Source organism: Salvia splendens, chromosome 1, assembly GCF_004379255.2.
Source record: "Salvia splendens isolate huo1 chromosome 1, SspV2, whole genome shotgun sequence".
Lineage (NCBI taxonomy): Eukaryota > Viridiplantae > Streptophyta > Magnoliopsida > Lamiales > Lamiaceae > Salvia > Salvia splendens.
The window spans coordinates 11,310,458-11,381,303 of record NC_056032.1 but is presented as its reverse complement, the minus strand read 5'-3'; the positions used below and the strand labels follow the sequence as shown (position 1 = coordinate 11,381,303).

The window sequence follows — 70,846 nt, the reverse complement described above, 5'->3', positions numbered from 1 at the left end:
AAAACGTCAGATTTATGCTTCAAAAAATATACCCAAGTCAATCTAGTGCAGTCATCCACAAAAATGAGAAAATATTTAAAACCATGATCACCAACAATAGGAGCTGGACCCCAAACATCGGCATGCACTAGAGAAAAAATAGTCTTAACACGAGTATCACTTGATCTAAAGGATTGTCTGTGGTTTTTTGCCAAAACACAAGATTCGCAAGTAATATCCTTAAAATGGGAAAACTTTGGAAAAAACAATTTTAAATACCCCTAGGATGGATGCCCCAATCTGCGGTGCCACAACCAAGCTTCCCGATTTGCAGATCCGTGAGCAAGCATCGCGGTGCCACCTTGTTGAGTAATCTCATCCACATAATAAAGACCTTGACGCTCAGTGCCACGCCCAATTATCCTCCTCGTCCTGATATCCTGTAATACACAGAAATTTGGATGCATTAGTAACGTACAGTTTAATTCTTTCGTCACGTGGCTGATAGACATAAGTTTATGAGATAATTTGGGCACATAGAGGCAATTTGTAAGCTTCAGGGTTGGGGATATTTCAATGGTTCCACTCCCACCCACAGCGGTCAACTCTCCATCGGCAGTTTGAATTTGGCTTTTAGTTGCCCCATTAAATTCACAAAAATCTTTCAGATCGTAGGTCATAGTATCAGTTGCCCCACAATAAAAAATCCACTCACTCTCCTTAGGGTCAATTTTACTTTGGGCAATGCATGCAATAGGTATATTTTCCAAGGGTGCAAAACGATTTGGGCTTAAGACGGAACTTTCAGACAATTTTGGGGTCAAACGTGGAATATAGTTTTTTTGGGGTCCTAACTGTAATTTTCGCTGGTCATATTGCATATATTCTGAACTATAAGGACCAGAAATTAAATTACTCATGCTTTGGGGTTTATTCTGAAAATCAAATTGGGGATCAGGGTTTCTCAACCCCAATCTGTTACCTCCATATGACCCGTCTCCTTTCTTCTCCGCGAAGGCTGCCTCGCCGGGCCTGCCGCCTCCACCCGGTTGAGGACCGGTATCTCCTGCTCTCCCACGGGTGTTAGTCATCTCCCTATTCCCTGCTCCTTGCAGAAATAACCAGCCTCCATCTTCGACTCCGATGGCTAATCGAGCTTTAGCCTTTTGATTTTCATCCCACCATTCCGGAAATCCAACGAGGATGAAACATGTATCTCGAGTATGTCTTTGTTTTCCGCAATGAGAGCACCAAAATTTTGATTTGTCGGGTTTGAAACCGCCTTGGCGATTGGGCTGTTGCGCGGCGGTTCGTGGTGGTGGCTGTTTTGGTCGCGGTGGTGGCTGGTTTCTGACGGCGAACCCGTGTCCGACTTGGCCCGATGATGATCCATCGTTGATTGCGCCGGTCTGGAGATCGATGTTTGCTGCCGGCATGATTTTCAACCGCGTAGCTTCTCATTTTACCAGACCGTATGCGGTCTCGGCTGAGGGCAACGGGGTTTCCTTGAGAATATCCCTTCGGATCCCGTCATATCTTGCATTCAAGCCTGTTAGGAATTTGAACAGCCGTCTTGTTGCTACATACGTTCGAAGTTAGCTAATCCCCTTGTCGCAGCAATCCACAGGTTGATGTTGTTATCGGTCAATTTCGACCCAGATTCCGTGGAGATGTCGCCAATATGTTTCTAGCCCATGTTCCCCTTGCACGATTCGGCCTGCCTTTTCCTCTAGATCGTACAATAGATATGGATCTGCAGTACTTTCGAATGTAGTTTGTAGGCTCTCCCACAGAGCTTGCGCGGTTTGGTGATGTGCAAAGTCGACAACAATTTTTGTTTCGACGTTGTCAATTATCCATGAGAACACTGTCATATCGGCTTCCTCCCATTCTGTGTACCCCTTCATTCCAGGTTCCGGCGGCTGCGGTGTACCGGTGATATACCTGTTTGCTCGTCTTCCCACGATGGCTACTCTCATCAGCCGTTTCCATAGGGGATAATTCATCCCGTTGAGTTTAACGGCTAGAGTAACATTCTTACTCATCTTTAATCGTGTCTCCTCCATATTTGGTTTCTCTTCATCGTCTGACATGTTGCAGGTTGAAAATAACCGCCTTCTTGGTCGGGAAAGGTATTAGGCTATGATGATTTTGTTATGAGCCTTTGCTCTGATACCATGTTGAAAGATATGAGTATTATTCATTCAACTTGTTCAGAGAATTACAATAGGTATGCCTCCTTTAAATAGGCCAAGGGTTACATAAAATTGGCAAGATTTGCCATAATACTCATTCCCTAATTAATTTTTTTTCCTTGCTTACCTATTTTCCTTACTTACATATTTTCCTTTCTAACAGATTCCAAAAAAAAACCTAATAAATTAAGTGTGTGTATGTGTTAATATCACTATGTGTCATAGTTCCATATTCTATGCAAAATTTTCTCAAAAAATATACAAGAAGAAAAATGACAAGAAAAATAATTGTATAAAAATTAAAGGTAGCCGATTTGGACATGTATAAATTATTATTAATAATTAATATTTCTCTACTAAAATAGTTTTGAATAATTTTTTCATACTGATTACATTAAAATAGGCATGCTATGGTTATAACCCGATCGGAAAATCGATTAACCAGTTGTGGACTTTTATAAACCCAAAAATCGGAATCGCGCTAGTTAGTGTAGGAAGCAAAGAACCTGAGTTTTTCATCCAATTTTAATTTCAATTTATTCAGATAATTTAAACTATTCAATACCAAAAAATTGAACTCTACACTGTAATTCAATTTTATAAATTGAATACACAACTAGTATAAGAGAATTTGGGTATCAAATTGGTTAACAATTTTTTTTTTGTTTTAAAATGAATATTAAACTTATAGTAGTAGTACTTTATATCCTCTCGCCGTTTCGTTAAGTCATTTCATTTTCTGCACTAGTTTTAGAAAAATGATAGTAAGGCCATCCACAATAGGAATAGCCCAGCAATAGCCCAGCCATAGCCTAGCCACAAACTCCTCCTGCCACATCATCAACACTAAAAATCCTCCTGCCACATCATAAATAGCCCAGCCATAGCCTAGCCACATCAGAAATAGCCCAGCCACATCAATAGCCACATTACTAATAATAATTATATAAAAATGAAATAATTAACAATCACACAATATACGGAATTTAATTTATGAGACATATACGAGAAACATTAATAATACTATTAAAATTTTAAAAAGTACAATAATTTAAAAAAAGTACAATAATTTTAAAAAATTACAATAATTAACAAAAAAGTACAATAATTCACTCCTCTGCTCCGTCGTCGTCTCCTCCGTCGTTGTCGGCACCATCGTCTCCGCCTCCGTCGCCACCATCGCCTCCGCCTCCGTAGCCGCCGCCTCTACTCCCGGCGGCTTCCCTCCGTGCCGCCTCAAAATCCTCCTGCATGCTCAGGAGCAATGTTTGAAGCAAACTCTTCTCCACGGGGTCCACCGCAGCCCGCCATTCGGCCATCGTCTTGACCATCTGAGCGCGCGTTTGTTGACGCGCGAAGAATTTGAGATCCGTTGTGGATTGGCTAAGGGGGGATGCCGACTGGACGGCGACCCCCCTCGCCTCCCGTTGAGCCCGCTTGTGCCCAACCGGGCGAGTTCGGCGAGCGAACGAACGAGGGGTCGGGACCTCCTGGGCCGTCTCGGGGAGGTCGTGGGAACCACCGCTGCTGCCGCAGAAATCACCGGTATAGTTCAGTCGTTGCTTCTTCGGCCAGCCAGCGTCGACACCTACTCGGAACTTCTCGAAGTCGTTCAGCACAAGATAGCAGTTCCAGTAGGTGAAGTCCTTACCCCTTCAGGGGGAAGGCTTTCTCCGCTATCCTTCTGCAGTCTTCCTCCGTTTGGCCACTGCTCATCATGTGGAGGGCGTTGGTGTACAAGCCCGAAAATCGGGAGACCGCAGCCCTGATTCGGTCCCACCCCTTCCGGCAATCCTCCCCGGTGCATCGCCTCCCCTCCGGGCAAATCCTCTGGTAGGCTGCTGCTATCTTGCCCCACAAGTTGACGATCCTTTGATTGTTCGAAACGAGAGGATCGTCGTAAACACTCACCCACGCCTTGGACAGCGCGAAGTTCTCTGCGTCCGTCTACCTCCTCCGTACCGAGCTGTCGTCCTCACCCGGCTGCGAGGACTCGCCGACCCTCTTCCCCTTGTTTTTCTTCTTTGGGGCGCCACGACCCCGCCCTGCGCCCCCCGTTTGAACGGGAGCATCCGGAACACCGAGAAGATCTAACCCCAAGTCATCGAAGGAGAAATTGTCAAATTGAGGCAACGGCTGCGCCTCCGTTGGGGTCGATGTGTGCGACGAACCAGTCGAAAAATCAAAACTGGGGCGATAGACGTCCCCCGGCGTCCCCTGTGTCGCCTGGGATCCCCCCGTCGTCCACTACGTCGCCGGTACTCCCCCCGGCGTCCCCTGTGTTGCCTGGGATCCCCCCGTCGTCCACTGCGTCGCCGGTACCCCCCCCCCCCCCCCCGGCGTCCCTTGCGTCGCCTGTACCCCCCGGGCATCATCTGCATCCCGGGTGCCCACCCCGGCATCATCTGGGCACTGGGTGCCCACCCCGACATCACCGGAAACCCCCCGGCGGACTCCCCCCGGCTGGCATCCCGGGCATCATCTGCTGCCACGGGTACATGTTGTAGTATGGTGGCATCTGACTCCATCCACTTCCCACGGGGACCGGGGGAGTTTGAGCTTGAGACCCGCTACTCCCTGAAGTAGGCTCGTTGTTGAGATCCATTTACCGTTGTTGATCTTGTACAGAAATTTAGATAGAGAGAGTACTCGTTAAAACAAGTGGTGCGAATGAAAATGACGTGCAAGGCGCGTATATATAGTGTTTCAGAAAAAAAAAATTCGCGCTAGGCGATCTGGACGCTGCAATAGCGCCTAGTGGATCGCCCAGCGCACCGCCTAGCGCCACGGAACCGCCGAGCGCTAGGCGGTTTTTAATTCCGGAAATGGTTGGGCGGTTGCAATAGATCGCCTAGCGCACTGCCTAGCGCCGACGCTCGGCTAAGTGGTGCGCTAGGCGCTATTGTGGATGGCCTAATAAATAGCATTCCTTCCGTTCCATAGAAGATGTCACACTTGTGGGACGGCACAGAATTTTAGGAGGTTTTGTTTTGTGTGTTAAATGGAGAGAGAAAATATAATTTTTATATTCATGTGAGAGAGAACTTTTTTCTAAAAAAAAAAGTGTGACATCTATTATGAGACGGAGGGAGTAGTTAAAATAGAGAAAGATAGTATACATATATATAAATGAAGAATTGTTGAAAATATATCAAATGAAATGACACTGTTTTAGCAGGAAAATATTAAATTAAATATCTATTTATTCTTTTTGTTGTACTCTAGTATATTAAATGCATACTGTACAAAAGTTAATTTTCTGACTGGTGGAGTAATTACTTGGCTCGATTAAATAAATTATTTATTCATCGGCTCAAATGTCTTATGTTTTTGAGACAGAGAAAGTAGAATATTTATGAAACAATGAGATGGTGGGCAAATGGCACGACCTCATACACAGAAGAGACGTACGTTACCATCAACACCCTTTTCTTTTCCTGTGGAAAAAATCGAATTATTCGTCTAAGGAGAGAAATTGATAAAAAAAAATGTAATAAAGATAAAAGGTTAAGTTAACAGAAACTACAGTCAATTCACTGAAAATTTCTATCCAGCTCAGCCAAATCAGAGCAGTACAGTACACATTGAAGTTAACCCAAGCAACCAATTTCAACAAATAAGAAAACAATTCAATCAACAATACAAACACTAGTATACACGTATGAACTTAGTGCAACACATAAAACATAAGAATGATGACTTCTTGGTGCATCCTGGGAACTTCTTAATCATATTAGTCGATCAACATTCGCATCCAGTTGACCTTTGTTGGGCGCTGCTACCAACATCAATTGTGTCCGGCAGGTATCTTCACCATCATCAAGAATATTAGCAACAAGAAAATATGTCATTCAAGAATTATGAGATCAGGGCAAAATGTATAAACATGATATTATGTGCCCTTTCAAATCTAAACACAAATGTCATTTCTTAAGAGAATTTATTCTTCAGAATGATACAAATGCACAACTATGTTATAAAGCTGTAAAACATTATGACAGCATTACGAGAAACTGAAGAAGTATAATCAAGATGGTGTGGGCATATGAATGCAAATTGATGAGATAATAATATGGGATTTTGTACTCACATTTCTTCCTCTTCTCCAGTCGTCAAGGCATTCTTTGCAATAACCTGAAAAGCTTCTTCAACATTGGTGCCTTCCTTGGCAGAAGTCTCAAAGTAAGGAATATTTCCTTTAGAGGCACACCAAGCCCGAGCCTTTTTCTCAGATACCTGTGGCAAAGCAGGCAAAACAATGTTTGTCAATATCAAAGATAACTTCACAGCTTATATATTGAAAACAGTACATCACATCACCTCCGTGCCCAAACAAAAAGGCTTCAAGTATTTATCATGGTACAAGCACTGAGTAAACAGGGAATGGAATGCAAATGAACACTGTTTACTTCCAAAAAAATAAAAATAAAAACAACAAGCAGCACAGAAGATGGGATGACCACCGCACTGGGGGGGAGGGAGAGGATCCACCGACTTGGATGGGCAGGGTTAGGGCCTCCGGCCTTGGGGGAGAATGGGGAGCTGACAAAAGGGAAAGGTAGGGACGGGACGATCAGCAGCAGTATCCATCAACAAGGAGATTGGGGCAATCGAGCTTCCTTCCCTTTAAGGCAGCCAAACAATTTTGTTTTACTATCCACATTGACCATTTTAAGTTTTGCCTTTTCTTGGTGGGACCAGAACTTATAAACATAATTATAGGTAACACAGCCTACTGAAGATTTTTCATGGGCGAGAGAAAAAACAAACAAGGAAAGTGAAAGCAATGAATTGATGTCAATGTAGATTTATATTGGGTTGTATGTTGTCTTACCAACTGCATAGTAGATATCGTGATAGGTCCACAGTATTCCACCACGCATAAGATGAATGCCTTTGGCACGGTGATTTTTTTCCTACTACTTAAATGACTTGGATACTAGGACAATGTCACAAAAATCTCTAATACAGTTCAGACTACAACACCAAGTGCCCATTTAATAATAGTGAAAAAATCTTAGCTTGGATCAAACTCTCAACCTCAATATATATACAAAGAGAGTGGAAGGAGAGGAGTTTACCACTCTACTATTTCCACCTTCCACATCAGTCTTGTTGCCAATCACCACAAATGGAAAATTTTCAGGATCGGTTGGACTAGCCTGCAGAATAACTTCAGTTTCATTAGTACATTTCCATTGTTTCCATTTATAGGATAGGTATAAGCTATGCAATTTGCATTAGTATGAAAGTCTTATCTTTATTAGAAATATCAAACTCATGGCTTTCAATACAACTGAACTACTCTAACTATTCTAAGAATTCTTGAGTAACATATTTGGCAATATGTCATGAAGATATTCAAGCTGCAGTAACTTAGAACACCTTCTCACTTGGGTCCCCCAACATGAAGAACAAATTAAATAGGTGAAATAAAGCCTGCAAAATTTAATCTACATTATATTTCCCCTTTGAAGCATTATATTTTCCTTGATGCAGAAAAGGAGACCCTTATTAATTTAAACCATCATATGCTTCATGCTCCAATATATATATATATATATATATATATATATATATATCATTTAAACTTATCAGTTGACTTTAGCTTATATTGAATTGAAGCGAAAAAAGTGAACTGAAGGAGGGCTCATTCTCAGAAGAAAATAATAAGTGCAAGTACCTGAATCAAGAACTCTTCCCTCCAATTATTGAGATTGTCAAATGATTTCATGACATTCACATCATAGACAAGCACACAACAATCAGCACCACGGTAGAAAGCAACCCCGAGACTTTGAAATCTTTCTTGTCCAGCTGTATCCCATATCTAATTACACGAAGGCCAAGCATAGTGCATAAGAGGGATGATAATGAGGAAGACCAAAGATAGTATCAAAACAAACAATTTACAAATATAAGTATGTAATTTGATACATATCCAATGTCCAAACTATGCCATGATTCTCAAGTGGCTTTATCAAGTTATGGTTGTTTTTTCACAATCCAAATTTAAAGGCAACGAAATTTAATTATGAAGAAATATGCTCTCTTACTTATTAATTATTTACATGAATCTGAGGCTTATTCATTTTAGAGAAGTGTTTATCAGACCGAGTCTGAACCAACTATATAAGAGTGGAGCAAAACTATATGTGTTATGGACATGTATGTATAAGGAATTTGACATTTGTGTTTCCTTGTTCAGGAGAGTTCAATCACATGCTATAATTGTAGAATGATGAAACAAGCAGCTCCCATGCTTACCTGTAAAGTGAAGAGCCGATCCTCAAACTGCACTTCCTTTGTCAAGAAATCTGCCCCAATTGTCGCCTTGTATTGGTTGCTAAACTTCTTGTTTACATATCTTTAATTAACGGGTTAAGAAACACATCACGTAAATAACCTGAACAAGGTATTCGTAACAGAAGCAGTGAATTACATTTTGCATCAGCAATTATAAAATAAATTAGCAGGATTGAGGATACTGATTCATCAATGAGGTCTTGCCCACCCTGAAAAAAACAAAGACCAAATACATTAACAAACATAAGAGTGGAGCAAAACTATTTACTAGCAGTATATGTTATGGACATGTATAAGGAACTTGAAATTTGTGTTTCCTTGGTCAAATGTGTAAGCACACTCAGACATATACAGGTATCAGGTATGATTATAACCTACGCTGGTTTGTTTAATTGCAAATTATTTCATCTCTCTCTTATTGATTGCATCTGAATAAAGTGCCAGACTTTGTATAGTTTTAACAGGAAAAACATGCAACAAATTACAATTCTCATCAATTTCACTTCTCCGTTTATCTCTACAGAGTTAAAGATCCAAACTCATGCGTTTGAATCCGGATCAATCCGAATTGAATCAATCAAACACCATATTTCATCAATTTCGCCTGCAGAAGTATTAGATAAACCAACCAAATATGAAACGGCGAGATATCTCTAACACCAACCATACACACAACAACAATTCACACATAAATAATCGAGTTTAGTAAAAAAAAAACATACCCGCTATCGCCGAGGATGATGACCTTGAGGAGAGCTCTTCGACGAGACGGCATAGTTTCAGGTTCGCGCTGTGAAATTGACCAGATCTAACTTTTCTACGACAAAAAGGCGTCTACTGAAATTGACCAGATCTAACTTTTCTACGACAAAAGGCGTCTACATGATATGTGATCTGGTATGTGCATATCTATACACTATAAGAAGATCTCGTATCTTTATTAATTAGTTAATTAGCGATTTATCATATCTTTTCCATGAGTAATGCTCTGCTAGGCGCTTACGTGATGTGATGTGATATGTGCATATCTATACGAAGATCACATATCTTTATTAATTAGTTAATTAACGATTTGTCATATCTTTTTCACGAGTAATGCTCTGCTAGGCGCCTAGATTTAGCGACTAATTTAGGTGACATGCCACTCATTTTTTCGCTTTCCTTCTATTTTTCCTTTTGTGTTTATCTAACCCTATCTTCCCCAATTTTCTCAAATTATGTGTTTATTAACCTGCAAATTTTCACAATTAAGTGGGAAATTGGAAATAATTATAGATTTTCTTTTTTAAAAAATTAAAGAAAGAGTAATCTAGAATCGAGAGATGAAGAAATCTAAATTTACAAAACAACGATGAAAATAAGTAAAGAAACACAGAAGAAAATAAGTAAAGAAACACAAAAGAAAATAATTGGTATGGAGAATAATAAGAGATGAAAAAATGAAATAAAAATCCCGCAAAAATCGACAAAGAGTGGGGAAAGATTTGAGATGAGCTCAATAGAAAATTTTGAATTAAAAGAGAAGAAGAACCACATTAAGAGAAACTAAATTAAAAAACTGATGACTGATAAGAGGAAAGAAATCGTACAGCAGGTGAGCACGAGGAAAGAGGAAAAATAGAAAACTAGGGAAAAAAGGAAATAAAAAAAAAGAAAAAGAAATTAAACGGAACAACGTCGCCTAAAATCAATGTTTTAAAAACCGGACCGGTAAGCGAACCGGTGAAGCTACTGGTTCATGATTCAACCGGTCGGACCGGTTTAATCACTGATCGAACCGTTTTACTGTTACAAATATGTATAATTCAATTTATAATGTAAAATATAGTGTTCAATATAATAAATAATAAAATATGATCAATAATGTATATATACAAATATAAAATATTATAATTTAGTGAATATAATAAAATATACAAATTGTTAGTTAGTGTGAATAAAAATTAAATATTTTACATATAAAAATAAACTAAATTTATATTAATTCAAAAAAATGTATGTGGTGAATAATCTAATACAAATTATTAGTTAGTTTAAACAAAAGAATACTTTAATATCAATAGTTAGGCTACATAAATTAAATATATGCTATAAAAATATATATTTAGTAAATAATAAACTATAATAAATAAATATATTGAAAAAATCGAATCTTACTCCCTCAGTCCCATGTTGTTCGCACTTTTCATTTTAGGCCGTAAATTTGGGATTGATTTTTTACTGTAATTAAATTAGAATTTTAAGTGTAATGAGACATCACTTAATAAAGGAGCTCTTAACTTAAACTAACATTTAATTGAATGCATTAATTCTAACTTAAACTATAAATAGTGTAAGGATTTGTGACGAGCCGAAAAGCAACAACGCAAGTAACATGGGACGGAGGGAGTATAATACAACGATAGTAATAAGCGTTATAGTAATAATATAGTAACTAGGAAAGTATAGATAAAATTTAGAGAATGATAATTATATGTATCATAATAAATAATTACATAAAAAAATATAAAATAAATTAATTATTTTTTGGTTTAAATAAAAATATTAATATTCTATGTATAACATTGTTTAATGTTCTTATTTTTCCATGTGGGGCTTGTGGTGGAGTGGTTAAGCTCTTGTTAATTAGAGTGGAGGTCATGAGTTCAAGCCCTTCCAACAACAAGTTTTAAAAATTTTGAACAGAAAAAGCAAAAACCGGTTTTCGGTTTCCGGCCAGACCGGTCCAACCGGCCGGTTCAAACGGTTCTCGGTGGATCGACCTCACACTGGTCTAAATAGGTAAACCGGACCGGACTACCTACCGGTTCGCGGTCGGACCGGTCGAACTGGCCGGTCCGGTCCGGTTTTTAAAACACTGCCTAAAATAGAGGAATAATTGGTGACGCGGCCACACCGCTCACATTGACGCTCATTTAAGGAGCGTAGCAGATCAAGTCTCTCTTTTCCATATATGTTTAGGATATTTTCTTGTTCCTTAAATTAGGGTATCCACTGTTATAAATAGTAGACATTGTTATTCATTTCGATCAATCAAGAAATATCAATTATCCTTCTATTTTATTTTCGCACTCTCTTCTCTTTTTCATCGTGCACAACGCACAAACCCTAATTTTCGACGCCGGATTGATCGACGGGCAAAAGCTCCCGCGACGTTCGACGCAGAATCTATCGTTGAGGCACTTTTTCCTTAACAATTGGTGCTTTCATCTTCGTACTCATGGCTCGTTACACCACCGAGGATATCGTTTCTCTATGTGACCGGATAACGACTTTCTGCAATAGATTAAACATGAGATTGGACGCGATGGACGAACGTGAGCAGCCCGGATATCAACATTACAGCCACCATCAGCCACTGACAGCAGCATATGAACAGCCACCATAAGCGAGCTTCATTTCCGGAGTTAACAACACCGGCTGGCCACCACCACCAACTGCCCCTGTGCCACTGCAATATCCAGCGCCAGCCTACGTCACGTTGTGGCAAACAACGGTTGATCCCTACTTCGACAACCAGCCACAACCCTACTTCCACTACCAGCCGCCTTTGTTATATCAACCTGATCCGGAACCGACATCAACATACAACTATCCGTCGTTCATCAACACGGGATTTGCGACCTACGAACCACCCACCCCGGTGTGTTACCCGATGTCGCACAACTGGCCGTCGTACATGGGTCACTATCAGCCACCTTCGACAGATCTCCTGAAGCCTAACCCCAGCGACACTGATGGACAACCTGATACTAAGAGAGGTGAGAGATTAAGGGAATTGCGACCGGAGAACCCCGAGGTGTCCAATTCTGCGTCGAAAGAAGAAATCTCCAGCGAATTAAGTGATGCGGATTCACGCGTGGTGCACTCCAACCAAGACGTGGAGACCGATTCCAAGGTGGAAGGGAATCAGGCATTTACTATGAGATAGCTGCTCAATGAATTGAAAAATGGAGATGTGAGTGTCAACGATGGCAGAGAGTCTGGTACTCCTCACAGCCAACAAAACTCAGCACTGCATATCGAGCAGAACAATGTTGTTGTGGAGTTGTTTAATAGCACCGCAAGTCTTGATGAGGAAGGTAGATCTCGTCAAAGGATTCTTCCATTTGCTGCGAGGAGATATGCAACTTCCTTAGAAAGGAATCCTAATGAGAATGGACGCTATGTAGATTATCTTACCCACAGACAGTCGCCAACACTTGAGGACAGTCCATATAGCATTTTGGGTGGTGATGGGCATGATTTGATGGAACAAGACCAAAGGATGCTTAATCCATCGAGTTTGGATGATCAAAAGGCTATTGCAAACTTGGCAATAAATGCTAAGGATGCGAAGGTTGTGGCAAGGTCTGAAAGTAAATGGATTGCCGAAGTTGTTGCAGGAGGACTAGGGAATCTTAAGGTTGATGAAACATACCAGGATGTTATTGATGAAGATGGTGAACGGAGACGCTTAACCATTCGGTGTGCGTTTGATCCAGGAGGGAGAGCTCGACAAAGCTTCTGTTCGCGTCGCTCTTCGTTGTGTCGTGGTTCCCACCGTTCCCACCTTGAGGACAAGGTGGATTTTAACCGCGGGGGAGTTGATACATGCATATCTATATGAAGATCCCCATATCTTTATTAATTAGTTAATTAGCGATTTGTCATATATTTTCCATATATGTTTAGGATATTTTCTTGCTCCTTAAGTTAGGGTATCCACTATTATAAATAGTGGACATTGTTATTCATTTCGATCAATCAAGAAATATCAATTATCCTTCTATTTTATTTGCACACTCTCTTCTCTTTTTCATCGTGCACAACGCACAACCCCTAATTTTCGACGCCGGATTGATCGACGGGCAAAAGCTCCTGCGACGTTCGACGCAGAATCTATCGTCGAGGAACTTCTTCCTTAACATGATGCCAGACAGTCATTCCAAATTGAATCCGACTACTGCTTCGACTTGACCAGAGGCGGCTCTTTCTCTCTCTAGAGTTCAATTGTTTCTCTCACTACCCAACACAGCTTGCAATTTATGTCCTCATATATTTTCCAATTAATAGTAGAGACACATTTTGCAATTTCTGTCCTCATATATTTTCCAATTAATAGGAGAGACAAACTAGTGTGAATTAAAATAATAACATACTTATGAAGATTAAATTAATACTTCTATTAAATCCTATGTGTCAGATAGGCGTTCCAAATTAAATCCTAAGTTTATTAATTCTCTATTAATGCTATTTTTCCTATTTTTTATTATTCTCCTCTAATATAATACTCCACTTTTAGAGCATCAGCAATGGCGCCCGTCCCAGCGGAATTTCTACCGGCTTGCCGAAATTCCGCGGTGGACGTCCGCCATTGTTCATGGTATGTATGGATACGGAATTCCGCCAAGGACACCGCAGTTCCGTGGCGTTACACGGAATTCCATCGCGACGGGCGTGCGGACGTCCGCCATTGCGTTGACTCCCACGGACGTCAGTGCGGAATTCCCGTTTATTGCATTATTTTTTTAATTTCTATATATACGGCTCGTTGAACTGCATTTCATTCGCACCACTTGTTTTAACAAGTTTCTCTCTCTACATTTCTTTTATATATCCGGAATGGCTGATAGTGGTAGTGGTGGGCATTATGAACACATGATGCGTCTGATTCATGCACGTGTGCGGGAATCAGCGGAGATAGAGGAACAAGCGGCCGCCGGCGGTACCTCGACCCATCCATCGTCGAACTATAATACCCCGGGACCACCTCGCTGCCCACGCTTGGTTGTATGAGGATTACTTTGCGCCGGGGCCACGGTTTGGAGAGAACCTATTTCGGCGACGGTTTATGATGCATCGTCCGCTCTTTCTGCGTATCGTGAGCGCTTTGGAGCGTCGATACGGGTATTTCAGGGTGCGGGAGGATGCGGCTGGTAAACCCGGCCACACGCCGATTCAGAAGTGCACTGTCGCAATCAGGCAGCTGGCATACGGAGGCGCGACCGACATGTTCGACGAGTACCTCCACATCGGAGAGACGACTGCCCGCGATTGCCTGAAGTATTTTTGTCAGGGCGTTAGGGAGATATTCGGGGATAGGTATCTTCGGAGGCCTACCCCCGAAGATTGTCAGGCTTTGTTGGATATGCACGGGAAATAGCACGGGTTTCCGGGGATGTTAGGCAGCATAGATTGTATGCACTGGGAATGGAAGAACTGCCCCGCTGCCTGGAAAGGGATGTACACTACTGGTTTCAAGGCCAAGAATCCCACGATGATCCTTGAAGCGGTAGCTGACTACCGGCTGTGGATTTGGCATGCCTATATTGGAGTAGCCGGGTCTAACAACGACATCAACGTCCTCCAGTCGTCGCCCCTTTTCAACGAGCAGTGCATGGGCGTTGGTACGGCCGTCAACTTCGTCGCCAACGGCAACCAACACAATATGGGCTATTATTTGGCGGATGGGATATACCCTATGTGGCCCATCTTTGTGAAGACGATCAGATGCCCAACAGATGAAAAGAAGATGTGGAGCGATCATTTGGTGTGCTCCAGGTTCGATGGGCAGCAGTGAAGGGTCCAACACGGCTGTGGTATGTTGACAACATCGTCGACATCATGTACGCATGTATTATCATGCACAACATGATTGTCGAAGATGAAGGTCCAGCACTGACTGATTGGACCAATGATGATGTTGGTGTTGCGGGTCCAAGCCACGACGTGGCCACTAGCAATGTACGCATGGGGATACCCCATGACGATGTCGATCGAGTCCATGCATATGCCGACATGCGCCAAAGACAAGCCCATGTTCGGCTCCAGAACGATATTATTGAAGAAGTATGACAGCGGAGGGGTCGTCGTTAATGTAGTCTTTAATTATTGAAATATTTTTTTAATTTAGTGAAATGTACTTTTCTTTTTTTATTAATGGAATTTTTTTCCCTATTTGTGTCGAAATTTTAATTATGTAAATTGTTTAATTCCGGAAATTGTTTAATTTGTGAATTTGTGTTTTTTTTAATTGTGCGAAGTCCTTCGGGAAGTCCTTGGGGATGTCCGCCACTGTGCAGTGGGAAGTCCTTATGACGTGGCAGTGCAGTGGGAAGTCCGTATAACGTGGTAGGCGGTGTTTTTGGGAATTCCGAGGGGAATTCCGTCGGGAATTCCGCGCCACTGCTGATGCTCTTATGTTTTCATTTTCTAATGAATATTTTTTATATTTAAAATAAATGATACTCCATTCGTCCCTGAAAATTTGTCACTTATTTCATTTTTCGTCTATCTCTAAAAATTTGTCACCTTTTACTTTTACCATTTTTGGTAGTGAACCCCATATTACACTAACTCATTCTCACTCACATCTTATTTTAAAACTAATATATAAAAATAGGACCCACATGCCACTAACTTTTTCAACCCACTTTCTATTACATTTCTTAAAACTGATGCCGGGTCAAATGGTGCCAAATTTTAAGGGACGGATGAAGTAGTGCTTTGCTTAGTAAGTCAAAAAATACACTCATCCGTTCCACTTTAGGAGACTCGATTTACCATTTGTTAGTATCCCACTTTAAGAGTTCCAGTTGGAATATTTCATAAATGATAATAGACTCACATTTAGTGGCAGACGCATGATTTCAAATTACTATTAACAGTTGTAAAATACTTTTTTATATTTACCTTACCATAAGTAGTTGTTGCATGAGTGGTAAGTAGCGCAGACATTGTTAAAATGGTGATGACAAAAACTAAAGATACATATGATCATTGTCGTTAAAAGTAGCACCGTCATTGTTATGAATCCTTATAATATTAACTACTATACATATATTGTTTTTCATAATAACCAATTTTTTTTAAATGATTTATATTGAATAATACTAGTAATAAATATAATAACTATTAGGCGAATAACTAATGCAAAAGTGTATATAATTTAGAATTAATTGCTTGTTTGTTTGAAAAAATAAAAGTTTTGACAAAATAGTACTCCCTCCGTCCCATTAAATATGCAACATTTGCTTTTCGGCACAGGATTTTATGTAGTGTTATTTTGTGAGTTAATGAAGAGAGAGTAAAGTAAGAGAGAAGAAAAAGTAGAGAGAGTATTGTTTCCATTTTTAGAAACGTTTCATTTTTAATGGGACAGACCAAAAAGGAAAACGTTTCATTTCTAATGGGACAGAGGGAGTATTATATTGCAAAGTGTGTCTATTTGTAAAAAAAACAGATCTTACTACCTCTCTATGCACGAGTAAGAAACTGTGTAAATGTGTGCGCTCTCTATACCGAATAAAAAAGTGTGCATGAATTAGGGCACCCGCAACGCGTCTCGCGGGCGTCCCTTATCTCATCCCTCCGAGACAAGACGGGCGCGGGACGCGTTACAGCGTCCCTTCTCGTCCCCAGCCCGCCGAGACGGCGCACGAGACAGCTCGCCACGCACCTGCGCGACGTGGCGCGCGCTGGAGCCATGCGTGACGCCCACTCGCCGGCCAGCGAGTGGGCGTCGTCACGCTGACGCAATAAATCATTTTTTTAAATCTAATTTAATAAAAAAAATTAAAAATAAAAAAAGGACATTTTTAAATTTTTTTATTTATTTTTTCTTTTTTATTCTATAAATACTCCTCTTTCACACACACAAACACACATATATTCTTCTCAAATCATCTCTTTTATTCTTCTCCCAAATTTAAGTCATTCATTGATTCATTTGAGCAAATACGTCGAATAATGAAAGAATCGCTTGAAGAAGATCGACGTAGGGAGGCGGAGGAAGCCGCGCCGCCCCAAAGACGATCCCGAACTTACATCCATCGTAAACGGGAGGAAGCCGCCGCAAGGTTAGTACGCGACTACTTCTGTGATAACCCGGTATGGGGAGATACCTACTTCCATCGCAATTTCCGCATGCGGAAACCGCTATTTCTCCACATCGCAAATACATTGGCAGCCCGGGAAGAGTTCTTCCAAGAAGGGTTCGACACCGTTGGTCGTCCCAGCCACACGACGCTGCAAAAATGTACTGCAGCAATCCGTCAGCTTGCTACTGGACAAACGGCAGATTTGTTCGACGAATACCTCCACATTGGAGAAAGCGTTGGGAGAATGTGCTTGATGCAATTCTGCAAAGGCGTCCAGGCAGCCTTCACCGACGAATTTCTACGGAAGCCAAGCACGGCAGATTGTCAGTTTCTGCTCCACCTTCACGAAGAAGTGCACGGATTCCCCGGGATGCTTGACAGTGTCGATTGCATGCATTGACAATGGAAGAATTGCCCTGTGGGGTCATACACGAGCGGCCACAAAGGCACCCACCCCACCGTTATACTCGAGGCCGTTGCCGACTACCGGCTATGGATTTGGCATGCGTACTTCGGGGTCCCCGGATCGAACAACGACGTCAACGTGCTCAACCAATCTGACCTCTTCGCCGAAGTTTTGGATGGTAAAGCGCCGGCCATCAACTTCATCGCTAACAACCGGCGGTATAAATGGGGTACTATCTTACCGATGGCATCTACCCGAAGTGGCCAACCTTCGTGAAGACGTTCAACAGGCCGGTGAACGAAAAACAGGCTCTTTTTGCGTAGAAACAGGAGGCTGCTCGCAAGGATGTGGAGAGGGCATTTGGGGTTCTCCAAGCGCGCTTCAACATTACCAAAGCCCCGGCTCGTACGTGGTTCATGGAGAGTATGGTCGACATCATGTATACGTGCATAATCTTGCACAACATGATTGTCGCTGACGAAAGACCTGAGGCGGGAAATTGGTTCGACCCTAAAACCCCCGGAATCTCTACCGCAAGTAGTCCGCCTCGCAGTGGAGTGCATCCGCCTTTGCAAGATCGGTTGTCTATTCAGGCAAGGACACGTGATTCTACCACCCATGCCCAACTCCAAGATGATCTAATGGAGCACATTTGGGCAAAATTTGGCAATCGGTAGAGAGAGTGAGCGGAAGAAATTAAATTATGTATTTTTCTCTTTTTTAGGATTTTTAATTATATATTTTTTAATTTTTTAAGAATTTTGAGTTGTAATTTTATTTTATTTAATGAAGTGTGTTTTTATTAATTGAATTTGTTGGAAATAAAAATAAAAAATGAAATTGAATGAATAGTTAAGGGATGAGATGGTTAAGAGACGGATAAGAGATGGAGGGTTGCAGGTTCTGTCTGTTAGTTAAGAGATGGAGTGAAAAGTACAGTGGGGTCCATGAATAGTTAAGGGATGAGATGGTTAAAAGACGGATAAGAGACAGCGGTGCAGATGGCCTTAGGCCTTCATAAGGGTAGAATTCGCATTACTCAGACGAAAGGCTTAAGTATGAACCACTTGTGCTAATCGATGTACATTTATTTATTTTGAACCTAATATATATAGGCAAAATTACAAAAGTTGGGCGTTCCATGGGACCCCTTGACCCCATGTAGGTCCGCCAATATCCACATTGCATTAACTTTTTTCCACTCACATTTTATTATAAAACTAATACTCATTTCGTCCCAAGGTAGTTGAAGCATTTCTTTTGGGCATGAAATTTAAGAAATTGATTTGTTAAAAGTTAAATTGGAAAGATGAAAGCAAGATAAATAATAAAGTAAGAGAGATAAAGAAAGAGTAAAGCAAGAGTGGGAATATATTGTTTACCAAAAAAGAAAATGACTCAACTACCTTGGGATAAACAAAAAAATAATACAACTCAACTACCTTGGGACGGATGGAATATATAAAAATAGGACTCACATCCCACTATCTTTGTTCACCAACTTTCCTTTATATTTCTTAAAACCTGTGTCGAACTCAAATGAGACTCTTAAAGTGGGTCGAAGGGAGTAGTTCATAGTGAAAATAATACAGCATGAAAAATTTAAATAATTAGTTGTACATATATAAATCTAAAAATTTCTAATTTAGATAGTGGAAGTCATCCCAAATCCAAATAGTAATATTAAAAAATAATTTATTTTTTTATAATGAAGTTTCTTAATAAAAAAAGTAAAGACATATTGCGATTAAGAAATCATATTAAAGGTAAGACAAAAGTTCCAAGTCATTATAATTATTTAGCGTATTTTAAATAAAAAAATTCTAAATACATCACTGATTGTCTCGCTTTACTGATGCCCTTGCCTCATCGAAGTAAGGTTCCTACAGTGTTGAAAAGAATTACCGCCGTGCACATTCAATTAAGATTATGAAAATTACTCCACAAAATTTGATAGATTAATAAGCATTAGAAAAACAATAATCTAGGTCTAGGTTAATAATCTAATCTTCGCCTATTCGCTCTAACATACTCTTCCAAACATATTTGTTAGTACTATATACTACTACTTACTACTTTATTATTTTCCATTTTCACGACTGTCGTCTTCCACCGGCTCTTCCTTCTTCTTCTTAACTTCCCCCCGGCTTGGGAAAGGCTTCAGTCGCTTCCCTGCTCCGATAGAGCTTTCAGCTGAGAATTCTCCAGTTTCCTCCCTTATTGCCTCGTTCTCCAACTCCGGCTCTGGATCGAGGAAAAATGGTTCAGTTGACTTAGGCAGGGGTTTCTCCAAATCTCCTGTTTCAAGGTCATCCTTGACCAAAGAATTTTTTCCCTCCAAGTTCCTGGATCTAGGAATTGTATCCTCGTACTTCTTGTCTTCCTTGGAACTTGTCGCTTCCTTCGTTCTTACCACTGGCCCTTCATATCCCCTCCCGGATCTTAAGGTAATCTGACTTATATTCGCTCTATCCGGTGGCCTTACTGAGGCGGGAATCTTTCCTTCATTTCCCCTCATATCACTCAAAGAAGTGGCTATCTGCGATAATTGCTTGGCCAGCATATCCATGGCCGCCTTTTGCTCCTGTTGATCATCTTGAAGCTTGTGCACTACGTCACTGTTTGATTGCAGGTTGTTTTGCATATGTTGCTGAGAACGGACGAGATCGTGCACCATATCATCGATACTCTTTTATGGCTTTGGTGGCTGACTGGGCCCTGGCCCTATATTCTGAGTCGGTCCACTCATCTGATTCTGACGAGCGTTTCCTTGACCTCCTGAAGAGTTGTTGTATTGATTTCCTTGACCCTGGTAATTGTTCTGAAAATTCCTTTGGTGCGGCGGTACATAAGAGTTCCCTTGATTGTTCTGATTTCTGTTTCCCCAGCTCGAGTGGTCTCCTTGGTTCCAATTGATCCAGCTGCCCTGCCCCTCTTGATTCCTTCCTGACCAGTTACCTTGTCTTTCGGGCTGAGGTGCAAACTGCTGACTTTGTTGTGGTGCTGGCTGATTCTGCTCATTGTCGGTCCATCTGAAATTTGGATGGTTTCTCCAGGGCGCATCTCTCTGTCTCCCTGGATTCCAGCTCCCATCGGGATTCCAACTTCCCATTGCATTGACCTGGGCCTGATAATCTCCTTCATGGGTCACATAATATTGCTGAATTTGATTATCTCCTGGACCAGGAGATTTCTCCTTCCCTTGTGAAACTGGTGGATTTGTTTTTTCAATTGCGTTCAATAGAGCTTTCTCGAGACTGTCAATCCTTGCTTCTACCTTATCATCTTCTTGCTCTCTCACAGCATGCACCGATCCTCTCCTCACTGCATTTCTAGGGTTATCGTACGTCTTCTTAGCGTCGATCAACTTCCCCAGGATTTCTCTTGCCTCACTTCCCATCTTCTTTGTGAAATTTCCCCCACTCGAGGAGTTCATTAAGTCCTTTGACTCAGGAGTTGCCCCTTCGTAAAACAGAGAGTAGGTCTCAGCCTCTATCATTCGGTGATTCGGGCATGCATCCAACAATCCCTTGAATCTCGACCAATACTGACTCAAGGATTCTTCGTAATCCTGCTTACACTCTAGTATTTCTTTTTTCAGTGCATTCGTCTTGTTAGATGGGAAGAAATAATCTAAGAATTCCAACTTGAAGTCCCTCCATGTGCGGATAGAATCCGCGGGCAACCTCAATAACCACGTATTAGCTTCCCCCTTCAAGGTAAACGAAATTGCCCGTAGGCGATAATCCTCCTCTGTTGCTTCATTCGGCCTCTTCTGAATACCACACAACTTACTGAATTCATTTAAGAACTCATACGGACACTCATTTCTGCGCCCAGAGAACGTTGGCAAGATGCCGAGTACGTTTGTCTTGATCTCAGTAGTCCTCTGGCGCTGGTTCATTACTATGGCTTGGGCCGGCTCTCCATCTAAATGAGCTGTCAGCGACCCTATCTCTGGATCTGGATCTACCACGTGCGCCATGACTACTTCCTCTGCTTCCCCTGTTTCTGACTCTGTTTTGATTCGGATGATGACTCTGGATCTTCGCGTCCTGACGACGTCCAAGATTCGTTGCTAGTAAATTCACTCGGAAACGGATCTCCCGTGGTGAACCCTGATCTGGTGGTCACAGTAGAGACTGTATCCTTAACCTGCCAATTAAACCGGCCGTGTTTCCACCCAGATGAGTTGCTCCAGTGGGCAGATCTTGAGTCTTTACTCATAAACTACAAATAATAAAAAAAAGAAAATAAATCAAAACTATTTACACCACAGACTCTGAACACTAACACAAAGCACGCCATCCATCCCTGGCAACGGCGCCATTTGGAGGGTCTAACTATGATCTGGTAGTAGCGTGGTTTCACACGGAGTAAGCAAGTGTGCACAGAGAAAACTAATGCAAGTGCTTGGTCAAGACTCCACGCTCCTTAAATCCACTGGATCACCAGGTCTAGGAACTCAAGAGAACACAGAGTGTTTTTGTCGTTGGACACACTCGACTCCCCTTCAAAAATAAATCCCTCAACCCGAATACTATAAATTAGCATAGGGAAGCGGGGTCGATCCCACGAAGATGGATTCGTGAAGTAGTGCTTAGAGACTCTGGAAACAAGCGGCTGCTGCCACGCAAAAGGGTTGAGAATTTTAACTACCTCTAGATCTAGGCACGAAATGTAAATGCTAGACCTAAGACACAGAAAATTGTAATAAAATCAGACTTCAACACTGAGAGACACATTTTACTTCCTGGATTAAGTAAACGACTAACTAACTAAGACTAGACAGGGAAAATAAAACAGTGGGGACCATGGCTCCAAATATAGCAAGTACGGCTAAAGCTGCAAATAACAAACTCATGCTCCAACTGACAACGACATGCAATTTCTTAACCGATTCAAGCACGCAAATGGAGAAAACAAAACATATATCTAGATTCGAACAGAATATAGAAATTGGGATGTCGGAAACTTGCTATGAACCGGAAATACATCAGATCTACGTAAACTAAGCGAAATGAAATGAAGACACGTAAACTAGGCATAAGATTAAATAAATCTTGTTCGTATTCACGTCGGGTGCTTAATCCACTCCGGATCCAAGCGATCCGAACCCAACAACAGACACAATCGACTCCATAACTCCGGTTTTCACAGATCTGCTCCGATCAACTCCGTATTCAAACAATCATCAATCACATACAACTCCATAACTCCAGCGAACTCAACCCTCCGATTCATCCACAAACAGACTCCGATCACCCAGATCCAACCACAAACCTGCATAAATTCAGAAAACAACTGCGAAACGCACCCAGTTCGAACAATCCAACTCTAAAATTCCAGAAATCAACATGACAGACGTAACAGAAAATCAAACTTGCATTAAAATAAGAGAATATTCGGCAAAAGCAAACAGAGGTCCGAGTTTCGAACAGCGAAGCTCGGCAAAATCAGCAAAGTATGAAAGCGGAAATTAAATTGTTTCTTCGCCCCCACTGAAGGACGGTGTTACAACCCAATCGAAAATATATGAAAGCTCAAGTAAACCCCAGTGCATGACCCCCCTGAATCTCCCCACGAAAAGAACCCAAGTGTGTGAAAAGTGAACTAAGCTACCGGCCGTTAGCGAGGTTTCCAACCGAGAAGATCCCTCCAGCGTGCATGCTTCTGCCTTTTATAGACGATGACATAGCCTTCTAGAGTCTTCGTAGAAATCTCTATTCTACCCTTCAACTCCGAGGCTTCCTCCGTCAAGCAATTTTCCGCATAATGTCCACTCATTCGTCTATTTCCTAGGTCCACGCAACTGTCTTCCTCCTTTCCTGGACCTGGCGAAAATCTTCACACACCTGGCTAAAACGTGCGTTAGACCCAGAAACTTTACGAATTAAAACCCTAGACTTATGCATGAAATTAGCCTTATCAGCGCTATGTGGACGAACGGGGTGGACGAACGATCAGGTGTGGTGAAACGGAAACGACCGGCGAGAGCGATCGGCTAACGCATTTTTTCATTTTTAAATTTTTTATTTATTTTAACTCTATATATACGACTCGGTGCACTTCATTTCCTTCGCACCACTTGTTTTTTTGTTTTTTTTAATTTTACTAGATTTTTTTAATTGTATTATGTTAATTTTTTTATGTAATGAAATTATTATTGCACTTTCTCCGTCCGTATTCGTGTCGAATTTTCTAATTCCGTATTTGTGAATTAGTGAATTTGTTTTATTGGCTAGGGCGCTAGGCTATTACTGAGTTGTGGTTAGTCCTGATGATGTGGCAGACTGTGGTTAGTCCTAGTGATGTGGCAGAAGATGTTTTTGGTTAGTCCTAGTGCTAGGCTATTGGTTAGTCCGTCCTATTGTGGATGCTCTTAAAACGAGGCTGTGTAATGGTCTAATCACTAATTAATGGTAGTAACATGTCGAATAAATTTGGTACAATAAATATATATGTACATAATAGTTGATGGAGCAATCTTAATTACATTATTGGAAAGAGAAAAAAAAGGAATTACATATTTTCTGAGATAAAATTCCTTATTTCGGATAGCTTATAGAAGTAGGTATACAAACAGTATGAGATCCTCAATTTGCTGCTATATTTAAGTTCCATATTATATATATATGTTGCAAATGAATAATAATAATAATGCACATAATAGGTACTGAATAATTTGGAAACGAAATAAAAATACTTTAGACGACATATTATTCGGATCATGTAACAAAAACACCTAAATATAGAAAACGACAGTTGATTTCCATTGTTTGTAGGAGACTTATGGAAGAGGGTCATAGTTCACTAGTTTTCTTGGTAGAAACCAGCATCTTTAGAGACTCATCCCTGGCTATACTACACCTTTTCTTCCTTTCACTCTTTCTTTCTCTCTTTAAACCTCAGTAGTTGCCGGAGATTGTGTGTTTTATTCATCCGAATTCTCACTTCCAATTCCATATATTAATTCCACTCCACCACTTAATAGTATCATGTTTGACAAAAGACAATTAACTCTTTGATAAAAGGTGATTAGACGGGAGCAGGGTAATATCATGCGTATTCTACAGGACGGAAGAAAAGCGCCGCCGCCGCCACAGCTGCTTTCGCCTAACGAATTAGATGAAGGGTGGAGCGGATCTCTATCGCAAACGGCCTCATTTGCGTGGCAGAAGCCGAGTGCTAAACATCGCGAGACCGCCATTATAGGGACGGTGGTAGGTGTAGGATTGTTCGTCGTTTTTTTGGTCATCTTCTGCATGTGTCGTAGTTGTAGAAAGAAGAAACGCAATGATCACGATGATCATCGTAGAAATTATTATCAAGATAAGCATCATACTTCAGGTATTATCACTTACTCCACTTGTTAATTGTAATCAATCATTTTACTTTATACTCATAATTAAGATTACATAATTATACAGGCGGAAACTACTATAACAGCACGCATGGGAATAGAAACTGGCAGAACAGCGGCATGGACGGGAGCAAGAGATACCCCGGGGGGCCGACGAACACGGAGCTATGGATGCCGGCCCCACCCCCTCCTCCGCCGATGATGAGCTTCACGCTGCCCCCACCGCACCCGTCGGTGATGTGGAGCGGGTACAACCAGAGCACCTTCTCGTACAACGATCTAGCGGCTGCGACGGGTGGGTTTGCTCAGGCCAACCTGCTGGGGCAGGGGGGGTTCGGGTACGTGCACAAGGGGTTGCTTCCCAACGGGAAGGAGGTGGCCGTGAAGAGCTTGAAGCTGAACAGCGGGCAGGGGGAGCGGGAGTTCCAAGCTGAGGTGGATATCATAAGCCGTGTCCATCACCGCCATTTGGTATCCTTGGTTGGCTACTGCATCTCCGGATCGCAGCGGATGTTGGTTTATGAGTTTGTCCCCAACTCCACTCTCGAGGATCACCTTCACGGTAACTACATAACCCCTCTTTCTCCAATATCGATGAATTGATGATACTGACTCCTCTCTAATAAGTGGATAACCCTCCTCTTATATGGCCTTTTAAGGTGGTGAGTGACTCATTTCTATTACCTGTTTCTTACTGCAGGTCCTGGTCGCCCAACTATCGAATTTTCGACCAGGCTTAAAATTGCTTTGGGTTCTGCTAGAGGCTTTGCTTACCTTCACGAAGATTGTACGTTCTAATTGTTTCTACACGTATTCTCTAGTTTCATTTTATCATATGCAAACCCACCTGCAGGTCATCCTAAGATTATCCATAGAGATATTAAAGCTGCAAATATTTTGCTTGATAACAATTTTGAAGCCAAGGTATATATATATATACTGTATTTGCTAGTAGTACTATTTTTCTACTGCATCTTTTGACATTAATAAACATATGATGCAGGTGGCTGATTTTGGATTAGCCAAGCTTTCGTCGGAGAACAATACCCATATTTCAACTCGTATAATGGGAACGTTTGGGTACCAACTAATTTCCGAGCAATGAAATTTTAAAGTAACAACAAATCATTTAATTAATTGGTGTTGCAGCTACTTGGCGCCTGAATATGCTTCGAGCGGGAAGCTCACAGACAAATCCGATGTGTACTCGTTCGGGATCGTGCTTCTAGAACTTATAACTGGACGACGCCCAGTCGACATCACTAGAGATGATGACGATGATACTCTAGTTGATTGGGTAATTAATCAAATCAGATGTAGTTATGTTTTTCTTTACTTTTAAACATCTTGAATGGAGAAGTATATGGATGGTGCAGGCTAGGCCAATTTTGTTGAATGTGGTGGGAGAAGGAGCAAGCTACCAAGAGCTGGTGGATCCACGGCTAGAAAACCAGTATGAGCATGGAGAAATGCTTCGAATGGTAACCGCTGCCGCCGCCTGCATCAGACAATCTGCAAGAAAACGTCCTAAAATGAGCCAGGTATAAATAAGACTAGGTAGTCAATTTTTTGAAGTTGAAGAAAACAATTTGAGAGTTACTGTATATTTTACGTGATAGGTTGTCCGGGCTCTGGAAGGCGACGTGTCATTAGACGATCTGCAGGAAGTGATGAAAGCGCAGGGATCGTTGTCGACGAGCAGCTCTGACTACGACTTGCAAAGATATCAAAGGACGAGCCTGGGACTTTCTAATCAAAACTTCACCGCCGGTAGCGACTTAACCGACTATTCTCAGTCTAGCCCCAATGAACAGAGACGGCCAAGCCCGGGATTCCGCTACGGCTCCTGATTCCTTTGTAAATTCATTTCCCATGCCAATAAAACCTAGCCGAAAACAATACTTTCTAATGCTTTTTTACGCCATTGTTCCTTTTATCCATAGAATGCATGCATGGTTTAATTATTTGTTGATTTTCATTGTTGGCTTGGTATATGGAGGAGATTCATTAGGAATCAGTTGTACTGCAACTAACTTTTCTTAATGAATGATATGTGCAAGTTGGGTGATTAAATGTATGGGTAATTTGATCCTTAAAATGCATAGATTACGAGGGAATTAGTCCCTGACTTAGCCTAATGTTTACTCCTATCAAGTAAAGAAAATGAGGAAAAATATTTTGTGGCAATACACAAAATGATCGTTAAAATGAACTACTCCATATATTTTAGTTCCACGGTTTCGGCACTAACAATTATGCCTATATATATCACAATCCTAGTAGTATTAACCATAAATTGATTGTCATTTTAAATTTTAAATTAATGTAGTAAGCTAATAAGTTATCAAAGCAACATTATATACTTGTGTTAATGCATATTAGAAACCCGTGTTCTTATTTATCTTCAATGCATGTACTTAAGAAATGCCACATCAACTTTATTTTCCGAACTTAATTTGTTATATATACTTGATTCATCCACAATTTTATAATGACTAGTTCAACAAAAATTATAACGTTAAGAACCAATTCAATTGAAAAAGTGTATCAAAAAACTGAGTTGATAGTAAAAATTCAACGACTATATAACTTTTTTGGTTGAAATAGATCAATTCGTAATGTTGAAGACAAAGTTATAATGATCTATACCAAATTGTAGAATTCTTGACGAAAAATGAACAATAATTAATAAATATGTAATACGATAAGGAGGAAATGAATGACTAACGAACAATCATTTCTCAAATACTCCACATTTTAAAGAAAATTTTTCAATATTGTCATTTTGATCCGTCTTTGAAAACTAAGTATTTAATTTTTAAGTTTGGTAAGTTTTTCTTTATAATGTGGTACGGTTAATTCTCTTCTAATAATATTTTAATAATTTTTCCTTTTAACTTGACTCTATTTTATTGTTTTATACTACTCCGCTCCTTTAAATTTTGTCACATTTTTCTATTTTTGTCCGTCCCACAAAATTTGTCACATACTCACATTTCACTTTTTACCATTTTTAGTAGTGGATCTCATATTTCACTAACTCATTCCAACCCACATTTTATTATAAAACTAATACTATCTACAAGTAGGACTCACTTTCCACTAACTTTTTCAACCCACTTTCCATTACATTTCTTAAAATCCGTGCCCGGTCAAAGGGTGACAAAAAAATTTAAGGGACGGGGGGAGTATTAAAATTTGCGTCGATCTCGAATTTTTTTATTTCAAAGTGATGAAAGAGTATTTAGTACCATCGTCTTAATACGGAGTATTTCTTTTGTAGTTCTAGGCCATATTTAACATTCCATAAGTGTACTGGACTTTTTTTTTGTTCCTGCTTTGGGAGAGACGCATGACCCTCATGCGTCTCCCGTTAATGAAACGCATGACGGAGATGTGTTTTTTAGTAAGACGCATGAGTGACATGCGTCTTTAAATTTTTTGTTTTTTTAAAGACGCATAAGCGTCATGCGTCATAGGGAGAGACGCATCTTTTACATGCGTCGCCTTTTTTTTAATTTTATTAGACGACGCATGACTGTCATGCGTCTTAGGGAGAGACGCATGATGGTCATGCGTCTCTAATTTGCATAAAACAGACGAGACCAGACGCGACAGAGGCATAGGGAAGACACGAAAAGGGCGATTTCTTTGGCGATTCCGGCGATTTCCCGTCATATTCCGGTAAGTTTTCTTCAATCTTTCAATGTTCCTTCCGTATTTGTTGTTTATTTGCATATTTTGTGTAGGTTTCTCTCAATTTTGTAAATTAGGGTTTATAACAAATTGTTCAATTTTGGCCGATGTTTTGTTATTTTGTTAATTGTAATGGATGTTATTGGTGAAATTCATTATATTGTATAGTTTTTGATATGTTTGAGTTGCTTGGTGTTGTGATTTTGGTTGTTATTGGAGAAGGGAGTAGGGGTTGAAATGTATCTTGTAATTTAACCTTCTAATTTAGTAGTTATATGTAAATTAGGCCTTATAAATCATGAATTGTGATGAATTGGAGTTTCTAATATATAGTATTCAATGGATTAGGAGTGAATCATTTGGTTTATAATGTTTTATTGTTTTGATGATGAATTTGAATGTATATGTTATTTGTATTTTAAATGTGAGTTTGTAATTCTTGTTTTGTGAATATGTTATTAGATTAGATGGAAACTTCAAGTTCTAGAGGACAGTTATTATATGGACCTGAGGATCCGTCAGTGCTATATCTTCAGAAAAAACACATTTCAAATAAACTATTGAAAGATGGCACAACACAATTTTTCAAAGTTCGACGGACGGAAAGTAAGACATGAGAGGTAGACATTCATGACAATGTGAGGTATTGGCTTGACATATTTGGTTCAAAGGCGTGATGGATTGTGGAGAGTCGATGAAGGTCGGCAATGAGCTTATCACGACTTTGATTGAGCGTTGGAGGCCGCAGACACACACTTTCCATCTATTGATTGGAGAGGCGACGGTGACCTTAGAAGATATACAAGCCATTTGGGGCTTGAGAGCGGACGGTCGCGTTTTCACAGGCCGTGACCATCATGTCGGATATCCCGATTGGCCTAGCAAGTGCCGAGATTTGTTGGGATGGATACCAGATACAAACACAGAGACAAAGCAAGGCGGTTTGCTGATGACCGCTTTGATCAACCAAACGAGGATATCTTTGGGTGATGACCTACCTACATATGTATACATCCAAATGGCACGTATCCATGCCCTAATTTTGTTAGGAGGACTCATTCTACCAGACACCACGGGGTGTAAGGTTCCTTTTATGTGGTTGAATGCATTTGAGGATCCGGACGAGGTGCAGAATATTAGTTGGGGAAGTGCGGCTTTATCGTACCTATATCATTATCTGTGCGAGACTTCCATGGATAAGAGTAAAGAGTTGGGCGGGCCTATGATGCTTCTGTAGCTATGGGCGTGGGAAAGAATGCCCACATTGAGGCCGTCGTTCACAGGAGCGCTCGTGCATGATCCATATACGCCATGTGGCGCCAGATATATAGGTAAATATTTATTTGTTTATGCATCTTGTGTTATTTTTTTACATCAATTTTATTTATAGGTGGAAAGGAACTACGCAAATAGGAAATGCTCCTAGATATTCGGTTGAGCATTACCGTGATCAAATATCCCCGGTTAGACCTGACCAGGTGAATTTTATTTTAATGTTGACTTAATTTATGAATTTATCATGAAGTTAATTTGGCGTTTGCATTGCTGGTTTGTAGTTTCTGTGGACGCCATATGCACATTGCATACTGACTGACTACTGCAGTGATGTGAATGGATGCTCCTTGTGCGACACTTACTTGGTGTGTTGGGCTTATGTCGAGGCACATGAGGCTGGACGAGTGCGCCGACAGTTTAATCGGTACCAGGATATTCCTCAATTTGTAGATAGGATGCTAAAAAATGCCGATCATTTGGGCAAAAATGATCGGCATGGTAAGAAGGGTAACAATTAGGAAAACACGCATCAGTTCTACATTGGGGAGTGGGACATGAGGTATGAAAGGTTCCAGGCAACCGAAGACGCCGCAACGATGTCCATGAAAATTCCTATGAGTCTGGGGCATATGGCGTGGTATAACAAGATTACAGTGATGTACCTGACTCAACCTGGGGTACGGTCAACTGCTGGGATGTATGAGTCGGCTTCTTCGATGAGATTACTTGTAAGTTTGTTATATTAAACTATATGCTTTCATGTGTTATAGATTGTTTCGTATTGATATTTGTATTATTTTTTTTATCTAGGTTGAGGGTTTTCAGCAGGTTTGGCATTTAACTACTAAGAAGAAATGGACCCAAGAATGCGACAGATTCGAGAAATTGCTAGGCATGTCCTTCAGTCTACGAACCACGCCAATGTCATGGAGTACCCGGCTTCCCAACACCAAGATGTGGTCATGCCTTATCAACCACAAGTAATTCCACCACGTCGTGGAGTGACTGGTGTTCGAACTGGTGGACACGGTTTCACAAAACAGTTTAGGATGTCGCAGCCGCATCCTGATTATGTAGTACCAGAGCCGATGAATCCAGAGTATGACCCACCTCAGTGGTCTTTATATCCGACGCATGAGTCTCAATCACAGTGGGACCGTCCCCTGTATTCTCCAAGCCAACCTAAGCCTGATTGGAATCGTCGCCCCTATCCACAAAGCCAAGATGTGCCGCAATGGAGTGGAGCCCGAGCATCAGTCGATTCATTCTTCCAAAATTATCAGTTTGTGCCTCCTGTACAAGTTGAAGAAGAAGATGATGATGAAGGAGAAGAAGAAGAAAATGATGGAAGAGAAGAGGAAAATGAGGAAGAAGAGGTTGTTTAGAACATCCATGTCCAACCTCGACCAGTTGCGGAGGGTTCATCACGCGGTGGGGTTGGGAAGATCATGAGCAAAGTGTATAAGAGATTGTCAACCAGGAAGAATAAGGGGATTGAACCGTCGAAATATACTTGATTGACAAGTTTATGGTGACTTATTTTAAAATGAATTCATGCAAAAAAAATTCTTGCGATTTTAATTTTCCTTGTCCTCCTTTTCGGTTCATTATCTTATGTGTTAACGTATACTATATTATACTCTTATTATGGTGCACGTATACTTTATTATATACTCTTATTATGGTGATTAGCAAGATTTGACTGTTATGGATAGACCCTTCTTATTATGGTGATTAGCAAGATTTGACTGTTAACGAAGAAATGGGCAGTTAACGTATACTAATATAAAATCTTTATTTTCCAAGTTATTAATTGCTACATCTAACAATTAGGACTGGATTTCATTGTTTCTAGATAAATGAAAACATAATTTTCTTTTAAATTTCATCTACACAAAATAATTATGTTATGCTATGACAAATTTGTTGGGTAATCATATTAATATCTAAACTGATACGTAATTAATCATATTAAATTTTCAATACTTGAATTATTGATAATTAAAGTCACGAACACATTGATGTTTTGATGATATATTTTAAGATGAATTCTTGCAAAAATTTGAAGACATTTGAAATGTCAAGTGCAAATTTCGATCCAATTTTTATAATTTGACAATCGTTTTGTCACTAATTAAGATAAAATAATAGTGTACTCCAATTAAGATTAAGAAAATATGTAGGTACACCCAATTAGACAAAATAATAGTGTACTCAAAGCTCAATTACTCAATCAACCCATCCCAAATTGAGAAAACCATTACATAAAAAGGTCCAGCAAGGCAGCAACATGCTTTTTATCCAACTACAGTAAAAACACTGTCTACACCAACAAGTCCTGTTACAAAAGAAAGCGTATGATTTCTCTTTACACGAACCAACAAATAAAGGTAAATTAAATTTCTGAAAATCAAAGATTGAGAAAAAAAAGTACCTGCACTGCAAGAAGTGGGAGGATCCTACATAACACGACCGACTGAGCAATTTCTTCGGTCATGCCCCTCTACGCCGCAATTCGCGCACTTGCGGGGAGCTCTCGGTTCATCTTCCTCGCTGGCATCCATTTGATTAGGAATCCTCCTTGTTCTGCCTCGTCCGCGCTTTCGAGGAAGCAACTGCTCAGGGGTGATACACAATTTCCATCCAGGTTTAGCCCAATAGTCTTCGTGTCTTGGTGCGTGAAATCGGCCACCAGAGTACTGTGCTTCCCATGTAGCTTTGTGGTTGTGTTTATCAATGAGTTCAAACATAGCGTTACCTCTATCTCTAGCAACGGCGCAAGCATGTGAACAAGGAACTCTCCACATTTGCCACTTCCCACAAGTGCACTTTGAATCCCTAAACTCGACCTCTTGTCTGTTATTGCCCTTTGCCTGTCCATTTTCTAAACGTGGGCGACTTAGAATTTGGTAATGACCTAGTTCTCGGTTAAGTACTGAACAATAATGAATTTGAAAGATTGAACAAAACTTACCGGAATATGACGGAAAATCGCCGGAATCGCCAAGAAATCGCCAAAATCGCTTGAGTTGCGCCCTTTCTCTCTTTCACTCGCGCAGATAATGAAGCTACTGCCTCTGTCCGTCTGTTTTATCTAATTTAGAGACGCAAGACCCTCATGCGTCTCAAGACGCATGACGGTCATGCGTCGTCTAAAAAAATAAAAAAATAGCAACGCATGACGCTCATGCGTTTTACCAAAAGACGTATGACGCTCGTGCTTTTTCTAAAAAAAGAAAAAATTGACGACGCATGTCTCTCATGCGTCTTAGCCAAAAACGCATTTCCGTCATGCGTTTTATTAACGGGAGACGCATGGGGTTATGCGTCTCTCCCAAAGCTAAAATAAAAAAAAGTCCAGTACACTTATAGAATGTTAAATATAGTCTAGAATCAAAAAAGAATTACCCCTCTTAATACTCAAAGAAAAATGTGTCTAAAATTGTTGATGGAGTACTAGTTATTTTCAAGCTTTTTACTATTTCATTTTATTATTTATTAATATTAATTGGAATAACGCAAAAAAAATGATCTGCACTTCAAGCAAGGAGTACCGAATGTACCCCTTCGAACCATTGACCTCTCACTAACCTTAATAACAACATCATCACTCTAGTAATTCTTCGGTGGTTCTTCAAGCTGCATCTGGGAATTCAGAGAAGATAAGCGAGCGAGAGAGAGAGAGATCTACACTCCATTCCACACAAACAAATTGAAACTGCGTTCGGATATTCGCTAATCATCCTCTTTGTACACTTGTATTCGGGCACAGGCAACAATTAACCTTATTAGTTTCTTTCCAGTTGAATCCACTCAGATCTTGCACAATGGCTCAACCGCTTGTCAAGAAAGACGATGATCGCGATGATGAAGGTGCATTCCTGGAACTCTATTCCCCGATTACTTGCTTTTGTTCTGATTGGAGCTCAATTAAAAACGCCCCATTTATTTTACTGTTTACATATCGGGTTTCTTTTAGGTAATTTTCAATTCGATTCAGATCTAAGATCTGATTGAATTTTGATTACAGGAGTGTATGGTTTGTGATTAATTTAAATTCTAGAGAATGTTATACACTTGATCCACCGCACCATGATGCCTAATTATTTTATAAAATTTGCAAATGGTGTAGTAGTTTATTTTATTCGTTACTGTTAGAACTGTATGAATATGTTTTGATTTTGTATGAATGGCTTTAAGTCTAATAGTGAATTATTGCAGCTTTAATTTGCATATCGTTTTTGCAGAACTTAATTAAGCTTTAGATCTGCAGCTGCATCTGCGTTCTCTGAATCATAGAATTAATATATACAATTAAACAGCGTACTATGGTTTCTGATGATGTGGATCAAACAGAGGCTGGGGTATTCCATGTTGTTTCTTATGATTTCATGTGCCCTGCTTCCATTTGGAGACTGGGGTGTTGTTAATCGCAAAGTAAAATCTTCCACTACTGTCTTCAAAAGAAACAAGTAATTTGCAACATCTTAGTGTACTGGATACTGATTAATAGGCTTATGTGTTAGATTGGGATGATCTTGTCTCATGAGTATGATCCATTCAATGTTCATCTATACTGAGAGGGTGCATAGTAGTTTAAAGAAAATGAGAGTAGGTATGGCTATGGGTTTGATTGTTGTAGTGAATGGATCTCGTTTCCTACTTTTTGGAAATAGAAGTGGGTGTATCCCTGTAGTGGGTGGATATATCATTCTTTTGGATCTTAAGTAACTAATACATTAATGTGTATTGCAGCTGATTACTCGCCATTTTTGGGGATTGAAAAGGGTGCAGTGTTACAGGAAGCTAGAGTTTTTAATGACCCTCAGTTAGATGCTAGGCGATGCTCTCAGGTAATCATTTTTTGCTATTTTAATTCAGTAAGTTTTCCATTTTGTTTTTCTTTTCTAATTTTCTAATCTGGAGGCTTGATTTTCTCCTTGGTAGGTCATCACGAAGCTTTTGTATCTTCTTAATCAGGGTGACTCGTTCACAAAGGTCGAGCTCTGCAGCTGTTACAGATTCTTTATCTCTCACTCTCTCTCTTGCACACACACACTGCATATACATTGACATTTGTCCTCCTGGCACACCTTTTAACTCAAATGTACATAGTAATCAGATCATATTAGAGGAGGATTAATAAATGTTGTTTTTCAAGTAGTTTGGCACTTCAGTAACATTTATTTGAAGTGATTTTTTCTTATATTAAACTGTTCTTCAGCTTCTTTTATATAATTTATAGGTCGAGGCCACAGAAGTATTTTTTGCTGTCACAAAACTGTTTCAGTCTAGAGATAATGGTTTGAGAAGGATGGTATATCTAATCATAAAGGATCTTTCTCCCTCTGCTGATGAGGTACCTTGAGGACATGTTACATTTTGACATTACATTCTCTTCCAAAAATAGTTCCATGCTTTGAAGTTGCCAGACTAAACATTTTTTTCTGGCGTCAAAGGTTATTATTGTCACAAGCTCCTTAATGAAAGACATGAATAGCCGCACTGATATGTACCGAGCAAATGCAATCCGCGTCCTTTGCCGAATCACTGATGGAACACTCTTGACACAAATTGAGAGATACTTAAAGCAGGCTATTGTGGATAAAAATCCAGTGGTTGCGAGTGCCGCCCTTGTGAGTGGTATTCATTTGCTGCAGGTATTTATCAGATCTGTTAGAATTTCACCTATTACTTACTTTCCATGGTTAGTGTACTTATGAATATAGTCACAGACTACTCCGGAGATAGTCAAGAGATGGAGTAATGAAGTTCAAGAAGCTGTTCAATCGCGCGCCGCACTTGTACAATTTCATGCCCTTGCTCTGCTACACCAGGTAAGAAGTTTAACCCAATAGTACATGATAATGGGATTTATGTACTTTTCTTCACTACTAACTTTGATTCTATCTCTGTATATCTTAAGTATGTGGAAAATGCATATGCAAGTTAGATTTCTAATAACTGGGAGTTCAATTAAGAACTTTCAGTTTATAAAAGGGTCTTCTTCTGGGGACCTGATCTCAAGTAAATTGTGTGTTGAATATTTCAGTTCTGATCATTTAATACATCGCCTAACTTAGTCTATGTACATATCTTGGAAGTATAAGAGGTTATCTTCTATTTAAAAACACGAAAGAAGTCTAGGCACGCTGAAAGGTTCTCATCAGATTGAATAAACTGTGCTCCTCTTGGTTGTGTTATTAAACTCATCTACTTCTTGCTCTATATAAGCCCTGATTATTAGTTCTGTTCCTAATTAGCCTCTTCAAGTTGGTCTACTTTTCAAAATGGAAATTGACTTGCTCAATGTTTCTGCACAATATCCTGTTTGCAAACTATCGAGTTTGAAATTTCATTGACCGTGTACAAGTACAAGTTGGCTTAGTTTTACTGTTTTGTACGCATTTCTTCTCCTAGAAAGGACTTGGCCTCTTTGATCCTGATCAACAAAACATACTTTTGAACTTGCAGATACGACAAAATGATCGGTTGGCTGTTAGCAAGTTGGTTACAAGCTTGACAAAGGGAACTGTTCGCTCTCCTTTGGCCCAGTGCCTCTTGATCCGCTACACCAGTCAGGTGTTACTCTTACAGGCATAGAGCTGCGAACAACACTTCTATTTTGATTTTGTTCAAAGTATTGACTGTGCATTGGTTCATTGTGCTACATAGGTTATCCGAGAGACTGGTGTTAATTCTCAGACTGGAGACCGCCCATTTTATGACTATCTTGAGAGCTGTCTTCGCCATAAAGCTGAAATGGTTATCTTTGAAGCAGCCAAAGCAATCACTGAGCTGAGCAATGTCACAACCAGGGAGTTGACTCCTGCAATAACTGTATTACAACTTTTCTTAAGTTCTTCAAAGCCTGTGCTAAGGTTTGCTGCAGTGCGGACATTAAACAAGGTTGGTGCTTTCTAATGGTAATTAGACGTGGGAAACTAAACTATTGACCATAATAGTAACTACATTTGTGTGATTGAGGTGTCACTGGTCTCACATAAGATAAGATATTTCATTTCATTAGTTTCATTTAGCATTGATAGCCTGGTGTAACATTGCTGAGGCATCGAGTGTACTGGTTCTATAGTAGGAGATTCATCTAAATTATGTTTAATTATTTCTCTTATTTTGTGTATTATTAGTGTAATAAAAAAATTTACCATGGTGGTCTCTTATGTTCAAATGGATTATTATGAACTTTGTAGAACTTGCTCAAGCAGAGAATGGGTTTGGGTTTGATAAAAGTGCCCACACATTTGTGTTGAAGAATGAATCGTCCTAGCTTGGAAATTTCTACGTATTTATATTTTTATCAAACTCTGTTAAAACTAATTGAAGCTTGACTCAAAAGGCTCTCCATCCTTAGGTTTGCTAGCTATATTTGTGTCATTTCTAAGAACAGTGTTTTATATGGTCAATTATTATTATTATTATTATTATTATTATTATTATTATTATTATTATTATTATTGTTGTTGTTGTTGTTGTTGTTGTTGTTGTTATTGTTGTTATTATTATTTTACTCAGGATATGTAATATTCATGTTTTAACATGGCGATATTGCTTTCTTTTTGTGAAAGAAGATGCATCATGTAAGTCCATGCCCAAGATGATTCTACTCTTGTATCTTATCTTCAATGTTAGGGCAGTACTTCTTGCTTGTATTATGATAAAATTTAAATCACGTAGTTCTTTTTTCCTATAATACCGTTGAGCATCCTCTTTTATAGCAATATACATAAGCCTAGCACTACTGTTTAATGAAGTTCAAATTTAAACTGTGTGCAGGTGGCTATGACACATCCGATGGCTGTCACAAACTGTAATATAGACATGGAAAGCTTGATTTCCGACCAGAATAGAAGCATAGCTACTCTTGCCATTACCACACTGCTGAAAACTGGCAATGAATCTAGTGTTGATCGGTTGATGAAACAGATAACAAATTTCATGTCTGATATTGCTGATGAATTTAAGATTGTTGTGGTAGAAGCTATAAGGTCATTGTGTCTGAAGTTCCCGCTGAAGTACAGATCTTTGTAAGTGGAGTGTGCATTGTGCTTTGTTCTTCATATCTAGATATGAATGTCTAATAATGGGGCTTCTTGTAGGATGAATTTCTTAAGCAATATATTGAGAGAAGAGGGTGGATTTGAGTACAAGAAGGCAATTGTTGATTCAATTGTTATTTTAATTAGAGACATTCCAGATGCGAAAGAAGGTGGACTCCTGCACTTGTGTGAATTCATTGAGGATTGCGAATTCACATATCTTTCTACCCAGGTTTCTTTCTATCTATCTAGAATTCCTTCCTAGTTTCTTTTAGAGCACTCTTCGTTGTTGCTAGCAGATTTAGTTTTAAATTTTTGTCTTAGTTTAGTTGCTTTGTGTTTTTCCCAGATACTTCACTTTATTGGAAATGAGGGACCCAAGACCTCAGATCCTAGCAAATATATCCGCTATATTTACAATCGAGTTATACTCGAGAATGCTACTGTGCGAGCCAGCGCCGTCAGCACACTGGCAAAATTTGGTGCCCTGGTTGATTCCCTGAAGGTAACAATGTACCTGTGTGTCTGCAGAAATTATGTTTAACAATGGACATTACTAACTAGAATCATTACCATCTTTGCTGCAGCCTCGCATATTTATCTTATTGAGGCGTTGCCTGTTCGACAATGATGATGAGGTCAGTGTTATGCACTTATGCTCTAGTGAAATATGCACTGATTGTTAATGATTTTAATAAATTTTTCAATTAGTTTCCTAATAATCATTTATCAAGTGGCATAAATGAAAGTTTAAACACCTATAGAACTGATGTGATTGAGGATTGTCTGGTCTTGTAATGTTGAAAGCCCTGCATGAGAAGGCACAAAGCAGTGATTTCATTGAAACCATCGAGTAGATCACCCATGCTGAAAATCTGATTTTTCTGCTTACTCAAGTAGATGAAACGTGTCTCCCAATTGCTTGTTCCAATCTCCTATTTTCAAATGTAAAGAAATTCTTTTAAAATATGGTGTTAAATTTAATACTGCTTGTGTTTTCTTGGAATTTGAAATAACTATCATGCTATGTGAAGATCCTAAGATCTTTTTCTTGTCATCTCGAAAAAGATCGAAACTTATAATAATTGAAAGCCCAACTCTGTATATCTTTCCATGTCATACTCAGATGCTGCACATGTTTATTGTTTGGATGCAAATTTGAATACTATGGCTTCTCTTTGTGATTAATATATGTGATTTTTTGTGCAGGTCCGAGATAGAGCTACTCTTTATTTGAACAGTCTTGGTGATGGTTCAGTAGCTGAAACTGACAAAGATGTAAAGGAATTTTTGTTTGGATCACTTGATATACCACTAACAAATATTGAGACTACTTTGAGAAACTATGTAAGTATAAATGTATTATACTTATCAGTGTTTGCTTGAGGGTTGTGTTGTAGTATTAGAGTTTGCACTTGATATCAAGTTAGATTTTTGTCTCTCTCTTTCAAGAGTTCATCTTCTCAATTTTGTTTCACAACAGGAACAGAATCCTACAGAAGAGCCTTTTGATATCTATTCTGTACCCAGGGAGGTAAAGTCTCTTCCCCTTGTCGAGAAGAAAGCCCCAGGAAAGAAGCCAACTGCTTTGGGTGGTCTACCTCCTGCACCCACTTCTGCATCTGATGCTTATGAAAGGCTTCTCTCCTCTATTCCTGAATTTGCAAATTTTGGAAAGATTTTCAAGGTTTGTGGATACTATTGGACCTGATTCATTCCAATAACTGTTATTGTGTTTAGTATCCAATGAGTTTTCATTTTCAATGTTTGTGATCAGTCGTCAGTGCCAGTGGAGCTTACAGAAGCAGAAACCGAGTATGCAGTTAATGTCGTCAAGCACATATTTGACCAACATGTGGTGTTTCAGTACAATTGCACAAATACAATACCAGAGCAGCTGCTTGAAAATGTATGCATCATATTGTTGCAAGTTTTTTACTCCATTACATTTATTGTGTTTTTATTACTTAGTCGTTCTGTTCCTGTGGCTAGGTGACTGTTATTGTGGATGCTTCTGAAGCGGAGGAATTCTCTGAAGTAGGAGTCAAACCTTTGAAATCACTTCCTTATGATACACCAGCCCAAACATTTGTGGCATTTGAGAAAGCTGAAGGTGTCCCTGCGGTTGGAAAATTTTCTAACACGTTGAGGTTCACTGTTAAAGAGGTATACTTCTTACATTTCTTTTGAAGATGCAAAATGCATGATTGTATAGCTTAGACTCAGAAAAATCTATATTCTGTCATTTATATGAATATTTTTCTTTGGATCCATAAGCTGTGGTACTCTTTCCGTTTATGTGATCATTGCCTTCATAAACTTGTTAGGTTGATACCTCTACTGGAGAGGCTGAAGATGATGGTGTGGAAGATGAATACCAGCTCGAAGATTTTGAGGTTGTTGCTGCTGATTACATTCTAAAAGTGGGAGTCTCTAACTTTAGGAATGCATGGGAAAGCATGGACCCTGATACGGAGCGCATAGATGAATATGGCCTTGGGCCCAGGGAAAGCCTTGTCGAGGCTGTTAATGCAGTCATCAGTCTTCTTGGCATGCAGCCTTGTGAGGTGCGTTCCTTACAGCCCTATATTGCTTACGAATAATTAGAGTTAGCCATTGAAGTTGGAAGTATGCATGTAAAAGTGCACAAGTTCTTAAAGATGAAGAAAGAGAGTTGCTTTTTTGCATGTCTTCACAGCTGTCAATAATGTTATTTATTTGTGTTTTTGCAGGGCAGTGAGATGGTCCCAAGCAACTCAAGATCGCATACATGTTTATTATCTGGTGTGTACATAGGCAATGTAAAGGTGCTTGTCCGTTTGTCGTTTGGAATGGATGCGACGAAAGAGGTGGCGATGAAATTAGCTGTGAGATCCGACGATGTGAATGTGAGTGAAGCCATTCATGAAATAGTTGCTAGTGGATAGTCATAGTACGATGACATTCTATGTTTTGTATTTCTTGGTGGAGGATACTCTTTTTGATATAGATTTTGTTGTGCTGAGTGCAATTATTATAGTTTAAAAGAGGGAGGCCAATTGTGTACTACGCTGGCTGAGAATATCCTGGGAATTTATTTGTTAATTTCATATCAAATTCCATTGGAACATTGGATTGCAATTGGTGTTACAAGTCAATATAAATGCTCGTATTTCTGGTAACAATTCTTGTTTCCCTTCCCATAAGCTGATAAGTATATTAGTGTCCTCATCTAGTAGTAAGTTACTATAATGTGCACTTTGGTATAATCGTACTGCATCTGCAATACATCAAGGCCAAATTATGGTCATTTGTTTTGTTTTGTTTTGTTTTGAAACATATTTTTTCCCTGTATCTCCATTCTTTTATGTACGTGGTGTGGTGCCACGAACGTTTGTAAATTTGTTTTACCAAAGTTTTCTAATCTTCACTATGTAGAGGTTAAAACTGAAAAGGCAAAATAACCCAGAGTCAAAAACCACTTGAGTTGAATCATCACAAAACAATATTTGCTGACAATGAAATTAAAGGGAAAAAAAAGACTAATTCTAAATAATATGAAAAGAGTTCCGTTGCCGGGAATCGAACCCGGGTCTCGTAACCGCTGGACGACGACAACGGAATTGTTGATATGCATTTAATAGAGTATTTTGTTGTTGTACTTAATGTAACCCACCAACAATAATCGATTCAGAAAATGGATCGATGTATAACGTCGTATGTTGGGTGACAGATACCCAAAATTTGCTCAATTTCCATTTTACCCTTCAAAGTTCCCGAAATTGGAAATTAATGTATTATGATTGCTAACTAAGATTAAATATCAATCTTATTCTTAGGAATGGAACAATTGAATTTGATTATTTATAACTACTAAGGCTAATTAATTATGTTAATTAATACAACAATCAAATAATTCTAGTGAGTTTGACGTAATTTGAACACATGGTCCGAAAGTAAAACATGCCCGTAGACGACGAGGTAGGTATGATCCCAATTGAAGCCAAGCTTATTTGTGTGATTTAAAATAGTAACGTACAACAACATAATACATGAAATTAACCTTTCAGCCTCTCAAATAATATGAACTGCCGTCAGAGAAATAATTAACCAATAAAACAGTAGAATGAATTACAGCAATCAATCAAATTAAATATGCTGAGCCTAACAAGAAAAAAATAATAATAAAAATTCAACAAGCATAATGGCCAAATATAGAAGATTTAGTTGTGCTCTTTCCATAATATGGAAAATTCTGTTATGTTGACAGTATTGAATATCCTTTTTCAGTTTTGTTTGTTTCTTGTTGTTAGGGTGTCCACAATAGTGGAACAGCTATGCCCCATCCGCCGGCGTTTCCCCCATAACTCCCGCTGGGGAACTATGTCCCGCACGAGGGATATTGTGATTCACCGTATTTATAAAGTTGAAAAAAAAAACTGACGCCCGTGCTCTCGGCCTCCTCAGCTCGGCGGTCCCAATAGAGCCCCTCCCGACCGCCGTCCTGCACGGCGCCGAGGAGGGCGCCTATGAAGCAAAAACATACCAGGAGTAATATTTACACCTCATTTAAATGGTACGCGCCAGGTGAAGAAAGAATAAAATGGCGTTCTACAAAGAAGCTCAGTCATTGTCTTCCCTTTAATATGTATACAAAGTAAGACATGAACAAAAATAATCATCTTCACCTTACTCTTCCTTCATCATCATTTATCACTTCTGCCTAGTTGGCTAATTGAGCTCTATTGCTGATAGATACTCGGGCATGCAGAGTTTCTGTATCACGAACTGGACGAGGTTCCTACATGAAAACAACAGTTTCTGTCTTCACTTTGGTGTATGTATGTTGTCACTAATGAGCTATAGAAGCTTACTTACCACGCGAAAAGGAAATTCATCGGCCTCAAGCATGTGAACAATCTGACCCATCTTAGGACGTTTGTTGGCATTCAAGTCTATACATCGGAGGCAAAGTATGAATATTCTCTTGAGAGCTCTCGGGGGAGGAGCAGCATCCATCAGTGGGTCTGTAATCTCTTTATCACGCCGAGTTGCTACCATCCCTTTAAACCAATCCACCAAGTTCATCTGAAATATGAGAGTTGAACTTGTTACTACTTTTTCAAAAAGTAAAACGAGTTTAAAGATGGTTTTTCTTCACCTCTCCTGGTGGTTTGGAATAGTCTACTGGGCTCCTTCCGGTTATTATTTCCATGAGTAAAACTCCAAAGCTGTATACGTCGTTCCCCTCATTGAGCATACCAGTACTTGCATAGTCAGGGGAGACATATCTGCGATAAGTAAACAAAAATTAAATCTCTTCCTCTTTCCAATCCTCTGCTAAGAGGAGAATGAAAAGACTAAGGTCAGAACAGAACAAACCCGAATGTTCCCATCACTCGTGTAGTCACGTGGCTTTTCTCGGGTCCCAATAACTTGGCAAGTCCAAAGTCTGACACTTTCGGGTTCCATTTCCTGTCTAGAAGTATGTTACTGGATTTCACATCACGATGGACAACTTTGGGTTCTAATCCTTCATGTAAGTATGCTAGTCTGCAATAGCATTCAGAAAATTAAACAGTAAGTGCATAAAGAAAAAACAGAGCATCTGCATCTCATGAGATGCTCCAATGAATTGTCAGGGCATAGCTCATCATTTTCTTGTCACAATCAATACATGAGCAAATTGTAGACGTGCACATGAAAAAACAAGCCACAACCCCATAAGAAAATGATAAAAGAAATAGGAGGATGCATGAAATGAGAAACATAACACCAATCAATCAGTCATGTGAGGCATATCCATCCATATGTAGGTATAAAATTGGGATGACGCCTCACCCCCTGGCTGTCCCAATGGCAATTTTCATGCGAATATCCCATGTCAACGGACTAACTGGCCCCACATCGCCATGTAACCACTGCTCCAAGTTGCCATTGTCAACGTACTCATAGACCAGCAACCTGATTGAACCAAAAATGAGCAGAAATAAGTGAAGAAAAAATAATTCTATATTAAAAGAAATAAATCAAATGATAAGGAGAAGGGGTACCTTTGAGTTCCTTCAGCACAATAACCTAAGAGACTCACAAGGTTCTTGTGTTTTACTTTGCCAATTGCTTCGACCTCCACCTTCAACTCCTTCTCCGCCTGACCCCTGTTGAGAAAAGGACCAAAGAGTGTTAAGAGTTGGTTGTTGTAGCATGCTTCATGAAGACCGATGAAAGAATATCTGGGTTGCATTCAAGGTTAGAATGAAGATTAAGGTTGCAGTGCTATCCTTCCATCCAATATCATATTGTGCATACCTTAGTTCAGATGAATCATAAATTAAAGAGATTACGAGAATCTTCATCCTAGCTCAAACAAAGAGGAAAAAGGGTGCAGTTCCAAATAATATGCCACATATTTCAATCATGGGCTTGTGGCTGTTAATCTGCACCATATTATACCGTAACTAAAATTGCATGATCAGGACAGGATGTTCTTAGTCATGCTGCCAAGAGGGGTGCATTAGACCTCTGCAACCAACGAGTAAATATGATGTCTCCATAAATTTTTTCAACTCCGCAGTTATATTATCATTCAATTTCATTCGCCAATGGTGTCATGAGTCTTAAAACACCTAACATTCTCAGGCAAAGGTAGACTATGGGGCTAAAAGTGATTAAAGATGATGATATCCACTTGCACTACAATCCTCTGTACCTCCAAAATCTCAAACATAATCTATACTTGATTTCTCTACAGCACTCAACCAATTAGCACAATAACTCAACCAATTAGCACAATAAAGAGACCAAAAGAAAAGGGATCGAAAATACAAGCAATGGTATCTAAACTGAGAAAGCAAAAAAGGGAAAGTTCATCAAGATAAGATAAAGCAACATAATGATATTAAAGACTTGAATGGAACTATTTAAAGGGAACAGAAGGATTAGTCTAAAGCTTCCTTATACAAGAGAGAAGATAAAGAAGAAGCAAATAAATAATATCTACCGATTACTTTTTTTTTCTATTCTTTTAAGTTTTAATCCCTACAAAATTATTCGCCTCGAAGCAATCTAGATCAAACTTCTGATTCCATCAACGAATTCCACACTGTAACACGTACAATGTCACACTCACAACAAGTTCATTCAAAACAAAATCAGCAATTCAAAAATCATAATTCCTGACAAGAAATCTTAGACAAGACCATAATCAAAATTAAATATGCACGTTGAATCCATACAGATAAACCCTAATTCTTAGATTACTTTAAACCCCTAATCTTAGACAAGAGATGAGGTACATACTTGTTGTTAAGAAGATTTTTGACAGCAACCACGGAACCATCCTGCAATACCCCACGATAAACAATTCCATAACCACCTTCTCCAATCACATTCTGACTCGAAAAATGATTCGTCGAAATTTGCAGCTCTCTCATGCTATACCACCGCCCCCACCCAGAGCTCCCCAAACCGTCGGTCGACGCCGACATTGCCGACGAGGACTCGCTCTGCATCGTGCTGGACTCCTTGCTCTCCGACTCCGCATTCAGACCCCCAATCACAAACACCTTCTTCATCTCACTCTTTGACTGTGTCTGATCCGCCTCCGTCTCATCTCCGCTCTTAGTGAAAACCAGCGGCAGAAGTCCGGAGCTCTGATTCACGCCAATGCGGCGTCGCTTCGAGCTCCGGCTGCGGAGGAACAGGAGAATTAGAGCAAAAGCAGCGAGCACGAGCACGACGGTGGCGATGATGATGATGATGAAGAGCTTCTGTCCGAGAATTGGGGTTTTATGAGTGAAAAAACCGCCGGCGGCAGAGCTACCGGAATCCTCCATTTTCTCCGGCGAGACGGATCGATAGGTTTGCGAAGGGTTGGGTGAGAGGCATGTATGAAAACTAGAGAGATGTGGTTGGAGGAATTGAGTAGGGAATGGAAAAAGTGGAAGCCATTGGTATTTGTTAGCTACCTGAAGAAGTGCGCAATGCGAACGCCATACAACGGATGCCAACTAAGAGTGTGAGTTACGAGAATTAGAGAGAAAGATAGGGGCAATTTGGGGAAAGAAAATAATTCGAAACGGACTAATTTGACCGTTCTGCCCTCTGTTTCTGTTCAAACTTGAAATTGTAATAAACGAGTTTTGAGTCGAATTGACTAATTCTGTTTTGGTAGAGTCTTCTAACTATGTTTGAACGTTTCATTTATTATTATTATTATTATTAATTTATATTTTGGCTATTAATAACATAATTAGTTATATTATAAGTAGATGGTGCTTTTCATCGGAGTTAAAACCTTCAAAATTATTTAATTCTAATTCATTAATTAGCTCGTCCGGCACGTCGATCGAGACACCTGATAGAGGGTTACCGTTAGGCTTCAATGAGGTTCTATCTAGACAGGCCTCAATGCGCAACCAACAGGATCATGCACAACTCATGAGCGACATGATTGAAGAAGTGTGGGCTCGTAACCGCCGTCGCTGAGTTTGCGTTTTTTTTAATTCGCATTGTAATGTATTAATTTTTATTAAATGAAATGAAGTTTTTGAAATTCGTATTTTAATTTATTAGTTTTTTTAAATTCGTATGGATTTTGTAAATATTAAAAAAAATGATGATGTGGCGCGCCATAGGGCGCCCCACTGCAAGTGGGGAGGTATGAGGATAAAACTGATGACGTGGCGCGCTTTAGGGCGCGCCTTAGTGCGCCCCACTGCTAATGCCCTTACGTTGCAAATAAATACATAACCTACATTATTTGCACACCTATGTAAATTTTAAATGGACAGATTTGACCTTACAATTAGCAGCTGTGGACGTGGAGCCTAATGCCTGCAGCACGTGAAGTAGAGATATGTTTTTATTTCCATACCTAGGCAAGGCAATAAAAGAAACATCATTTTCATGTTTAGTCGATGGACAACAAGTTCGTGAATAATCCCCATAGCTTATGAGATGGTTTATTATTTTCCCATCGAATTTTATAATGCTACGTGTAAATCGATTTTTATATAACTAGGAATCGTGTAGGTAATAAAACGTACGTGAGGCCTAAGAATTAGAAACACATCCGTCCACCATTAATCGTCACAAGTTGACACGGCTCGACGTAAAGAAATATGAATGGAAAAAGTTAGGGGAGTGTAAATATTACTTTTATGTTAGTTTTATAATAAAACATGAGTAGAATAAGTTACTGAAATGTGAGATTCATTACTAAAAGAAATAAAAATAAGCGTGACGACAAGTATGGGTGGATGGATAGAAAAGGAAAACTAGTGATAAGTAATGGAGGACGGAAGAAATATTTTATAATTTTATTAATACATATATTTTTTCCGAGCCTATCTGCCTTTTGTCATATTAAAGAAATAATAATATTGATAAATAAGTCTTCCGGAGTATTAGATCTCATTAATATATTTGTGTGAAGTGAAAGCAGGAGCACTACCCTTTATAAATTATTTTTTAATTTATATCATGCAGATGATATAACATGCAGCCTACATTTAAGGTGAATTATTTTTTCTCTTTTATATCAATAAGTTTTCAATATGGTGACTCGAATATCTCAATTATCAGGCAGATGCAGATGAAAAACGTCTTACCAATCCAGTCGAGTTTATATTAATACTGGATTCGCTTACTCTAGCGACGTACTCTATGGTAGTCTATATTTTTGTAAATGTATCTCCTGAGAGATGGACTCCATACATGCACTTAAAAGCTAATTGAGATTGAAAGAAAGGAAAAATGATAGTTTGAGCAATAAAGTGAGATAAGGTATATGAAATAGTATTAGCAATCCATATTTATATTATTGACTCATAATTATGCGTAGAAGTTGGTAGAAGCTTTGTATATAGTCTCGTACTAGCAATCCATTTTTATTTTTGAATTTAATTAACAAGATCGTATAATAAAATTTCCAGTAGAGCAAGGCAGAGAGGCAATTAAAGGAAAAAAAAGATATAGTCGTTTATCATATCGAAACAAACAAAATAAAAGGAGAAAGACGACGGAATGCACAAGCTGTAATACTGTAACAATGTTCTAACTTTTAACCCAAAACACGCAACAATCCTTCGAAATTTTAAATTAATCACATATTCATGTCTGTCGGAGTAGTTTAATGAAATGGGCGGACAAGAGGAATGAGTCATTAATTAATTAGTGGATGTGGATTTATCAAATCAGATACTAGTATTTATTTTGATTTTCAAGGTTGATATTTTATTTATATTACTTGAGAACAATCATTTAATGATAAATAGGTTTGAAATTTAATGAGCCACCACATATATTAATGTGCTTATATGAACTACACGATCTTGATCGGCGCAGTAAGTATAATCATATAGTGATGATCATATTCATATCATCAAATCCCAAAATGTGTCGTGACACAATTATGACTTAGAATCTTATATTAGTATATTTTTTAATAGTAATAAACTTTTCCTTCAATTTCATCCTTCACTTTTCAAATAATATCAATGTAGAGTGTAGACTCACTAGTCAATACCAATAAAAAAAATGTAAAAAAGCTGGTAAGTTTATTCTTAAATCACAAGGTTTCAAATTCATATAAGTTCGGCAAAAAGGAGTGAAAAATATACTACTACCAAGTTTGACAAACTTACTTAACAACAATGTATTATACGTGGGCGAACTGAATATTTTGTTGCAGGATATTTGTGATTTGTGAGATATTAATTTCATGATTTTTTTATTGGTTTTTAAAATTATAGGACAAACTAAATTTGATCAGATTTAATACAGTAATTATTTTCTGTCAACTTTTATTCTGTAAAAAAAATGAAAGCTGCATGAAAATTATGAGATGGGCCATCTTGTGGTACTTAAATTGGCGCATGTGATCTCATAAATACTACTGGTAAATTCAAATCTGTTTGAAATAACTGAATCATAAATGCAAAACACAGCTGCAAGCTGTCATTTTATTGTTATTGTTTCCAAGTAAATTGTAGTACGAAAATGTTTTACTCCATGTCAACGCGTTTGTTGTAAGCCTACCCTAATCTTTTTTATAAATGAGGATAAAAAAGGACCAATAGTTTAATAAATTTTACATTAAACTTAAATTATTTACCACTCCTAAGATTATTGGTTTGGGACGAAAGAGATAACTACTTCAACGATAATAATCTTAGCAGATTTTCCCAATGCGACATGGCCTAATATCCGCCAAAAAAAGTCAGGGAAATTTGTAATGTGTTCAACAATCTTTTGAGAGAAAAAATTACTAGTACAATTTATCGCAAAGAAATGAAATTAAATAAAGAATAATGCTATGCAGCCACATTATTTAATTAATTTATGGCCGGCCATAATGTGGCCGCATAGCATTATTCTTGGGTTAAATATGTACACTGTAGATTGACATGGTTTTGGGTGGAATACAGCAGATTTGGTGAAACCCATGATATTCGATTAATGAAATTAATGTTACTACTTTAATAGTGGACGGGTTATCGCTACAATTAAAAAGCCCAGCTGCTACTAGGAAATTGATTATTTATTCTTTGCACCAAATAATGGCCTTTTAGCTTTGGTATGTGGGCTATCGGCCCATCACCCATTGACTTATGTAACGTTAAATTTATTAGTATGAAATTGAAGTATAAATATTTAAATTATCGGTTATTTCACCTCATTATTGCATTAATCTAACAAACGAGACTGAACTGATATCAAAAGTTTTGAGTATACAACGATTTGAGTTGAATAGGCTCCCTCGAAAACAAAATAAGATCTAGAATTGAGAGTTTAGAATGGTTTTATTTAAACTTAGGTAATTTAGTTCAAAAGTTAGTTACAACTAATTTGATGTAAATTGAACTTAATACCCCTTATTGACTGTTTTTTTTTTATCATATTGACATTCCGGGGGCTGATGATCTAGACTCTTGATTTGAATATCTAATGACTATTATTTAATTGTAGTTAGCAATTAAGTATTGAGTTAGCAATATAACACTCCCCTTGTTTTGCATGTGTGTGTCTTTACATTCTTATTTTTTTTAAATTCTGGTCTTTCATATTAATTTTAAAATTTGTCTATTAAGTTATTAAATTACTGATTTATTCTGATTTTGTGCATAATGAAAATTGCAGTACTGATATAATTTAATGACTATTTACGTTACGTGGACACTATCAAACTGATATCAACTAAAATGAGGCCACATTATAAGTATTGAAATACTAACGTATTATAGTATATTAAAGAAGTTTTGTTTGTTGTATTTCATTTTATCTTGTTTCTTATTTTTCATTTTATTGTCTTCACATTTCCATTTTATTTAGTGTATGTTGTCCAAAGTATGACCTTATTTTGGTGACCGTATAATAAAATCACGTAAATAAATAATCAAGTTAAATTAGTGCCATAAATTAATTGATTGTAAGTAACCTCATAATAAATTAAATAATTCAATTGCAAAATAAGAATAAATTAATATTTTTATTTATAGAATTAGAGCAAAAACACAATAAACATTCGTACAAAGTAATGATCATATGTTAAATCAACACTCAGACTTTGTCTTCATCCAGCTCATACACAAAACAGCAGTGAAGTCGCACAAAATTGGTGAAGAAAATGATACGGGGAGTGATCATAATGAACGATCAAGGCAAGCCTCGCCTCATCAAATTCTATGAATTTCAGGTTTGCTTCATTTCCCCCTCCCCCGAATCAACCAATAATTATTTGAACCATTAGATCTGTTCTTGCCTACTAAGTTTTTTTCATTAGCCGCCGGAGAAGCAGCAGGAGCTGGTTCGGAGCATTTACAGAGGTCAGTCCTGATTCTTTTTAATTATAGATTAACTTACTACTGTTTCAATTTTTGGGCATTTTTTGGTATGAGAAGTATAATTGAGTGTATAATCATTACTCAACTTGTTGCATTTGATCCATCAATGATTCTGCGTGCAGTTTTGTGCAGTAGAGCAGAAAACGTCAGTAATTTCGTTAAAGTGGATTCACTTTTTGGGCCGGTAATTTTAGGATTGGGAATTTTGAATTGCTTGTTGCAGAAATTTAATTAGGTGCTTGTAAAATTGTGTATGTGGCTCGTTTTCTGAAACTGCGCTGTTGTTCGACCTTGCAGGATGTACGGCTTGTTTATAAAACTTTTGCAACATTGTACTTTGTCTTCATATTTGACAAATCTGAAAATGAGCTAGCGATGATAGATCTGATGCAAGGTATTCCAAGTTGAATTTATGGTTAGACCTGATTTTTTATCTTCAATTCACATGATTCTAGCTACCATTTTTACATAATTTGCATAACTAGAACTATCTGTCAATGTGGCAGTCCTTGACACGAATTTATAGGGTTTAGGCCAGGCATAAATAGGGTAAAGCATATGAACATGACATGAAAATACAGTTTTGCATATCTAGTTCAAGATTATGCTAGTCTTATGTTTGTGATGACTAAATAAATTGAAGAAGACAAGGTATGGCAATGGCATAAACCAAACACCCTTATTGTTGAAAGTAATCGTGTTACTTGTAAATATTTTTAAATTAGGAACGAGGATAGGTGGCACTCTATTGAGAGTCTTTAGGTGATGAGTGTTCTGATACTCTAACACTATTGGGTTAATCGAGTACTAGATAGTGTGGTACTGCAATATCAGACTTGCAAGTCTGTAACTGAGAGAATATGAAATTAGCTCTTCCTTATGGTGAGATCAGTCAAACTGTCAGTCTTATTCAGCATCGCATCTATTCTAAGCATTCACCACCAACAGAAATTGATGAATAATTGCATTTGCCATTTCTTTTAAAATACCACATTAATTGCTACATAGTACATAATACTGTGCTTTTAATCATGTTATGTTTATAGTGATTTTACTATTGCTTGATTATATGCTCCATTTTGGAATCACTTTAAGCATAATTAGAAATAGAAAATAAAGATACCTGTTGTTTTCTGCATGCATGTTGAAACTTGTCCATAGTGCTGTTTTTTGTTCTAGTCGTATCTAATATCCAGCCATCTGTTTGATCTATTACAGTATTTGTGGAGACATTGAACAAGTGTTTCCGAGAGGTATGCGAGCTTGACATAGTGTTCAATTTTTACAAGGTAGCTTCTTTTCCTAGCAACACCAAAGTACTTTCAATCATATCATATTGGCTCCTTATTGTATCTGCTCTATCAAGCATAATTCACGGTATTATAGCAAATTTGCATATTACAGTGTGATTTGTTCTTCAGGTCCATACAATTTTAGATGAGATCATATTGGGCGGCCAAGTACTTGAGACAAGTTCTGAAGAGGTTGCCAGTGCAGTTGATGCCATCTCAAGGTCTCTCCCTCTCCCTCTCTCTCTCTGTGCGTATGTGTGTGCGCTCGTCAGTAGTTGTGAATGGGTCCTTAGGTGCAATAGGCATATCTTGGTGCAACTTAGTCTTAGGGTCTTAGAACATGGTGCGCAAAAGCACCTGTGTCTTAACAGCACAGAGTGCTTCTTTTCATCTATTTATTTCCTTCATCTTTAAATTTCTTTAAGTTGAAAGCATAATTTACAATAATAATCCTGATTTTCTTATATTTCCCTCTTAGTTATTTATCCCTAAAATAGAGCTTCCATCTTTGTAATCACCCATAAGTATCCCTAAAGTACATATTTTATGAGTTCCAAAATTAATCATCACAAGGCATAACCAGATTAACTTTAATAACGATGCATGTGTCTGTTTGTGTGGATGAAGGCATAACCATATTATCTTATGCAGGTTGGAAAAGAATGGCAATTCCATGATTCCATCTATTCCTGGTTGGCAGAGATGATAGCAACTGAACTTTGGTAATTTCTTTGATTTTGAAGAGTCAACATAATATTATCCACTCCCTTTCTTTTGGCAATCATCATGCTGTCAGAATGATGTTGGAAATCTACCTGTGGGACACAAAATCCTCTTCATTTAGAATGAACATTTGGCATGATATGGGGCATAATTCTTGAATTCCATTAGTTCATGCCTTTGTATAGTTCATGGATCCATCTCGCTCATTCTTTTAGTTTTTTTGGTGTACAAGTATTGTGCGTTTGGGATGATGAAAGCTCTTTTTGTTACACATGAACAAAGTCCTTTTTTTTCTGGATGTTTGTTTTCTCGTGTATCTTTGTTTTGGTTTCAAGAGATGAACTTCCAAAAACTTGAACTAGTCTAGATTTTCTGCTGAAGAATGAGACTCTGAATACAGTGGGTATTGCTCATTCGTAGATAATAATGTTTAAATACGAACAAAGAGGTCCCATGGTTACGACATTGGACTCTGAATCAAATTACTCGAGTTTGAATCTGTGTAGGAAACTGCTTTTGTTTTTTCTACCTCTATTTTCATTTCCCTCGGATCTTTCACATTTACTTCACACACTTCTTTTCCCATATTTATATCTTCTGTTTTCTCGGTTATTATTATTTTGGGTTAAGAAAATTGATTTTCCATTCCTCAATTTAAAAGAATTTTAGCAGCATTTCATACAGAATAAGAGTCAGATTTCCATTGATAAATTAATTCAGATTTCAGACAACAATGTCGTCCTTCTCCTTGTCCCCAGGAACTCCATGTCCAATAAAATAATGTACAATTCCGACAACCATTAAAAAATATGCAGTAACAAAGCCACGAACAATCACTCTCCATTCAATTCCCACCCTCTGTTAAACCTCACCCAGATAATTAATAAAACTAAAGAAATGAAAAGAATCTCCTAAACCTGTAAGCAACTCTGTTTGCGGGAATCAAACACATCACTGATTACCAGAGCGACTTCGAAGATAGGAGAATGTACGGAAGGCAGTCTGGGAGGGGACTCCAAATCTCACACCAAAACATCCCGTCTTATTTCAAAAATCATCATCTATCACCTCGCCTTCTCTCTCTAATTCCCACCTCCTCTCTCTACATCCAAAGGTTCCGGGACAATTTCCTTCGAGTGCCGTCTGTTTGAGGACGAACCAATCCTCCCGCTCCCTATAGACCCTGTCGTTGCTGACTGCTTGAAACTGTTGCCGCCTTCAGCTTTATGGGACATGGCGCTGGCTGCTGCTGGTGCAGCTGCCACGTCTGAAGAACTCTGCCGCCAACTCCCAAATACAGCAGCATTCCATGAACCTCTAGAGGATGTGGTTCTGAGCCTTGCAGAAGCAGAGTGCTCTTCTCTTACCACCTTCAGAGGATTTTCCAATGCTTTGAGAACATAGCGCATCAGGGGACGCCTTGTTGGCTTGGGATTGAGGCAAGACCTCGCCACAATTGCCATTGCCCATACTTCTTCCAGGAGATCCTCATCAATGATCAAGGAAGGGTCCACGATGTTTGTGACTAGTTCCTTGTCATATATGCTAATGTACGGTAATGTTGCTTCCAACCATTCCTTCGTGGTCATGTTGGTGGATGAACTCAAGCCCAGCTTACCAGTCACGAGCTCGAGCAATACCTTCCCGAAGCAGTATACATCATAGGCACACGTTGCATTAGGCGTACCTGATCATTGGGATAGAAGAGAATGTCTGGATCATTATCACAATTTGAAATGTAGACGACCCAGTTCCGAGCTTCCTAATTCAGTGCTACCAACAAACAAAACTGGATTGAACTAACACTATTATGAAGCATTTCCAGCTTGCGTCCATACTTATAGAGGTCGCTAAATGAAGTCAGTTCCATATATTAACGTTATAATTATGCCCTCAGCAGCATGCTCGAATGAGATAAATAAAGGTGATAAGTACAAACTATTTCAAGTTTAACGAATTGGGACTGCACGTAGTTCCCGGGGTTCATGGCAATTAATGAGATAAACAAAGGTAATAAGCACACACTCGAACTAAACGAAGTAAATATACCTGAACCTGATGCAGCTTGGTTCGAAGTCCTGCATACAAGAAGGGAATAGTCATTATCTCGGCAAAATATTGCAAGTTACAGAAAAAATAATAGGGTAAAACCGTAATATAATCCACAGAATAACAGGGTAAAATAATAGTGTTCATATTCAGCTGAATATTGGCAGTATAATTGGCTTAACAGCACAGAGAATTATATTTATACCAGTACTAATTAGAGTGCATCAAGCAGATTTTAAACGTTGATAACGAGAACCTTCATTTAAGATGAAATAACATTCTGTTTATTATTTCAGAGTCCATCAAACAGATTCAACATCCCAAATGAATGTGTTCAGGGGTATCATGAATGCAAGATATGATCACAAGTTTGAAAAGCTATATTCATGAACAAGTCCTCAGTACAATCAAAGATTCAATACTTTCGGTCTTAAAGTTCATTTGAAAATGAAAACTTCAGAATGATAAATAAAGTGGCAATCAGGATCAATATAGGAAATACTCACTGGGAGAATCGTAGCAATCTTGTGATCCTATTTTGATGAAAGTCTCCTTCTTGAGCACAAACCTCACTTAAGCTTCCCAACCGTACTTCATATTTATCATCAAGCAGGATGCTGCTGGCTTGAATGTCCCTTCAGGAATACAAGAAACCAAATTCATTGTTTATTGGCAGACTAGAGGCTCAAAACAGATACAGTAGACAAATTACCAACAAAATATGTTTTAAGCTGTAAAGGAGTTCATTTGGATGTTCTTCTCCATTTTTCTTTGCAGTATGACTTATTTCTTGATACCATAAGGATTTGAACTCAAGTAAAGATCAAGCACAGAAAGAACAGGCATCAGAGAAGACCCCGCAATAGTTATATATTGCAAAACAATCATGAAACCAAGTATGCTTTGACTACAATGTCATAGGAAATTTTCAATTCAAAATTAGCCAAGTAGCTAAATATAGAACACGTTTGAATAGCCCTTACTTAAATAGTGTGTAATGGGCATGGAAAACTCAAAAGTACTCTTCCTGAATAAATGCAATTTGTTATGAAAACCATTCTAATGTTATTTATGAATACCTAAAAATAAAATTGCTGGATTATCTAACAATTGCTCAATTCCATTTAGGCACTTAGGAAACTCCAGCTCATGTTGAGAATGAATTAGCTCAAAAATTAAAACAACCATCAGATCATCTATGACAAGCATCAACAAATAGAAAATGAAAAAACGAAGAAATGAAGAAAATTGCAATGCGTTATCAAAAGAAAAAATAAAATACTTAGTGAAGGAATACGTTAAAAGAAATTTTTATTACTCCCATTTAAGACATGAGCATGAATAATAAAAGAGAAACTATAACTGCTAGCTATCAAACAAGGTTTAAGAAAGCTTCTCGACAGTTGGGGTAAATATTTATACTGTTTAGCTTGTTTCGATAACCTAAAATTGTATGAAATCAACACACGATGACACAATAATTCTTTAGACTCAAGTCTGGTGATACTCAATCATTAGATTGAGTTTTAATCTAAAAACAATGAATAGGAAATCTGGGTGCATAACACAATGACATATCCTACATTCTATATGTGTAGTCGAATAGGTTATATCAATAAAACAAATCACAGGCAAATTCAATATAAATTACGTAAATCATTTTCAGGACTACGATTTAAAAGTTAAAAAATATTTGGCTCAAACAGTTAAGCATTAATTGAATTGGAAAGACAAGAGATTCAAAAGCTACCTGTGAACAAGTGGCGGAGTACATTCTTGATGCAAGTAAGACAGACCTTCAGCAGCTCCTATTGCAATTTTAAGTCTGGTTATCCAGTCCAATGATTGTAAACTATCATCATCTGGTTTTCTTTTCTTGAACAAAGAACTGGACAGGTCCCCATTTGGCATGCGTTTGTAAACAAGAAACTTCTCATTCTCATTCTCCAAACAATGCCCCAAGAGAGGGGCTAGTCTAGGATGGGAAACCTTGCTGAAAATTTCCAACTCTGACGTATATGTTTCCCTTTTGACTGATGACTGCAAATCTACCTTTTTTATAATTACAGGGATTCCACCTTCAAGTTTCCCAGAAAAGAGATCACCAGAATGACCATGCTTGATAAGATTTGTGTCATTGAATTCACCAGAAGCTTGAAGAATTTGTTGGTATGTAAATGCATCACCCAGTGTTGAAAAGTTCAGTAAGACTACCGGGGGTGGTGAACTGCCACCAGCAGGATCAGGCCCCACGCCATTACTCCTTTGATTTGTTGTCGCTCCCTTTCGCTTGCATATAATCAGAAGTACAACAATCGATATCACAATTGCAAGAAGCCCAACACTTCCCAAGACAGAAGCTAAAATGACAACTGACTTGTGGCTCTTATTTTTGGACTCTGGAGAAGCTGTAGGTTGAGTGGTCTTAGGCTCTCCAAAATTATCAAATGTCAGGTTCCTATCAGCATAGAATGAGGCACAATCTGTTGCAACCCTCTGATCAGCCACACTTTGAAGGCAATTCCTACTAAGAAATGTTTTGCCGCGTGCATAGATTGGAACTGGACCCTCAAAATAGTTACCCGCCAAGTCCGTGAAATTAAACATTCCAATTACAGATGTAAGAGTTCCGTATAATAAATTCAGAGAAACGTTAAATAAGGCGGCAGTGGCCTTAGCGGTGGAACTCACATTGGGCAGCAAACCAGTAAAGTTATTCACGGACACATCAAGGAGCTGCAGTGAGGGAATTGACCACAACGCTTCCGGAAGTTCCCCACTAAAGCCATTATGAGTCAATACTAAAAACTGCAACTGAGTCAAAGAAGCAAACAAATCAGCAGGCAGCAACCCTGAAAGAAAATTGTTCCCTAGCACCATTCGTCGCAAACTTCTCAACCCTCTCAAATCCGCAGGCACTGACCCCGACAGAGAGTTAAACCCTAGATCAAGCTCAACGAGACCAGAAAGATCACCGAGTTGAGCAGGTATCGAAGACGACAAGCTGTTTGCTGAAAGATTCAATAACTGCAACCTAGACAAAGTCGCAATGCCAGCAGGGATCGCTCCAGACAAGAAATTCGTTGACATATCCAGCACAGTGAGATTTCGAAGATCACCAAATGTAGTCGGAATGGAGCCAGTGAGGGAATTCCGCGAAAGGTCAAGCACGGAAATCCCAACCAACTGGCCTAAGCTAGGTGGAACCACACCTGTAATGTTGTTATCCGACAAATACAATTCGATTACACTGCTCAAATTGCCAATAGTCAATGGAATAGCACCGTTGATAAGACAAAACCTAAGATCAAGCACTTGGAGTGAAGGCAGCTGCAACCCGAACCAGTCAGGGATCGGCCCCGCCAACACAAAATTCGAGGCGTTGAGCGAGGATAACAGGGTCAAATTCCGGAGTGCATCCACTGAAAATTGAGGATTTAGACTTCCCCTCCGAGTTCTCCTGAACCCTGATATATTTATTCCTGTAACCCTTCCATTGGTGCATTGTATACCCGCCCATGAAGTGCACGGGTCAGATTTAATAGGCCAATACCTCGCTCTCAACCCTAACGAAGATCTCAATTGAATCAGAGCCAATCTCTCTTGCCTTGACACCAACAATTGCTGCTCCAACGTATGCACAAACAGAAAGCAAAATGAAGCTACAAAAATTAAAACTACCCTGCTCCACCGGTCCACCATTTCTGCACCAACCTCATTGAAATTCAGGAAACCTCCCGCCTTGCATTAACGTATCACTCGATAGTATTTTTGGCAGCACGCAGAATCTAGGGATTTTCGGTGTGTGCGTCCAATTTTACGTTGCTTTAAAGTACATAAAATGTAGAGGAAGTAACTAATAAACTTTAATCCGGAGCTTACCTTCACGAAAAACCGAATCAAAAGCAGTGATTCTATCTTCAAACTTCACCTCCGCTCATCCTCTTCTCCGTTGCATCTTTTGACGGATGGGAGAGAAATGGAAGATTTCCGAACAGAGAGAAGCAAAAATTATGGATTTTAGGTGGAGAGAGAAGGAAATGCAGAGAGGCTACTGAATGCTGATGATGATGAAAAACGGTAAAGCTGTAGAGACAAATGCCAAGGTCTCTCTCTCTCTAGGATGAATTATAGCGCGCTGAAAAAAAAGGAAAGAAAGCTCTACCACTGTTCTTATCTGTCGGAAATTTTTAGAAAGTTTCATCGGCGGCAGGCGTAACGGGTCGAGTCCAATCCGGGTGGGTTATTAGTTTGACCCGTAAGAGGTTTGACCTCCGAAAATCCCGCCCAATGCACCTAATCCTCCTTATATAGTGTCTAAGTACATTTCTTAATTATAGTAGTAGTAGTAGTAGTATTTGACAAATTATTCATTTTTCATCTTTTTAGATTAATGAGGGTGATACTCGGTAAACCTTCTAAATCTTATGAAATATACTAAATTATACAAATATTTAATTTTGAAAAAGATATGACAGGTTGGACAACAATATGAGCCGGTATAGTTAGTCCAACCTACCATAACTATTCCAATTGAACACACACTAATTCCAATTAGTATATGTAGTGTGTATTTTGTGTATAATGTATGCGACGTGTATATTATTAATATATGCATTGAATGTATCTTACTCTACCAACTACTAGTATTAGAAATTTTAATTATCTACTTTAAAATCTAGAATTTAGATAGTGGAATTGTAATTTAATTACAAATTTAAATAGATTGAGGGATTGTAATTAAATTCTAAATTTAACTAATTTTTTAATATCAAATACATTAAATTTGGAAATGAATAATTTCAATTTCACGACTCCAATTTCATGTTTAATACGGAGCCTTAACGTAATGATTGGTAGTATTTGGTAATTAATTGAAGACGACTCTCATGCACGTCTATTCTCAATTATGAGATTCTTGTATAAATAATTATCGCTTGCCTTAATGAAAGTTAATACCCATTAACATGTGGTTGATTTTATTCCTTAATACATTAACACAGTAAAACGGATAATGTCTTCAATGATTGTAACCTTACTAATAGACTCATTGACGGAGGAGGCCTATGCAGCCCTAGCAATTTTGATAAAAATGAAAGGTTATTTTCATAAATTTACATTTATTTATAAATTTATTTTTTTTAAAACATATTAAACCATTTATTGTGTTCATAATCTCAACTTTTAAATCATATTTTGTATGCATGTGTTGTGAATAGTATTAGTCTGCATTCCATATATAGTTCAAAATTTTAGAATTTTAATTTGACATTTATGTCTAATCGAAGAATTTAATTTGAAATTAATTGATTTTGATTATTACTAGTACTATATTTTACTCCATCCGTCCCACAATAAGAGTCTTATTTTGTCATTTCGGTCCGTTACACAATAAGAGTCTTATTTCACTTTTACCATAAAATGATAAGTAAGTCTCACATTTCATCAACTTATTCCACTTAACTTTTTATTATTATAAAACTAATATATATAAGTAAGACTTATATTCCACTAACTTATTCAACTCACTTTTCTTTACATTTTTAAAACTCGTACCATAACTAAATAAGACACCTATTGGGGCACGGAGGGAGTATATTTTAAGAAAATAAAAGAAGTTTTCTTCTAGTGTTGGTGTTCGTTTTCGTCAGTTAACGGATCTCTATTTTTGTAACTTCAAAACTCATTTAAAAAATTTAAAAATGAGATCAGACAATATTAATTACTGTACCCCAGTGTGTTAATTTAATTCTGAAAATGTATTTTTATAGTGTCACGTCTTAAATGAAAAGACTAACAAACCTTAACCAATAATTATTTAATTACGTACATGGAGTATATATTTTTGTGAGTCAGAACTCAGAACTTATAAGATAATATTAATATGTTTACAGAGTGGAGTCTTGGTTGTATGAAGAAATACTTTTCTCATGGATCAGAAGATTTGTTCGTATTTAAGTTTTTTTTTTATATATTATAGTGTGATAATCTATCAGTAATAGTATAAAGAAATCGTTTTGGAGGGTACTGCATAACCCATTCCGCAAAGTCTTGATAAATTTATTACACTTCTTCATGATTCTCGAGGTTTATATATATAATTAAAATACTAGAGAGATATTTATAACTATTTTTATGAATTTTAAGTATTGCTCGACTATATAAATTACTCTTAAGATGATCTAAATATATTTTTAGAATTTTTTGTCCATAAACTTTCCGGAACGAATTTATCAGCTGTCTCAAATCCAAAAATTTTCGCCCTCCAAATTTTTTAATTATACTCAAAAAATGAAGAACAAAGCACGATAGAGTTAGATCGGTTCTACAATTTGAAAATCTTGAACGTGAAATATATTTATATCCATTAACACTTTGTGATAATATATTTTATAGGACATGGCAAAAAGTCGGATAAAGTCATAAAATAAAAGGGAATGAAATAATCAAAAGTCAAATTATAAACGTTGAAAAGACAACATATAAATGAATACTTAAGTATACTCGTTTCCAGACGGGAATTGACCTGTACTCGGGATCGAAAAAGTCATAGTCTATAAGGCTATCCACAATGGCGCCTATCGCACCGCCTAGCCGAGCGCCGGCGCTAGGCGAACCATTGCAGCTTCCGAAAATCGCCGAGCGGTTTTTCGGAATTAAAAATCGCCTAGCGCTAGGCGGTCGACGGGCGCTAGGCAATGCGCTGGGCGATCCGCTCGGCGCCATTGCAGCGTCGGGATCGCCCAGCGGTTTTTTTGTTTTTTTTATTGAAGCCGGCCTCCTCCAAGCACATGCCGACATGCGCCAAACGGAAGCTCATATTCGACTCCAAAAGGATTTAATTGAAGAGTTATGGGCGCGAAGGACTGCTCGGAGTTAGTTTTTTTATTTATGTAATTTTGTAAAATGTACTTTTTTTAATGTAATTTTTATTATTAATGTACTTTTTTAAAATTTTAGTACTTTTTAAAATTTATTGTACTTTTTTAATTTATTGTACTTTTTTTAAAATTAAAATAGTATTATTAATGTTTCCCGTATATGTCTCGTAAATTGAATTCCGTATATTGTGTTATTAGTGATGTGGCTATTGATGTGGCTGGGCTATTTATGATATGGCTAGGCTATGGCTGGGCTATTTCTGATGTGGCAGGAGGATTTTTAGTATTGATGATGTGGCATGAGGAGTTTGTGGCTGGGCTATGGCTGGGTTATTGCTGGGCTATCACCACTGTGGATACCCTAAGAGTATCCACATAAGACGGACACTTCAATAACCCTGCCCTTTTTTTGTCCATAGCCCCAATTTTATTATCCATAGCCCCAAAAATTTGTTTCGCCACTATAGTGGACACTTCCAATAGCTCCAAATTTTATAACTAATTTTTATTTTAATGATTTAGTTTATTTTAAATCAATTATAATTAAAATTATCAGAATATAAATAATTAGAAAACGAGATAATTGGGATCGAATATTTGTAAACAATTGGAACCGAATAAAAAAGATGTATAAATTTCTATCTCCAAAAACGTGCAATACCCCTCTTTCTCTCTCCAAAAGCGAGACTACCTACTCCTTCCTTCCTTCCTTCCTTCTCTTTCCTTCTCCAATCTCCCTCTCTCTTACTAAAAATTGTCGAAAATTTAAAAAAAAAAATCGAAGGGGGGGGCCGGCGCGCCTATAGGCGCGGCGATCGGGGACCGGCGCGTCCTCGCACAAAACACGCCGAAGGGTTGTCCGCGCCGGAAAATTCGTCCGCCTCGGGGCGGACGTCCTCCACACTATAACTCGGCGGGGCAGCGATGGGAAGGGGGCGGCCGGCGCGCCGCCCCCATAGTGGACACCCTAAGGCCATCCACTACGCTGTCTCTATACCGTCCCTTAAACTACTATTTGAGGGCCCCACTATACTTTTTTACTCCAACCCTTAACTAAGGGACGGAACCTGCAACCCTCCGTCCCTTAACCATCCCTTAAATTACTATTCATTCAATTTTATTTTTTATTTTTATTTTTATTTCCAACCCAATTCAATTAAAACAAACACACTTCATTAAAAAACACACAACATAAAAAAAAATTACAACTTAAAAACTTAAAAATTTTAAAAAATAAAAAAACACACAATTAAAATCCTATAAAATTAAACGTTGCATAATTTAAAATACAAATTTAAAGAATATAAAAAAACTAGTCCGCCGGCGAATCATCCCCTCAAGGCGGTGGAGGTGCAATAGGAGGCGGAAGGCCAAGTTGTGATGCCATATACACAATTCCGTTCCACCAGGCTTGGTATTGGGCGGGCGAGAAGCGGGAAGTGTCCGCCATTGTGGCGGTCATGTACACCGCCATAAGGGCGTTCGAGCCTCCCCCGAGCCCGATCCCGAGGCCGCCTGGCTTGATTCGCCTCGGCCCTTCCTCGCTCTAGCCGCTTTCGCCGCCTTCGTCCCTTGCGGCCGACGGCGCCCCCCCCGTCATCGCCGGCCGTACCCGCAAACTCATGCGATGCAGCCTCTTGTGCATCGCTGCCCTCACCGGTGTCACCAGACGAGTATTGGCCACTCGCCGTGTGCTTATTGCGCTTCGAGGTTAAGCCCGAGATAGAGCGGACACCGCCGGCCAACCGTTCCTCGTCCTTGACGGCCTACCAAACATCAACAAATTTGAATTGTTTGCCGGTGTCCTGGATGTAGACGCGCCAAGCCGCCCTCAGAATGTCGGCTCCCGTGGCGCCGCTTTGGTAGTGCGCCGCTTCGGTCGAGTAGATGCCGCAGAATTTTTTGACATGTCTGTCGACACGGTCAAAGTGAGAGCGGAGCATTTTATATGTGCGCTTGCGGGACCCTTTCGGCTTGATCTGGTGGTAGGTCTCGAGAACCTTTTCCCAGAAGCACTTCTGGGGTTGTTGATTCCCGACGATGGGATCGTACGAGATGGAAATCCAGGCGTTGTACACCGCCATCGTTTCATTGTTGATGTACGGATGCCGGCCTAGATCCTCATCCTCTTCTTTCTCCTCCTCCTCGCCCGCCTGGGTTTCCGCCCTGGAGCTTCCACAGCCTCGGCCTCCTCCCCCGCCTCAGCCTACTCCCGGCGTGGGTTCAATGGGAAAATCCTCCTGAATCTGGGATAATCCCTGCGAATACCGAGGGGCGGAGGGACGGACATATGCATCCACGTCAAAATTGGGTGGTTGGTAACTCCCCGGCGTCGCCGAGTGCCCGGCGTCAACAAACCGAAACCACCCAATGTGTTGTACATGGTCTCCCAATCACCGAACGCGTTGAGATCCCACCCACCGGAGTCTCCACCGCCGGAGTTGTCGTCGCCGGACATTTTGTGATGAGATGTTAGATGAAAAATGGAGAGGAAATTGAGATGATTTAGGAAGAATGGATGTGTAGTTGTGTGTGAAATGAGGATTAATTAGGAGTATTTATAGAGTAAAAAAATTAATTAAAAATAAAAAATAATAAAAAACGGATATAAACGGTACTATTACCGTTTACAATTTTTTTTTTTATTTTTTTTAAAATTTGATTTTTTTTAAAAAAAGATTTATTGCGTCAGCGCGTGACGACGTCCACTCTCGGGCCGGCGAGTGGGCGTCACGCATGGCGCAGGGGCGCACCACGTCGCCATGGCGCGTGGCGAGACAGCCCGTCTCTTGTCTCGCAGGGACAGGTTGCGGGATGGGCCGGTGTGCCGCAAGGCGTCGCGCGAGCGTTCCCTCTCTCCGCAACGGAACGTGGGACGGTGGCGCGCCGCGTAGGGGATGGCCTAATAACTCTATATGAAGCTCAACTAAACACAAAAATATTGTACTCCTAGTAATTAAATATGTGCCTCTTTTCTTACTTTTATACTCCCTCTTTTATACTCCCTCCGTCCTAAGGAAGATGACTCCTTTCTTGGACGACATGAAATTTTATGTAGCTTTATTTTGTGTGTTAAGTGAAGAGAGTAAAATAAGAGAGAGAGAATAAAGTAGAGATAAAGGGTATTTCCAATTTTAGTAAGGGTAATCTTGATTGGAACAATCCAAAAAGAAAAGTGGGTTATCTTCAATGTTACGAAGAGAGTACTCTATAAAAGCATTCACAATAGTGGACTAGCGCCCGCCCTAGCCACCGGCTAGCGGCTCGGGCGGGGCGTTAGTCCACTAGTGTGTTAGGCTAACGCGACTGACGAGAGGTCAGGTGCAGATTTCGATCGCTCGCTGCCTATTATGCGGCAAGCGATCGGTTAATGCCCATAATTAACTTTTATTTTTTATTTTCAACTCTATATATACGACTCGTTGCACTTCATTTCATTGTTCGCACCACTTATTTTAACATGTATCTTTTCCCCACTTTCATTATCTATAGAAAAAAATGGATCACGATAGTGACTCTCCCATCATCGGTGAATCACAAATGCTAACGTCGTTGCCCAGCGGAGGTGGAGGAAACGACGGCGGAACGGGCGAAGGCATGATCAGTGGTTGGGGGAACTCTGGCAACATGGGCGGCTGAGGGAATGCCGATGGTGTGGGCGGTGGCAACGCCAGCAACCCTGGCGGAATGGGGCGGACTGGGTGGCATGCCAGGCGGCATGGGATTAATGGGCGCTATGGGCGGCATGCCCAGAGGCGGTATGGATGGATTTCCCGGGTACTTCGGGGGTTTCGGCGGGATGAGCAGCATGCCCGACGACATGGGCGAGATGCCCGGCATTCCTGTCGGGATGGGTGGCACGCCCGTCGGCACCGGAGGTAGTAGACCGGGGGTCCCCCAATCGCCGTTTGGGGGACAATGTCTATCAGCCCAGCTTGGATGATACGGGCATATTTCATATTTTGTTTAGATATTTAGGGGTTCACATATCTTTTCCATGTCTTTATTTTCTTGTTCATTAAGTTAGTTATTAGCATTATAAATAGGAGTCATTATAATCATTTGAAAGCAATCAAGAATATCAATATTATCGTTCATTCTCTTCTCCAAAGTGAGAAAATCGTCGCTACCCGACGGGAATCCACCGCGCACAGCAACTAGCAACATTGGGACAGGATAGAGGCCGCCGTCTCTAGATTAGACGATGTCAAATCATTGTCGTACCGGCAGTTCCCTGAGCCCAGAAAATTCAGGCAATTTAAGTATTGGGATGCCTATGTACAGCTGATCGACTCCCCCAAGTTTCGTGCCAGGATAGAGGCTGGCTGGCCGAAGCGGACGAGACTCGGTGTCTCTGGCGATTACAGCAGTAGTGCCGGTTCCCACGACCTCGCCGACGATGTCGAAGAGACGCTTCCACCAGTTCCCCGCTGATACGCTCGGATTTTGCACTGTTTTAAGGCCACTTTTTGGTCCATTTTGAGTGTCAAAGTTCCATTACACGTCCATTAATTGCATATTTGATATATTTTGGTATTTTGTCGTGTTTTGTGAGAAATGTGCATATTCGAGCCTAAAAAGATAGCTAAAAGTCGAAGTGGGAAATCTAGAGCTTTCGAGACGTCCAGCGGTCTGCTGCAACTCGGCCAGCGACCGCTGAGTCAGTAGCGGTCCGCTCCGGGAAAGTTGTGCATGAAAAGAGGAACACGCCCAGCCACCGCTGGGGCGCAGTGACCGCTCTGAACGATCCAGAAGCTACGGGACGATTACCAGCTACCAATGAAGAAAAGTGTAGCTGCCGTTGTTCGAGAGACAGAGGCTACGGATCAACCCACAGCGACCGCTGGGAAAATGCGGCGCACTGATTTGACCTACTTTCCCTCCAAGATTTACCATACTTAGCCACTTTTTGCCTAAATTGATGCTGCTCGAAAATATGACTATATATACCCCCTCAAACCTCTTCAAAGAGAATCTTCTTTCTACTACATAATTCCAGAGCATATTATTTGAGAGTTCTTACTTGTTCATTAGGGTGTAAGGGTTTGAAGAAGGAATCAAGAGAAGATCAAGGCTACAAGGATTCAACATTTAGGTTTTATTGCTTTAATTCTTATGTTCACTTTGTTTTCCCTACAATTATGCTTTAGCTTATTCTATCATGTGTAACTAAACTCATAGGATTCTAGGGATGTGTTAGTAACGACTTTGGTTATACAATTCCGTTTTGCTATTTATTATCCGTTTTGTTTTTACTTCGTTTCTTCCCTAAGTGTTAGATAATTGCTTCACGTTTGAGTGACACATTATGTGATGATTTAATATAACTTGCTACATAATCGTGAGAGGTGGTTGGCGAGTTAGATCTACTAAGTAGACACCACAATTAGCTTCCCTTAAAACGGTACTGTTAATTGAGAGTGGGGACTTTTCAAGGGTCTTAGGAGCTTTTAGGAGTTACGGATCTAGGATTGACAACCCTAGTGTTAGTAATCTACGTTTGTACCGCATGGGCAAAACTTAGGCGACTCGTCCTACTGAAGTAAGAACTGTGCTAGGGTATTGTAGTAGGAATTTGTATAACCATAACTCTGAACGCACATCCCTAGAATTCCCTTATCTCATATTAAGTTGTTTTATTCCGCTTTTAAAGTTTTTATTTTCAAAAATTCAAATCTCTTTGGTTTTCCAAATAGTGAAAGAAGCTTAGTAGAGAATAGACAATTTGTGTTTGTTTTCCTTGTATTCGATATCCGGTACTGACCATTAGCTATACTATTCTTACCATGTATACTTGCAGGTTTTTTAGTGCTAATAAAAAGTGCATCACCCACCGCCGTCGCCCAATTGGGCAAAACTCGGCAATGCGGATGCCTAGAGGAGCTTCAAGTGGGTACTCTAAAGTCCAATCTGCAGCTCCGAGTGCGGGGTTAACCGATTTCGTTCGTATCTAAGCGACCAAGCACCTGTTCGACGTCATAGAGAAGTGGAACGCGGCAACAGACCCCAAATACAAGAAATATCTGGAGACCTCATCAATGAGATGAGGCGCAATTTGGGGATGAGTGTCGACGACGACGACGACGAGCCCGCTGCCTGGGATGCCGCTGGGGATGTTGCTGGGGATGCCGATGCCGCCGGGGATGGCCGAAAGGACTCCGACGAATGAGACGGGGATGGCCTCGTATTCAAGCTTTGAGATGGTTTTTTTTATTGTATTAGACTTTTTTTTAATTGTACTATGTTTATTATTTTTATTTTATGGAATTATGTTTGCACTTTCTCTGTTTTTTGTCCAATTTTAATTTCGTATTTGTCAATTTATTTGCTGGGCTGGGCGTTGGGTAGACTATTGCTAGACTGTTGTTTGTTAGGGCAGTGGCTAGGCTGTTGGAAGAGCATGATGATGTGGCGGGAGAAGTTTTTGGCTAGGCTATTGCTAGCCTATGTCTATTGTGGATGCTCAAGTTGAAAATAATGTACTCCTCTCTCTTTCAATGCGCACAAATAGTTGAGTTATTCAAATTTCTAGGAATATACTCCCTTCGTCTAAGAAAATTGGTCTCATTTGTAGACGACACAGATTTTAATGAGAAATTGGTAAAGTAAAAAATAAGGAGAAAAAAGTGGATAAAGTAAGAGAGATAAATAGAAAAAGTAGGTACAGTATGAGAGAAAAGAAAAAAGAAGGTAAAGTACGAGAAAGAAGCTTCCTATTTTTTAGAAATGGAACTATTTTTGTGGACATATGAAAATGCTCCCTCCCTCCCACGATAGGAGTCACATTTGGTGTGAGCACATGTTTTAAGTAATGTAAATAATAGTGAGTTGGAAAAGTTACTGGAATATGAGGTCCACTTTTATATATTAGTTTTATAAAAGAATATGAGTGAAGTGAGTTAGAGGAATATATGACCTATTTACCATTTAAAGTAAAATTGAAATGTGACTCTTATTGTGGGCGTATCGAAATGACAAAATGTGACTAATACTATGGTATGAAGGGAGTAGCAAAATGAGACTATTTTTATGGACGGTGGGAGTAGTATTGAACTACAACTCACATAAATTCCTAAATTTGGTTGTTTTGTAATTGAAAAAAAACCTCATATATATATTGCAAAAGATAAAAAGAATGTTTCCTAGGTATAAAATATTGGTTCCTTAGAGCATTCACTATACAATGGCCCTCCTAGAGGGCCTTTTTTTTTTAATTTCCACATCAATATTTTATCCCACTTACTCTTAAGGGCCTATCTTCCTGCAATGGATGAGCCTATTCTTAAGGGCCTATCCCACTTTCCATTTCATTTCCACATCATCAATATTTGTATATTTCAATTTTAATTGTTTTACTCAACCAAAATGCGATAAAATGGTAAATAAGAATAAATTCGAGACAAATAAATTATAGAAAACATACTTAATTAAAAAAAAATCCTACATTTAAAAAAATAGAAAATAATCAACAAAATATACACAGATAAAAACCTAGAAAATAATGACTCAAGTGTAGAGTGAGAAGAAAGGGTGAATGTGAATAATGAGGTATGGAGGTATATATATAGAGGAGTAAAAATAAATAAAATAAATAAATAAATCAATGATAGGGTCGATGATCGGCCCTATCTCCATCAATGGAGTGCCGATCAAAGGCCCTATAGGATCAGCCAAAGCCGATACAACGACTCTTTGGGGTGATGGTGGAAAGGCCGATGATCGGCCCCTCTTCCACAATGAGGGGCCGATGGGGGAGCCGATCATAGGCTCAATTGATCGCCCCCCCCATAGTGAATGCTCTTAGGAGTATAAAATATTTAGGGGTTTGAAGGATGTGGAGCGGGCATTTAGTGTGGTCCAAGTGCGTTAGTCAATAGTGAAATGCCCGACGCGTTTCTGGTACAAGGCTGTTATCGCCGATGCCATGTGTTTGCGTTTATCATCTTGCATAACATGATAGTCGATGATAGGAGTCACCGATTGGGACGATGAGGAAGCTGGACCTAGCTCTGGTGTGACGTTCCCGCCCCACCTTCGAGGTTTACCGATGGGCTACAATAAGGTTCAAGCGGCAAAGATCACAATGCACGACCAACAATTCCATACTCACCTCATGTCCAACATGATTGAAGGAATTTGGTCACGTAACCACCGTTGAAATTGTAGTTTTTTTTAGTATTTAGGGTTGTATTCTTTCGATTTTTTTAATAAAATGATGTTTCTCATATAGTGGTTTTAATTTTTATGTATATTTCACTATTTTATTATATTCGAAAATAAAAAATTAAAAGAAATACTATAAAATAGTTGTTAAAAGATAGAGCGGGTTATAGTCTGCCCCATTGAAGATAAATAGATAAGACTATAAAATGGTGACACGAAGGACTATAAATTGCAATAGGGCGAGTTATGAGGTGAATTGCTGATGCTCTAATGTTTGACTGTGAATCTTTAAACCATGACGACTGTGAATCTTTAAACCATCTCAACTGTAAATCGTATAAAATTATCATAATGTCTCATTTGTTTTTTGCAAAATGAAGACTTGTCGTATAAAAATATCATACGAAGATGACTTTGGCACAAAGCAACGCATGCAATATTTTAAAAATAAGTCCTGATCATGTTCGAAAATTCCCTTTAAATTGCACTATTACTCGGTCCATGTTCCCACCATATGCCACCAGATATATAATCTATATGTAAATATACTTTATTTAATATCCTAATTTAAAGGTCATCCAATATTTGGCTCGATTAGCTATTTATAAAGAGCAATTATTTTGTTCATTACACTAAATTAACTAATCCCAACTTGTATGTCGTGGATCTATATAGTTTATCTAAAAGCATAATTCTTTTTTTTTCACAAATCTGAATACATAGATAACATAGTGTTGAATAACAACACATCTGTCCTGTCCTGGTGAACAAATGAT

General features: G+C 39.1%; 6 protein-coding genes across 8 annotated transcripts; 3 read left to right on the top strand and 3 right to left on the bottom strand.

Annotated features, from left to right (window-relative positions):
• Positions 1–5,686: 5,686 nt before the first annotated feature.
• LOC121742219 (ras-related protein Rab7-like) lies at positions 5,687–9,364 on the bottom strand. The gene is made up of 7 exons (XM_042135304.1): positions 9,203–9,364; positions 8,663–8,689; positions 8,442–8,541; positions 7,858–8,004; positions 7,256–7,336; positions 6,265–6,410; positions 5,687–5,982 (listed from the first exon to the last, which is right to left on the bottom strand). Exons 1-7 carry the CDS (start codon positions 9,253–9,255, stop codon positions 5,916–5,918), a joined length of 621 nt encoding a protein of 206 aa, XP_041991238.1. The 5' UTR covers positions 9,256–9,364; the 3' UTR covers positions 5,687–5,915.
• A 20,118-nt stretch (positions 9,365–29,482) lies between these two features.
• On the top strand, positions 29,483–30,599 carry LOC121794715 (protein MAIN-LIKE 2-like). The gene is made up of 3 exons (XM_042193045.1): positions 29,483–30,039; positions 30,197–30,284; positions 30,363–30,599. The coding sequence occupies exons 1-3, from the start codon at positions 29,483–29,485 to the stop codon at positions 30,597–30,599; spliced, it is 882 nt and encodes a 293-aa protein (XP_042048979.1).
• A 3,060-nt stretch (positions 30,600–33,659) lies between these two features.
• LOC121742215 (coatomer subunit gamma-2-like) lies at positions 33,660–41,299 on the top strand. Its single transcript, XM_042135296.1, has 18 exons — positions 33,660–33,954; positions 34,837–34,934; positions 35,029–35,079; positions 35,327–35,440; positions 35,541–35,741; positions 35,817–35,918; positions 36,556–36,663; positions 36,757–36,990; positions 37,876–38,126; positions 38,199–38,370; positions 38,488–38,643; positions 38,726–38,776; positions 39,348–39,485; positions 39,622–39,825; positions 39,916–40,047; positions 40,131–40,304; positions 40,466–40,705; positions 40,871–41,299. Exons 1-18 carry the CDS (start codon positions 33,909–33,911, stop codon positions 41,063–41,065), a joined length of 2,667 nt encoding a protein of 888 aa, XP_041991230.1. The 5' UTR covers positions 33,660–33,908; the 3' UTR covers positions 41,066–41,299.
• Positions 41,300–42,322: 1,023 nt separating this feature from the next.
• Positions 42,323–46,110, bottom strand: LOC121795764 (probable receptor-like serine/threonine-protein kinase At4g34500). 3 transcript variants are annotated; one of them, XM_042194378.1, is made up of 8 exons: positions 45,417–46,110; positions 44,171–44,275; positions 43,959–44,081; positions 43,500–43,670; positions 43,279–43,408; positions 42,996–43,205; positions 42,806–42,918; positions 42,323–42,644 (listed from the first exon to the last, which is right to left on the bottom strand). In XM_042194378.1, the coding sequence occupies exons 1-7, from the start codon at positions 45,950–45,952 to the stop codon at positions 42,841–42,843; spliced, it is 1,353 nt and encodes a 450-aa protein (XP_042050312.1). In that variant the 5' UTR covers positions 45,953–46,110; the 3' UTR covers positions 42,323–42,644; positions 42,806–42,840. The 3 variants fall into 3 exon arrangements, with proteins under 3 accessions (XP_042050312.1, XP_042050304.1, XP_042050296.1); XM_042194370.1 differs by lacking the exon at positions 42,323–42,644 and adding an exon at positions 42,670–42,728; XM_042194362.1 differs by lacking the exon at positions 42,323–42,644 and having other exon boundaries at positions 42,670–42,918.
• Positions 46,111–50,660: 4,550 nt separating this feature from the next.
• Positions 50,661–53,275, top strand: LOC121795755 (AP-3 complex subunit sigma-like). Its single transcript, XM_042194350.1, has 7 exons — positions 50,661–50,814; positions 50,902–50,944; positions 51,085–51,146; positions 51,260–51,356; positions 52,181–52,251; positions 52,384–52,475; positions 52,906–53,275. The coding sequence occupies exons 1-7, from the start codon at positions 50,746–50,748 to the stop codon at positions 52,958–52,960; spliced, it is 489 nt and encodes a 162-aa protein (XP_042050284.1). The 5' UTR covers positions 50,661–50,745; the 3' UTR covers positions 52,961–53,275.
• Positions 53,276–53,674: 399 nt separating this feature from the next.
• LOC121742204 (probable LRR receptor-like serine/threonine-protein kinase At2g16250) lies at positions 53,675–59,156 on the bottom strand. The gene is made up of 4 exons (XM_042135287.1): positions 56,777–59,156; positions 55,533–55,661; positions 55,027–55,055; positions 53,675–54,664 (listed from the first exon to the last, which is right to left on the bottom strand). The coding sequence occupies exons 1-4, from the start codon at positions 58,726–58,728 to the stop codon at positions 54,060–54,062; spliced, it is 2,715 nt and encodes a 904-aa protein (XP_041991221.1). The 5' UTR covers positions 58,729–59,156; the 3' UTR covers positions 53,675–54,059.
• Positions 59,157–70,846: the final 11,690 nt, after the last annotated feature.

Excerpts from the sequence above, each read along its gene's own strand:
- LOC121742219 (XM_042135304.1), bottom strand. The coding sequence starts at position 9,255 with ATGCCGTCTCGTCGAAGAGCTCTCCTCAAGGTCATCATCCTCGGCGAT. Across the intron at positions 8,690-9,202 it reads ATCATCCTCGGCGATAGCGG|GGTGGGCAAGACCTCATTGA; the intron begins GTATGTTTTTTT and ends TGTTTTTTTCAG. Across the intron at positions 8,542-8,662 it reads AAGACCTCATTGATGAATCA|ATATGTAAACAAGAAGTTTA; the intron begins GTATCCTCAATC and ends CGTTAATTAAAG.
- LOC121794715 (XM_042193045.1), top strand. The coding sequence starts at position 29,483 with ATGGATTGTGGAGAGTCGATGAAGGTCGGCAATGAGCTTATCACGACT. Across the intron at positions 30,040-30,196 it reads GGCGGGCCTATGATGCTTCT|GTGGAAAGGAACTACGCAAA; the intron begins GTAGCTATGGGC and ends TTTTATTTATAG. Across the intron at positions 30,285-30,362 it reads CCCCGGTTAGACCTGACCAG|TTTCTGTGGACGCCATATGC; the intron begins GTGAATTTTATT and ends GCTGGTTTGTAG.
- LOC121742215 (XM_042135296.1), top strand. The coding sequence starts at position 33,909 with ATGGCTCAACCGCTTGTCAAGAAAGACGATGATCGCGATGATGAAG. Across the intron at positions 38,127-38,198 it reads CCGCTGAAGTACAGATCTTT|GATGAATTTCTTAAGCAATA; the intron begins GTAAGTGGAGTG and ends GGCTTCTTGTAG. Across the intron at positions 40,706-40,870 it reads TTGGCATGCAGCCTTGTGAG|GGCAGTGAGATGGTCCCAAG; the intron begins GTGCGTTCCTTA and ends GTGTTTTTGCAG.
- LOC121795764 (XM_042194378.1), bottom strand. The coding sequence starts at position 45,952 with ATGGAGGATTCCGGTAGCTCTGCCGCCGGCGGTTTTTTCACTCATAAA. Across the intron at positions 44,082-44,170 it reads TGTGCTGAAGGAACTCAAAG|GTTGCTGGTCTATGAGTACG; the intron begins GTACCCCTTCTC and ends TGGTTCAATCAG. Across the intron at positions 43,206-43,278 it reads ATTCCAAACCACCAGGAGAG|ATGAACTTGGTGGATTGGTT; the intron begins GTGAAGAAAAAC and ends CTCATATTTCAG.
- LOC121795755 (XM_042194350.1), top strand. The coding sequence starts at position 50,746 with ATGATACGGGGAGTGATCATAATGAACGATCAAGGCAAGCCTCGCCTC. Across the intron at positions 50,945-51,084 it reads GGTTCGGAGCATTTACAGAG|TTTTGTGCAGTAGAGCAGAA; the intron begins GTCAGTCCTGAT and ends TTCTGCGTGCAG. Across the intron at positions 51,147-51,259 it reads TGGATTCACTTTTTGGGCCG|GATGTACGGCTTGTTTATAA; the intron begins GTAATTTTAGGA and ends TCGACCTTGCAG.
- LOC121742204 (XM_042135287.1), bottom strand. The coding sequence starts at position 58,728 with ATGGTGGACCGGTGGAGCAGGGTAGTTTTAATTTTTGTAGCTTCATTT. Across the intron at positions 55,662-56,776 it reads ACTCCGCCACTTGTTCACAG|GGACATTCAAGCCAGCAGCA; the intron begins GTAGCTTTTGAA and ends GTATTCCTGAAG. Across the intron at positions 55,056-55,532 it reads AGATTGCTACGATTCTCCCA|GACTTCGAACCAAGCTGCAT; the intron begins GTGAGTATTTCC and ends TCTTGTATGCAG.